This window comes from Staurois parvus, unplaced genomic scaffold (assembly GCF_062004578.1).
Source record: "Staurois parvus isolate SC_StPar_1 unplaced genomic scaffold, SC_StPar_1.0 ptg000374l, whole genome shotgun sequence".
Classification (NCBI taxonomy): domain Eukaryota; kingdom Metazoa; phylum Chordata; class Amphibia; order Anura; family Ranidae; genus Staurois; species Staurois parvus.
Genome location: NW_028318170.1, coordinates 19556 through 91644, shown reverse-complemented (window position 1 = coordinate 91644; position 72089 = coordinate 19556). Strand labels below are relative to the sequence as shown.

General features: G+C 49.6%; 1 protein-coding gene across 1 annotated transcript; it reads right to left on the bottom strand.

Moving 5' to 3' along the window:
• Window positions 1-15699: 15699 nt before the first annotated feature.
• On the bottom strand, window positions 15700-68645 carry LOC149456132 (RNA-binding protein FXR2-like). Its single transcript, XM_089685373.1, has 16 exons — window positions 68504-68645; window positions 60876-60928; window positions 58576-58669; window positions 58409-58480; window positions 58164-58306; window positions 49251-49344; window positions 48872-48988; window positions 47221-47391; window positions 47061-47139; window positions 39096-39205; window positions 35998-36084; window positions 30548-30716; window positions 26222-26371; window positions 22269-22355; window positions 20262-20338; window positions 15700-15891 (listed from the first exon to the last, which is right to left on the bottom strand). The coding sequence occupies exons 1-16, from the start codon at window positions 68552-68554 to the stop codon at window positions 15877-15879; spliced, it is 1569 nt and encodes a 522-aa protein (XP_089541499.1). The 5' UTR covers window positions 68555-68645; the 3' UTR covers window positions 15700-15876.
• Between the last annotated feature and the right edge of the window lie 3444 nt (window positions 68646-72089).

Sequence of the window (72089 nt, the reverse complement as noted above, 5' to 3'; positions counted from 1 at the left end):
GGAGGCAGGGAGTCCCTCGCATTCCTTGGCACAAATGGCCCATAGCATGCTCGGTTGCTTGCGTAGCGACAGCCGAATAATAACCATCAGACAGAGGGATGACTTTTGGCTGTCCACCTTGTTGGACCCTCGCTACCGTTCAAAAATGGTGGCCTTTTTCACACCTGCTGAGAGGGAGGCCAAAATAACATACTATAAAAACCACCTATGTAGTCAGCTGGTCTCTGCCTGTCTGCGCCAACGTCCATCCTCAGACACTGTGGGCCCTGTGCGCTCGCGTTCCGCTGCCATGGCAGCAGGGGAGGGGTGGGGTGGTAGGAGCAGTGGCAGCTCCACCAGCAGCGGCTGCCTCAGTCTGCAGTCGATGATGAGTAGCTTTCTTCACCAGCGCAGTGAGGAAACTACTAACCAGCCGCAGCAGCAGCAGCAGCAGCAGCATCAGGTGGACCTGGAGCAGGACCTCAAACAACAGGCTTAGGCCTACTTGGACAGCACCCTGCCAACCGAGGTAGACAATCCCCTTGACTACTGGGCAACGAAACTTGACCTTTGGCCCCAACTAGCTGAATTTGCCCTTGAAAGGCTGTCATGCCCGGCCAGTAGCGTGGCATCGGAGCGCGTGTTTAGTGCGGCAGGAGGTATTGCAACTCCGCGGAGGACACGACTGTCCACCCAAAGTGTGGAGAGACTGACGTTTGTGAAAATGAATCAGGCGTGGATTAGTCTGGATTTCAAACCACCAGTTCCTGACACAACTGACTAAATCCGCCATGAATCATGCCCCAAACATGTGCCACTTTCAGGTCTCCTCACACTGCTGGTGTGTTCCATTTTTTGTCATAGGGTGCTGGCAGATTACGGGCCTCCCATAGCTGCTGCCAGGCCCCTAATCTGCCATGGGCCCCTATACCGCCTCCTCATGCTGCTGCCAAGTCCAGAGTCTCTCATGGGTCCCTGTACGGCCTCCCATTGCTGCTGTCTCCATCGCCACACTCTGCCATGTGCCACTTTCAGGTCTCCTCACACTGCTGGTGTATTCCATTTTTTGTCATAGGGTGCTGGCAGATTACGGGCCTCCCATAGCTGCTGCCAGGCCCCTAATCTGCCATGGGCCCCTATACCGCCTCCTCATGCTGCTGCCAGGTCCAGAGTCTCTCATGGGTCCCTGTACGGCCTCCCATTTCTGCTGTCTCCATCGCCACACTCTGCCATGTGCCACTTTCAGGTCTCCTCACACTGCTGGTGGGTTCCATTTTTTGTCATAGGGTGCTGGCAGATTACGGGCCTCCCATAGCTGCTGCCAGGCCCCTAATCTGCCATGGGCCCCCGTACCGACTCCTCATGCTGCTGCCAGGCCCGTAATCTGTCATGGGCCCCTGTTGTCGCTTGTTGGCATATTCCGCTCGTTCAGATGCTCCTTCTCCTGCTACTCCTCTTCACGGATTCCGTCAGCAGTCTTTCTTGGAATCCGTTTCCAAGAGACAACAGTTTGCGAGCACGCACCAGACGGTACAGAAACTGAACGTCCTCCTGTCCAAGTTGCTGCTGCCAGGCTCGTAATCTGTCATGCGCCCCTGTACCGCCTCCTCATGCTGCTGCCAGGTCCAGAGTGTGTCATGGGCCCCCGTACCGACTCCAAATGCTGCTGCCAGGCCCGTAATCTGTCATGGGCCCCTGTACCGCCTCCCCATGCTGCTGCCAGGTCCAGATTGTGTCATGGGTCCCTGTACGGCCTCCCATTGCTGCTGCCAGGCCTGTAATCTGCCATGGGCCCCCGTACCGACTCCTCATGCTGCTGCCAGGCCCGTAATCTGCCATGGGCCCCTGTACCGCCTCCTCATGCTGCTGCCAGGTCCAGAGTGTGTCATGGGTCCCTGTACGGCCTCCCATTGCTGCTGTCTCTATCGCCACACTCTGCCATGTGCCACTTTCAGGTCTCCTCACACTGCTGGTGGTTTCCATTTTTGTCATAGGGTGCTGTATGGCCTCCCATTGCTGCTGCCTCCACCGCCACACTGTGGCTCCACACTCTGGTTTTGGCCCCGTGACTGGCCAAATGAGTGAAGTGTGCGGTGATTCTAAGATCGACGGCACTCATCTGCATGTCATACTGCCTGACAGTATTATTTCTCTTCCCCAGCAGACTCCAAGGGCATTTAAATTAAAGGTACAGTGTTCAGCACTAATATTAAGTCTCTCTGAAGCCTAGAAACACCCTGTTTTAAGTTAAATTCACAGCGAATATATTCGACTCGAATCGAAATTTTTCCACGAATTCGCCGAATCAGTCGAATCGAATTTTTGAATACTTCGCTCATCTCTAATTACTGTATCACGTGTAGGGCCAAAGAAACACTGTCCCTCGAAGGCCAAGAGAGTCAGGTTCTCTTTGGGTGTGGCATGTGTTCCAACATCTTAACCAGAGAGTTCTGAACATCTGAATGGACAGCAGAACCATACTGGACAAATGATGACATTTATAATACTGGACATTTAAAATACGCCATCAGAGCTGAAGTATAAAGCATCTGTTCTACGCACTCAGTAGAGAAGGGGGTCTACCCTCATGGTGAAGAGATCCTTTTTTCAAGGGATCTAACCCATGGTTTGATAGACTACTCTGGCAGATCCTGTAGTTTGTCCATTGCTGGCTGTAAACAGGGATTTAGAAAGGGATTGCAACTGTCCATTTTAAGAATGCTTCAAAGGTAAGCACGCCCTATACCTGTCTAGCAGATTTTCTGTTCGGTAGGTCACTGGTGGATCCAGTGACTGGGTATAGACCACTGTTTAACAACTTCCCTCCTCAAGGGGAACAGTTCCGGCATGCTCTCAGGAGAGGCCCAGGACCCTTCAGGATGCATCCAGTTTGTATAAAGGAATACGTCAAATAGCAGGAGTAATGGAAGTGTCTTGCTTTGAATGACCCAAGGCTAGAGATGGCAGGCTGATGCTCCAAATGCAGGGTAGAGCGTACTGTAATAAGGCCCAAAATGACACCTTGTAATTCATAGATGACAGAAGGAGACTGCAGTGCCTCAAAATTTCTTCAGAGACAGACTGTTAAATGAGAGAGGGTCATAGTGGTCTGGCCTGACCTTAGGAAGGTCAAAGATAGACTCTGCAAGGGATGGCACCAAAGCACGTCTAGAACCTCTGCAGTCATTATCTGTGAGGAATTGGAGCAATTTGGCTACGAATTGCAATAGAGACCCTTGAAGATAGGGTAGGGGACTTGGCCTTGCCCCATGTAGCTGAATGTGACCAATGATGAAGACCATAACAGGGTCACTATATTCAAGGCAGTGGACATCCCTGGAACCACTAGGAGGATAGGCTACGGTTACACGTTTCAGTAGGAGCGTACCTTCTGTGTACAGACATGTTGACCAGCACAGCGGAGATGCAGCTAGACCTCAAGTGTGAGACAATCCCACGAGGTTAGATGGCCATTGTTGACCAGGTCACTATAGCCAGGTAGCAGGAATGGACTGGAATTCCATGTGAAGCTTTTCAAAACAGGAGAAGCAGCAGAAGAAGGTTCTTCTTGTACATTGAATGGCGAGAAGGAAAGCGAGGTGTGTGCAGGAGCAACACTTCACCTAGTATATCAGAACTCTGTCCATCACAGTTAACCCTTCCTGCAGTCAAAATGCCAGCAGCACAAAATTTGAAAGGTGCCCAGCGATACAAAGTGCAAGGTAGCTCCCGAAGCTTTGGCCCAGCTGGCCTTACACACAAAGGGAGTCTTCAAATACAGAGCCATACCTGAAGCTGTGCCATGGACCTGGAGAGTGCTCTTCAGCCAACCATCACAATGCAGAAAGGCGTGCACGGGCCCAGTACCAGAAAGGTCACATTCCAGGATAGCCCCACACGTTCAGTCCAGCAAGGCACTCCAGAGTCAGGCTAAGGATATATCAAACAGGAGAGCTACTATGTAGTGACCAGCTCAAGCAGCGGTGTAGTAAACCGCACAAACAGCCAAGCGGTTGTTCTTTCGTGCTCATGTGCCAACCAGGAATATGGTGATAGGAGAGATCAGAGGGACAGCAAGAGCTTTTCAGTTATCTGCTTCTGCTTTCAATGTAGATTAGGCACCAAAGAAGAGAAGACTGATGTGCAAGGAGGGAGTGGGCTATGCTAGAGAATTACCTCTTCGCTTGTAAACTTTTTAAATAGGGAGAATAGTACAAGTACTTGATTTTCTGTATCCTTATCTGCGAGTTGGTGACAGATTCTCCCAAAAGTCAAATTGTTTCCGCTGCATTTTCTATCAGGAAAATTATTGTATTAATACAAAAAAAAACAGTCTTCCTTTCCTCCATTGCCTTTATTAATGAAGATGTCCTTTACATTCCTCCTCCCAGTACCCAGCTGCAGGTTCACCATTATCTGATCTAGATGAGCCGAGAGGTAGGCTGAAGAGGCGACCGCCTTTGGGCACTTTAGCATGAGGAGGGTACACAAAGGGCAGAACCTACAACCTAATAAAGCTTTGGACCCGTTCTAGAGATCTTTGGTGTGCTGGTGACATAGTTCTCGATTTGAACGTCTTCGGTTTCCAGCCGATGGTCACTACAGCACCTGCTTACACCCACAGCCATTTTTCAGGAACGTGTGTGTTGGGAATAAAGTTGGAGGGCTCTTAGTTGGGTCCTCAGTGTACAGTTCTCTGTATACAACCCATACACCAGAATAAACCAAGAGCCCTCCAATTTTGTGTCCTCTGTGTACAATTCTCTTGGTACAACCAAGCTGGAGGGTTCTCAGTTTATTCAGTGTATTGGCTGTATACAGAGGAATGTACATTGAGGACACAGATGGAGGGTCCTCAGTTTATTTTCATGCATGGGTGGTATACAGAGGACTGTACATTGAGGACCCAACTAATACACCAGAATAAACCGAGAGCCCTCCAACTTTGTGTCCTCCATGTACAATCATGTTGGGGGGCACTCTGTTAATTCGGTGTATGGGTTGTATAGAAAGAACTGTACATGGAGGACACAGAGTCCTGGGGCTCTCGGTGTATTGATTTTATACAGAGAACTGTATGTACAAGACAAGGAGTTGAAGGGCTCTCAGTTTATTCTGGTATATTGGTTGTCACAAGCCTGATGAAGGGGTCCTGCAAGGCTATGAAACTTTGCTTCTGTAACTATGATGTGATCAATGAATAAAGCTTTGGACCCATTCTAGAGATCCTTGGTGTGCTGGTGACATATTTCTCGTTTTGAACATCTTCGGTTTCCAGCCGATGGTCGCTGCAGCACAAACAGCCATTTTTCAGGAACGTGTGTTGGGAATACTGTGTTTGAATACAGCTGGAAGGCTCTTGGTTTATTCTGGGGTATGGGTGGTATACAGAGAACTGTACATTGAGGACCCAACTAATACACCAGAATAAACCAAGAGTCCTCCAACTTTATATCTTCCCTGTACAATTCTCTACGTTCAACCAAGTTGGAGGGCACTCGGTTAGTTTGGTGTTTTGGTTGTATAGAAAGAGCTGTACATGGAGGACACAGAGTTGGGGGGCTCTATGTGTATTGGTTTTATACAGAGAACTGTATGTAGAAGACAAGGAGTTGGAGGGCTCCCAGTTTATTCTGGTATATTGGTTGTCACATGAAGGAGTCCTGAAAGGCTCCAAAACTTTCCTTCTGTAATTATGATGTGATCACTGAATAAAGCTTTGAACCCGTTCTAGAGATCCTTGGTGTGCTGGTGACATACAATTGCAAGAAAAAGTATGTGAACCCCTTGGGATTACGTGGAGTTTTGCATGAATTGGGCATAAAATGTGCTCTGAACGTCATCTAAGTCACAACAATAGAAGAACACAGTCTGCTGAACATAATACTACACAAACATTAGATGTTGCCATGGTTTAATTGCACATAACATGTAAACATTCACAGTGCAGGGAGGAAAAATTATGTGAACCTTTGGACTTAATAACTGGTTGACCCTCCTTTGGCAGCAATAACCTCAACCAAACGTTTCCTGTAGTTGCAGATCAGACCTGCACAACGATCTGGAGTCATTTTGGACCACTCCTCTTCACAAAACTGTTTCAGTGTAGCAATATTCTTGGGATGTCTGATGTGAATCGCTCTCTTAAGGTCATGCCACAGCATTTCAATGGGGTTGAGGTCAGGACTCTGACTGGGCCACTCCAGAAGGCGTATTCTGTGCTGTTGCAGCCATTGTTTTGTTGAATTACGTGTATGCTTTGGGTCATTGTCCTGTTGCATCACCCATCCTCTGCGGAGCTTCAGTTGGCGGACAGATGGTCGTACGTTTTCCTGCAAAACATCTTGATAAACTCTGGAATTCATTTTCCCATCAATGACAACAATCCATCCAGGCCCTGAGGCAGCAAAGCAGCCCCAAACCATGATGCTCCCTTCGCCATGTTTCACAGTGGGGATGAGGTTTTGATGTTGGTGTGCTGTGCATTTTTTTCTCCACACATAGTGTTGTGTGTTCTTCCCAAACAACTCAATCTTGGTTTCATCTGTCCACAGTATATTCTGCCAGTAGTGCTGTGGAACATCCAGGTGCTCTTTTGCAAACTTCAAACGTGCTGCAATCTTCTTTTTGGACAGCAATGGCTTCCTCCGTGGTGTCCTCCCATGTACTCCATTCTTGTTTCATGTTTTCCTTATTGTAGATGTGTCAACAAAAATGTTAGCATGTGCCAGAGATTTCTGTAGGTCTTTAGCTGACACTCTGGGATTCTTCTTTACCTCATGCAGCATTCTGCGCTGTGCTCTTGCAGTCATTTTTACAGGATGACCACGCCTAGGGAGAGTAGCAACAGTGCTAAACTTTCTCCATTTGTAGACAGTCTGTCTTACCGTGGACACATGAACATCAAGGCTTTTGGAGATACTTTTGTAACCCTTTCCAGCTTTATGTAAGTCAACAATTCTTGATCGTAGGTCTTCTGAGAGCTCTTTTCTGCGAGGCATGGTTCACATCAGACAGTGCTTCTTGAAACCAGTAAACCCAAAACAGGTGTGTGTTTTTTAAGGGCAGGACAGCTGTCAGCAACACATCCAATATCATCACACTGATTGGAGTCAAGGTTGGCTCACTCCTGGCTCCAATTAGCTCTGGGAGAAGTCATTAAGCTAGGGCCTCACATACTTTTTCCTCCCTGCACTGTGAATGTTTACATGTTATGTGCAATTAAACCATGGCAACATCTAATGTTTGTGTAGTATTATGTTCAGCAGACTGTGTTCTTCTATTGTTGTGACTTAGATGATGTTCAGAGCACATTTTATGCCCAATTCATGCAAAACTCCACGTAATCCCAAGGGGTTCACATACTTTTTCTTGCAACTGTACTTCTCACTTTCAATGTCTTTGAATTCCTCTGTTGCCTTTATTAATGAAGATATCCTTTACTTCCCTTCTCTCAGTACCCAGCTGCAGGTTCACCATTATCTGATCTAGATGAGCCCAGAGCCGAGAGGTAGGCAGAAGAGGCGACCACCTTTGGGCACTTTAGCATGAGGAGGGTACACAAAGGGCAGAACCTACAACCTAATAAAGCTTTGGACCCGTTTAGAGATCCTTGGTGTGCTGGTGACATACTTCTCAATTTGAACATCTTCGGTTTCCAGCCGACGGTCACTGCAGCAGTCGCTTATACCCCCAGCCATTTTTCAGGAACGTGTGTTGGGAATACTGTGTTTGAATACAGCTGGAGGGCTCTTAGTTTGTTCCGGGGTATGGGTGGTATACAGAGAACTGTACATTGAAGACCCAACTAATACACCAGAATAAACCGAGAGCCCTCCAGCTTTGTATCTCTCATGTACAATTCTCTCCGTTCAACCAAGTTAGAGGGCACTCGGTTAATGTGGTGTTATAGTTGTATAGAATGAATTGTACATGGAAGACACAGAGTCGGGGGCTCTCGGTGTACAGGGTTTATAGAGAAATGTATGTAGAGGACAAGGAGTTGGAGGGCTCTCAGTTTATTCTGGTATATTGGTTGTCACATGAAGGGGTCCTGAAAGGCTCCAAAACTTTCCTTCTGTAAATATGATGTGATCACTGAATAAAGCTTTGAACCCGTTCTAGAGATCCTTGGCGTGCTGGTGACATACTTCTCACTTTCAATGTCTTTGGTTTCCAGCCGATGGTCACTGCAGCACCCACTGACACCCCCAGCCATTTTTCAGGAACGTGTGTTGGGAATACTGTGTTTGAATACAGCTGGAGGGCTCTTAGTTTGTTCTGGGGTATGGGTGGTATACAGAGAACTGTACATTGAGGATCCAACGGATACACCAGAATAAACCGAGAGCCCTCCAGCTTTGTATCTCTCATGTACAATTCTCTCCGTTCAACCAAGTTAGAGGGCACTCGGTTAATGTGGTGTTATAGTTGTATAGAATGAATTGTACATGGAAGACACAGAGTCGGGGGCTCTCGGTGTACAGGGTTTATAGAGAAATGTATGTAGAGGACAAGGAGTTGGAGGGCTCTCAGTTTATTCTGGTATATTGGTTGTCACATGAAAGGGTCCTGAAAGGCTCCAAAACTTTCCTTCTGTAAATATGATGTGATCACTGAATAAAGCTTTGGACCCGTTCTAGAGATCCTTGGCGTGCTGGTGACATACTTCTCACTTTCAATGTCTTTGGTTTCCAGCCGATGGTCACTGCAGCACCCGCTTACACCCCCAGCCATTTTTCAGGAACGCGTGTGTTGGGAATACTGTGTTTGAATACAGCTGGAGGGCTCTTGGTTTATTCTGGGGTATGGATGGTATACAGAGAACTGTACATTGAGGATCCAACTGATACACCAGAATAAACCAAGAGCCCTCCAACTTTGTGAGCTCCATGTACAATGCTCTCTGTACAACCAAGCTGGAGGGTTCTCGGTTTATTTACTGTATTGGTTGTACAGAGAGGGCTTGCGGTTTATTCAGATCTAATGGTTGTATAAAGAGAACTGTACATTGAGCACACGGAGTCAAGAGGGTTCTTGGTTTTATCTGGTCTATTGGTTGTAGATGGAGATTTGTACATGGAGGACACAGAGTCAGAATGTTTTGGTTTATTCTGGTCTATTGGTTGTATAGACAGAATTGTATGTTGAGGACACAGAGTCGGGGGGCTCTCAGTGTACTGGTTTTATACAGAGAATTGTATATAGAGGACACAGAGATGGAGGGCTCTCAGTTCATGGGTTGTATGCAGAGAACTGTACATGGAGGACACAGAGTCAGGGGGCTCTCAGTTCATGGGTTGTATGCAGAGAACTGTACATGGAGGACACAGAGATGGAGGGCTCTCAGTTCATGGGTTGTATGCAGAGACCTGTACATGGAGGACACAGAGTCAGGGGGCTCTCAGTTCATGGGTTGTATGCAGAGAACTGTACATGGAGGACACAGAGATGGAGGGCTCTCAGTTCATGGGTTGTATGCAGAGACCTGTACATGGAGGACACAGAGATGGAGGGCTCTCAGTTCATGGGTTGTATGCAGAGACCTGTACATGGAGGACACAGAGTCAGCGGGCTTGCGGATTATTCTGGTCTTTTGGTTGTATATGGAGAATTGTACATGGAGGACACAGAGATGGAGAACTCTCGGTTTATGGGTCGTATGCAGAGAATTGTACATGAAGGACACCGAGTCGGAGGCCTCTTGGTTTATTTAGTCTATTGGTCATACAGAGAGGAATACAAGGAGGTCACAGACATGGAGGGCTCGTGGTTTATGGGTTGTATGCAGAGAACTGCACATTGAGGACACAAAGTCAGGGGGCCCAAAGTTTATTCTGGGCTATTGGTTGCATATGGAGAATTGTACATGGAAGACTCTCAGGTCTACAATTTTGTTTCTGGTGTCCTTCGACAGCTCTTTGGTCTTCACCGTAGTGGAGTTTGGAGTGTGACTGTTTTAGGTTGTGGACAGGTGTCTTTTATACTGATAACAAGTGCAAACAGGTGCCATTGATACAGGTAATGAGTGCAGGACAGAGGAGCCTCTTAAAGAAGAAGGTCCAGGTCTGTGAGAGCCAGAAATCTTGCTTGTTTGTAGGTGACCAAATACTTATTTTCCACCATAATTTGCAAATAAATTCTTTCCAGATCAGCCAATGTGATTGTCTGGATTTGTTTTCTCATTTTGTCTCTCATAGTTGAGGTCTCCCTATGATGCCAATTACAGGCCTCTCTCATCTCTGTAAGTGGGAGAACTTGTACAATTGGTGGGGACTAAATACTTTTTTGCCCCACTGTATAGAGAGAATAGTACATAGGAGATCTCCATGTATTGGTTGTATACACAAATTGTCTTGAAAAAGTCTTCCTCCCCCTTGAAATGCCCCCCATGTTGTCATGTTACAATGTATCCCCCTCCCCATGTTGTCATGTTACAATGTATCCCCCCCCCCCATGTTGTCATGTTACAATGTATCCCCCCCCATGTTGTCATGTTACAATGTATTTATTGGGATTGGATGTGATGGACCGACACAAAGTGGCACATAATTGTGAAGTGGAAGGAAAATGAGAAATGGTTTCCAACATTTGTGACCAATAAATCTGTGAAAAATGTGGCGGCATTTGTATTCGGCCCCCCGGAGTCAATACTTTGTAGGACCCCCTTTGGCTGCCATTGCAGCTGCAAGTCTTTTTGGGGATGTCTCTTTGCACATCTAGAGAGGGACATTTCTGCCCATTCTTCTTTGCAGAATCACTCAACCTCTGTCAGATTGGATGGAGAGCGTCTGGGAACAGCAATTTTCAGGTCTGGCCACAGATTCTCCATTGGATTTGGGTCTGGACTGTGACTGGGCCATTCTAACACATGAAGATGCTTTGATCTGAACCATTCCATTGTAGCTCTGGCTGGATGTTTCGGGTTGTTGTCCTGCTGGAAGGGGAACCTCCGCCCCGGTCTCAGGTCTTTTGCAGACTAACAGGTTTCCTTCTAAGATTGCCCTGTATTTGGCTCCATCCATCTTCCCACCAACTCTGACCAGCTTCCCTGTCCCTGCTGAAGAAAAGCATCCCCACCACATGATGCTGCCACCACCATGTTTCACAGTGGGGATGGTGTGTTCAGGGTGACGTGCAGTGATAGTTTTTCACCACCCATAGCATTTTGCTTTTAGACCAAAAAAGTTCCATTTTGGTCTCCTCTGACCAGAGCCCCTTCTTCCACATGTTTGCTGTGACCCCCCCATGGCTTCTCACAAACTGCAAACGGGACTTCTTATGGCTTTCCTCCAACATTGGCTTTCTTCTTGCCACTCTTCCATAAAGGTCAGATTTGAGGAGTGCACGACTAATAGTTGTCCTGTGGACAGATTCTCCCACCTGAGCTGTGGATCTCTGCAGCTCCTCCTTCCTTCCCATGGGCCTCTTGGCTGCTTCTCTGATGAATGTTCTCCTTGCCCGGCCTGTCAGTTTAGGTGGGCGGCCATGTCTTGGTAGGTTTGCAGTTGTGCCGTACTCTTTCCATTTTCGGATGATGGATTGAACAGTGCTCCGTGAGATGCTCAAAGCTTGGGAGATTTTTTTTTTTTTTATAACCTAACCCTGCTTTAAACATCTCCACAACTTTATCCGTGACCTGTCTGGTGTGTTCCTTGGCCTTCATGATGCGGTTTGTTCACTAATGTTCTCTAACAAACCTCTGAGGGCTTCACAGAACAGCTGGATTTATATTAAGATTACATGACACACAGGTGACTTCTGAAGGCAATTGGTTCCACTAGATTTTAGTTAGGGGTATCAGAGTAAAGGGGGATGAATACAAATGCTGCCACACTGATCACAGATTTATTGGTAAAAAATTTTGAAAACCATTTATCATGTTCCTTCCACTTCACAATTATGTACCACTTTGTGTTGGTCCATCACATCCAATCCCAATAAAATACATTGGCTGTAACATGACAATATGGGGAACATTCCGAGGGGGGGGGGGGGAGATCTTTTCAAGACACTGTAGCTCCAAGTTTATTCGGTGTATTGATTATATATAGAGAATAGTACATAGAGGACACAGCTCAATGTTTGTTTTATTTTTTTTTTATCTAATGCTTTACATTGCAGAGGAGAGATGTGGGGTCTTATTGACCCCACATCTCTCCATAAAGAGGACCTGTCACTAATTAGGTCTTATTGACCCCACATCTCTCCATAAAGAGGACCTGTCACTAATTATGTCTCATTGACCCCCCATATCTGTCCATAAAGAGGACCTGTCACTAATTATGTCTTATTGTTCCCCCATATCTCTCTATAAAGAGGACCTGTCACTAATTATGTCTTATTGACCCCACATCTCTCCATAAAGAGGACCTGTCACTAATTATTTCTATCACAAGGGTGCATGCATTTCTCGTGATAAAAATAAAAGTGATTACAATTTTTTTTTTAAAGGGACAGTGCAAAAAACAAAAAAAATAATTAAATTAATAAATAAAAAAAACGTTTAAAGCTCCCCCGTGCTCGCACATAGTGGTGAACATATACGTAGGTCACGCCCACATATGTAAATGGTGTTCAAACGACACACGTGAGATATCGCCACGAACGTCGGAGCGAGAGCAATAATTCTGGCACTAGACCTCCTCTGTAACTTTACACTGCTAACTTGTAGAAATTTGTAAAGCATCACCCATGGAGATTTTTTAAGTACCGCAGTTTCACGCCATTCCACGAGCGTGCGCAATTTTAAAGCGTGACATGTTGGGTATCTATTTACTCGCCTTAACATCCTCTTTCATATTTTACAAAAAAATTGTGGTATATATTGTGTTTTTTTTAATCAAAGTGTATATTGTTTTAAAAAAATATATATATTTTTAAAAACTGCGCATTTCGGTTTTCAACCAAGCGCATTTTGAATTTTCGTTTTCGGCACCAGAATTTTAATTTCGGTGCAGCACTAGTTCTCGGTATATCAGTCGTATACAGAGAACTGTACATAGAGGACAACGAGTCAGAGGGCTCACGGTTTACAGGCTGTATAGAGAGGATTGTACATAGAGGACACCGAGTTGGGGGGGGGGGGCTCACGGTTTATGGGTTGTATAGAGAGAATTGTACATGGAGGACATGGAGTTGGAGGCTCTCGGTTTATTCTAGTCTATTGGTTGTATGTGGAGAATTGTACAAGGAGGTCAGAGAGATGGAGGGCTCTTGGGTTACGGGTTGTATAGAGAGGATTGTATATAGAGGACATGGAGTTATTATTATTATTATACAGTATTTATAAAGCACCAATAGTTCGCTCAGCGCTGTACATTACAAAGGGAGACAGAACATGTGACAGAACAATACCAATACAATGCAAAACATGAGGGAATCAAGGGCCCTGCTCTTTCGAGCTTACAATCTAGGAGCGAGGGGGTGGTGGCACAGGAGGAGATAGCTGTGGGGGGTGTAGTGGTAGGAAGAGTGGAGGAGGTCGGCAAGTTAGCAGGGGGTGGGGTAGGCTTCCCTGAAGAGATGGGTTTTCAGGGTGCGCCTAAAGGAGAGGAGAGTAGGTGATAATCTGATGGGTTGGGGCAGGGAGTTCCAGAGGATGGGTGACACCCTGGAGAAGTCCTGGAGGCGGGCATGGGAGGAGGAGACCAGGGAACTAGAGAGAAGGAGGTCTTGTGAGGAGCGGAGTGTGCGTGCTGGGCGGTACTTGGATATTAGGTCAGAGATGTAGTACGGGGCAGTATGATGGACAGCTTTGTACGTCAGCGTTAGGATTTTGAATTTGATCCGTTGGAGGCTCTTGGTTTATGGGTTGTATAGAGAGAATCGTACATGGAGGACATGGAGTTGGAGGCTCTTGGTTTATGGGTCGTATAGAGAGAATCGTACATAGAGGACATGGAGTTGGAGGCTCTTGGTTTATGGGTTGTATAGAGAGGATTGTGTATGGAGGACATGGAGTTGGAGGCTCTTGGTTTATGGGTTGTATAGAGAGAATCGTACATAGAGGACATGGAGTTGGAGGCTCTTGGTTTATGGGTTGTATAGAGAGGATTGTGTATAGAGGACATGGAGTTGGAGGCTCTTGGTTTATGGGTTGTATAGAGAGAATCGTACATAGAGGACATGGAGTTGGAGGCTCTTGGTTTATGGGTTGTATAGAGAGGATTGTGTATGGAGGACATGGAGTTGGAGGCTCTTGGTTTATGGGTTGTATAGAGAGAATCGTACATAGAGGACATGGAGTTGGAGGCTCTTGGTTTATGGGTTGTATAGAGAGGATTGTGTATAGAGGACATGGAGTTGGAGGCTCTTGGTTTATGGGTTGTATAGAGAGAATCGTACATAGAGGACATGGAGTTGGAGGCTCTTGGTTTATGGGTTGTATAGAGAGGATTGTATATAGAGGACATGGAGTTGGAGGCTCTTGGTTTATGGGTTGTATAGAGAGGATTGTGAATGGAGGACATGGAGTTGGAGGCTCTCGGTTTATTCTAGTCTATTGGTTGTATGTGGAGAATTGTACAAGGTGGTCAGAGAGATGGAGGGCTCTTGGTTTATGGGTTGTGTGATGGGAGTCACTTTGGGTGGGGGGCCAATGGAACCCAGTTCACTTTGGAGAGGTGGGGAGACCTGTCTCAGCTCCCCATTTCCCTCTTATGTGTAAGTCACCCTGTGCCTGTTAGGGGTACAGGATGATCTGTCCTAATATTCTGTGGGCTTTGTCTCAGACTGTGTAGACATGTTTAGGAGATAGGTGGGGGGTTGTGGATTGTTTAATGTTTTGTGTATTAGCTTAGTGGGGGGGGGGGGGGGTTCCAGCAGCCCTCCCCCCTGATGGGACAGTCTGCTGGTGTGAAGTTTGATTACCTGTGTGTCTCTTGTTACTAAATGTGGATTGCCCCTCCCTGTGTCATTATGCAGGGAGGGGGGGTTGTTTCCTGAGTGTATATATCTTGTATCTGTGTTCAAATAAACTAGTCTACCTCCTGGTTTACTTCAAGACTGGTGTTGTCTAGTCTTGTATGGTCGGCTGTGGTGTCTGTTGTTGGTGTTCGGACGGGGAAGCGGTATTCTAACGGGAGTACTCCAGCAGTCTGTGTCGGTTCCGTTACAGGTTGTATAGAGAGACTTGTACATGGAAGACACAAAGTCTGGGGGGTCTCGCTTTATTTGGTGTATTGTATCATGAAGTTGGACGGTTCTCTGTGGATTGGTTGTATAGACGTTATAAAGCTCCAAGTTTATTTGGTGTTTTGGTTGTATATAGAGAATTGTACATAAAAGGACACACCGGGGGGGGGGGGGGGGGGGTCTCCGTTCATGCGTTGTACGCACAGAACTGTACATGGAGGACACACAGTCAGGGGCTCTCGGTTTATTCAGTGTATGGGTTGTATAGAGAAAATCGTACATGGAGGACATGGAGTTGGAGGCTCTCGGTTTATTCTGGTCTATTGGTTGTATATGGTGAATTGTACAAGGAGGTCAGAGAGATGAGAGCTCTCAGTTTATGGGTTGTATAGAGAGAATCATACATGGAGTTGGGGGGCTCTTGGTTTTTAGGTATAGAATTGTACATGGAGGACATTGAGTTGGAGACTCTTGATTTATTGTAGTCTATTGGTTGTATATGGAGAATTGTACAAGGAGGTCAGAGAGATGAGAGCTCTCGGTTTATGAGTTGTATAGAGAGAACTGTACATAGAGGACACAGAGTCAGGGGCTCTCGGTTTATTGGTTGTATACAGAAAACTGTACATAGAGGACACAGAGTCGAGGGGGGGCAGGGGCTCTCGGTTTATTGGCTGTATACAGAGAACTGTACATGGGTAGTAGATACAGTTGAGGTCAGTCGGTCGGTGTGGCAGCTTCTTCCAGGTCCTGTATTTTCGATTATCCAGTAATCTCCTAGAATTGAACAACACGTATTATAAAACATCTATTGGTAGCACTATGGCCTCTGGTAGACAATATCATCCTTTGCACAGAGTAGCCAATCAAGTTCTGCAATTTTTTTTTTTTTTTTATTCCTACATTCCAACCAAAACAACACAGACATTACCCAGCATCCAACCACATTGGAGCATCTTCTGGGCTGTGGGAAGAGAACCGATAACTGAGCATCCACCCCCAGGGCCGCCATCAAAATCATAGGGCCCATTGCAGCCTACTTCACAGCCCACCACCCTTCGTGTGATTGCACGGCGTCACAGGTTGCTCGGGATTTTCTAGTAATTCGGTATTGCACTGCTATATCTGGATGCAATTCCTAGTCCTGCCCATGACCATCGCGCTGGCAGTGAAGGCCATGGCCCAGAGGACCATTTCAGGGTAAGAACCCCCTGCCCAAGGCCCAGCTTTACAGTTAGCTGATATCTATGTATATGGCATGTCATTAGGGTCCTGCTCCAGGACAGGGCCAAACAGCTGTACAAACCGCCTGCCGCAGAGGCTTCATATTCAGTCCCATCCCAGCACTAAGGACTGACAGGGGCAAGACTAGCTGAGGCTGGATAAGGCGCCTTTACCTCTACCTCCATTGGATGGGGAAGACCAATGATGGCAGGAACAATTACACTGTACTTTTGGAAGAGAGCGTACCCAATACCTAAGGACTACCTATACCAGTCCAAGGCTCAGTTCACACTAGCGCTGAAGCAGGCGTTTAACGCTCCTCACCCACCTATGAAAATGATACACATGGCAGCACACAGTGCTGTTCACACTGGAACGTTAACATCGCATCAAAATTGACGCCTCATGTGGAGTCAGGAGGAGTTGAAGCTTTTCAAACGCCTCCCATTCAAGTTGGCGGTGATGCTCCTCAAACGCCTGGCAAACGTTTGCGTGGCATTAACACCATTAGGTTCATTATAGGCGTTTGTGGTGCGGTTTTAACGCCTATAAAACGCCTCAAAATCATGCAGAGGGCATTTGGGGAGGGTTTTTTAAAGCTCATTAAACGCCTAACACTTTAGGGGTGTTAGGGCTTGTTCACACTTGACTTCTTCCCAAACAGTGGTCCTACTCCTCCTCCAGGGGTGGTAGGAAGGGGAGTTACTATATATTAGGACTCTCTGAGAACACCAAGCTCATCTTGCCAAACCTTTCCTTGCTGGTGTTGGATTGGGGGGGAGGGGGGTATGAAGGATTAGAACTGCCTCGTAGGGTGTCATGAATCCCCCTCACTTCCAGACCCGGTGACAACCCCCTTGAGTTCCTCTGCTGACACATTTTGCTTCAACAAGAGGAATGAGTTGGTGGAGGCAGTCATATGGATTGACCGTATACAGGTGATTGGTCAAACCAGGGGAGTACCTGCAGGGGTCACAACTGTGACCAGGTCCCTCCCTGTGCGCCTGGATAGGAGGAGCAGCTGCAAACAGAGGAACCAATCCCTACATTTTCCTGCAGCTGCTGGATGCCTGTGGGATGGAGAGGGGGAAATTAAGAAATCAGTTCCGCCCCCTCCTATCCAGCTTCTGTCTGCTGGCCTCAGCTCGACTCATGCAGCACAGCCAGGTTCCCCCCCTCCCCTGCTGCAGGGGGATGCTGTCAGGATGGAGAGCGGGTAAGGAGACGGTCAATGTGTCATTTACTGGCCACTTCCTTTTCTGAATGGAGAGTCAGTGATCCGAACCGATTACCGACTCTGTCCATTCATAACTGAGACATAGTAAACTGTGTTTACTATGCTTCCGTTTATGTATGAAGGGGAAGTCTCTGTACAGCTATTCCTATCCATTAATTCTGTGCTGCTGAGGCTACAGAGAGGGAGATGGAGGACACAGCCCTCAGTCTCCTTTCTCTGTCCCAAAAAGGTGAAACATCAGAGGTCTTTTTAGACCCCTGATATCTCCCCCAAAACCCCCCAACAGGGTTCCTAAAATTTATAAAAAGTAATTTAAAAAAAAATTCAAAATACAAAAAAACTACTGACCCCAGTGGCAGAACTTCCAGGGTCACAAAGGTTGCACTCGCGACCGGGCCCTGGCATTCCCAGTGGCGGAAATACCAGGGTCCCAAAGGTTGCACTTGCGACCGGGCCCTGGCATTCTGCCAATGAGCTGAGAGGGAAGTGCCCCGGCCGGGGTTCCTTCATGGTTTCTTGCACCAGGGCCCTGAAGGTTCTAGCTATGCCACAGGATCAAACTATACAGTCAGTAGTAAGTCCAGTGTGTGGCTCTTTCTTTATTCATTGCATAAATCATGTGGCCAGGAGGAGCCAAGATGGCAACCAATGCCTGGGACCAAGTAGCTGGTGAACGTGTACCTTGGGTAGAGCAGTATTCCCCCCCACAAAACGCTTACAGTTTCCATCCAATATCATGTGGCAGTAGAGAGAAGAGGAGCCAGAGAATAAACCAAAAATGTGTCTGCAGGCATGGACTCCAGGGGCCATTTTGGGGGAGCTGTCCAAATGCTCGTGGGAGCACCATGTGCAGAGTGTGGCAATAGATCAGGGGTATCAAACTGGCAAGTCCCATCATGCTTCTGCCTTTGGGAGTCATGCTTGTAACTGCAAATCTTGCAATGCCTCATGGACCTTGTAGTTTGGCAACAGCTGGTGGGCTGCCAGTTTGACACCCGTGCACTAGAGGAAGACAAGGCGCTAGGGCATCTGCAGCTGTTGACTCCGACGGCCATTTTGGGAGAGCTCATGCTTTACTGGTCATAGTGAACTTCTAAGCAGTTGGGCAGAAGAGTATGGCACTAGAAGGAAGAAAAGGAGCCAAAACATTCACCAAGGGTGTCTGCAGCTCTGGACTCCGAAAGCCATTTTGAGAGGGCCCATATTCTAGTGGAACATCCTTATCTATTCGTTCAATTGCTCACAAGAACACTGAGTTCACATACTAGAAGCGGAGCTTTGGTGGATTGGATTTGCTACCAGCTGTATTGTTTAGTCAATCATCCGGTACACAACCAGAGTGTAGATCTTTTCCATTATTAATTGCACGAATCATGCGGCCAAGATGAGCAGAAATGGAAACAGAGTGGCTGGTGATCCCTGTGCGGAGCAGTGTATCCCTTTTTCGCATGTTTAGAGTCTTCGTCCAATAGTGTGTGGCACTAGAGGGAGGAAGAGGAGCGAGAGCATAGACCAAAAGGTGTCTGCAGTCGTGGACTCCAGAGGCCCTTTTGGGCAAGCCCATTATCTATGTAAACACGGTGCTCTTTTGATCAATTGGACAGAAGAGTATGGAACTAGAGGAGAGAAGGGGGGCCTAAAGCATAGACAATGAGCATCTGCAGCTGTGGTCTCCAGGGGCCATTTTGGAAGAGCCCATGTTCTATTTGAACTCAGTGCTCATGCAGGCAATTGGACAGTACAGTATGGCACTAGAGCACAGGTGGCAAACTGGTGGCCCTCCAGCTGTTGCCAAACTACAAGTCCCATGAGGCATTGCAGGATTGACAGTTACAAGCATGATTCCCAGAGGTAGAGGCATGATGGGACTTGTAGTTTCACAGCAGCTGGGGGGCCACCAGTTTGACACCCGTGCTCTAGAGGGAAAAACAAGAGGAAAAAAAAATTGTAAAAATAGACAATATTGAGTTTTCCAACTCCATAATAGGAAGCTGCACAACACAATTCCAAGGAAAAAAAAACAAAAAAAAAACCTCCTTCATTGTTGAGGACACCCCTCCTTTCCTCCCAGTCCCTCTCTGTGATGCAGATCGCCTCCTACTGGGGCCTAATGGTAGCACATGAAGGAAAGAATGTCTGCCTTATCTATACAGTGCCAATTAAGATTCTTGCAGTCCACCAAAAAGGGGGAGAAAAAAAAAAAAAAAGCGATGGTTTGAAGCCTAAAGAAGCCACATTCTGAACCAGGCCCTATAGACGGACCAATAAGAATGCAGTTTGAGGATCGCCAAAGGAAGGATATAAAAAGAATAGGCAGTTTGGTTGGGGCAGTACTAGGGATGTTGGTTCGAATCCCAACCACTGCACCACCTGCCTGGAGTTTGCATGTTCTCCATGTGCCTGCGTGGGTTTCCTCTGGATACTCCGGTTTCCTCCCACACTCCAAAGACATGCTGGTAGGTGAATTGGCCCTAGTATGTGTATGTATGAATGTAAGTTAGGGACCTTAGATTGTACACCCCTTGAGGGTTAGGGACTGATGTGAATGTACAATATATATATGTAAAGCGCTGTGTAAATTGACGGCGCTATATAAGTACCTGAAAAAAATAGCAGTTTGCAATCTTTTTAAATTTTTTCAGACTGCAAGCTGTGTGCCCCTTGATTACAGCTTACGATCACTTACCTTTGTGTTGCTGCCCCTCGAGCGTCTCGCTCTGGAGTCTTTCTTTGGTGTCACAGAATCCGTTGTTGAGGTTTCATCTGCGTTATAGAGAAAGAAAAAGTAAAATTTATGTCAACAGACTGTGTCCTTCCCTATTGGATGTAATGATCGGGACCCTCATACCTCCTGTTCCCTATTGGATGTAATGGTCGGGACCCTCATACCTCCTGTTCCCTATTGGATGTAATGGTCGGGACCCTCATACCTCCTGTTCCCTATTGGATGTAATGATCGGGACCCTCGTACCTCCTGTTCTCTATTGGATGTAATAAGGACCCTCATACCCCCTGTTCCCTAATGGATGTATCGATCGGGACCCTCATACCCCCTGTTCCCTATTGGATGTAATAAGGACCCTCATACCTCCTGTTCCCTATTGGATGTAATGATTGGGACCCTCATACCTCCTGTTCCCTAGTAGATGTAATAAGGACCCTCATACCTCCTGTTCCCTAGTAGATGTAATAAGGACCCTCGTACCTCCTGTTCCCTAGTAGATGTAATAAGGACCCTCGTACCTCCTGTTCCCTAGTAGATGTAATAAGGACCCTCGTACCTCCTGTTCCCTATTGGATGTAATAAGGACCCTCATACCTCCTGTTCCCTATTGGATGTAATAAGGACCCTCATACCCCCTATTCCCTATTGGATGTAATGATCGGGACCCTCATACCTCCTGTTCCCTAGTAGATGTAATAAGGACCCTCGCACCTCCTGTTCCCTAGTAGATGTAATAAGGACCCTCGTACCTCCTGTTCCCTATTGGATGTAATAAGGACCCTCATACCTCCTGTTCCCTATTGGATGTAATAAGGACCCTCATACCCCCTATTCCCTATTGGATGTAATGATCGGGACCCTCATACCTCCTGTTCCCTATTGGATGTAATGATCGGGACCCTCATACCCCCTGTTCCCTATTGGATGTAATGATCGGGACCCTCATACCTCCTGTTCCCTATTTGATGTAATGATCGGGACCCTCGTACCTCCTGTTCCCTATTGGATGTAATGATCGGGACCCTCGTACCTCCTGTTCCCTATTGGATGTAATGATCGGGACCCTCATACCTCCTGTTCCCTATTGGATGTAATGATCGGGACCCTCATACCTCCTATTGGATATAATGATCATAATGATCTCATAGGGAACAGGAGGTACGAGAGTCCCGATCGGGACCCTCGTACCTCCTGCTCCCTATTGGATGCAATGATCGGGACCCTCGTACCTCCTGCTCCCTATTGGATGCAATGATCGGGACCCTCATACCTCCTGTTCCCTATTTGATGTAATGATCGGGACCCTCGTACCTCCTGCTCCCTATTGGATGCAATGATCGGGACCCTCGTACCTCCTGTTCCCTATTGGATGTAATGATCGGGACCCTCCTACCCCCTGTTCCCTATTAGATGTAATAAGGAACCTCATACCTCCTGTTCCCTATTGGATGCAATGATCGGGACCCTCGTACCTCCTGTTCCCTATTAGATGTAATAAGGACCCTCATACCCCCTGTTCCCTATTGGATGTAATAAGGACCCTCATACCCCCTGTTCCCTATTGGATGTAATAAGGACCCTCATACCCCCTGTTCCCTATTGGATGTAATAAGGACCCTCATACCCCCTGTTCCCTATTGGATGTAATAAGGACCCTCATACCCCCTGTTCCCTATTGGATGTAATAAGGACCCTCATACCCCCTGTTCCCTATTGGATGTAATGATCGGGACCCTCATACCCCGTTCTCTATTGGATGTAATGATCAGGACCCTCGTACCTCCTGTTCCCTATTGGATGTAATGATCGGGACCCTCATACCTCCCGTTTCCTATTGGATGGAATGATCGGGACCCTTGTACCTCCTGTTTCCTATGAGATGTATGATCAGAACCCTCGTACCTCCTGTTCCCTATCAGGGGTAATTAAAGAGCAGGACCCTCAGACTGTCAGCTCTTGCACACTCACCAGTCTGTGTGTCCTGCGGTTGGCTGGCTGTGTCCCCGGAGTTGGACTCGATGTGGTTCTCGTGTGGTGGGGTCTTTGATCCATCATCTAGAAGACAAATGTGAACAGAAATCAGTATCCTATAAAGCAGTCAGTAATGTATATTCCCTCAGTAACAATCTCAGCGGAGGATTCCTTCAATAGATTTATAGCCACCGTGGGGAAAATAATAATGTGATCCCCTTCAGATTTTGTAGGTTTTCCCGCTTACACAGAAATAACGGGTCTATCATTTTTATCATAGGTCTATTTTATATGATTGAGACAGAATATCAACCAAAATCCTGGAAACACACAATACAAATGTTATAAATGGAGTTGCAGTTCAGTGAGCAAAATAAGTATTTGATCCCCTACCAACCAACAATGATTGTGGCTCCTACAGACTGGCTCTGTGCTCATGTGGTACACAGATCAGTGCTGTCAATGTAAGAAGGCACTCCGAACGACAACTTGTTACGTGTATAAAAGACACCTGTCCACAGAATCTCTCTTTCTTCCATCTAAACCTCACCACCACCACGGGCAAGACTAAAGAGGTGTCAAAGGATGTCAGAGACAAGATTGTAGACCTGCACAAGGCTGGACTGGGCTACAAGACCATAATCAAGAAGCTTGGTGAGAAGGAGACAACTGCTGGAGGGATTACTCACAAATAGAAGAAATACAACATAACCATCAGTCTCCCTAGGTCTGGTGCACCATGCAAGATCTCACCTCATGGGGTAAGGATGATCATGAGAAAAGTGAGGGATCAGCCCAGAACTACATGTGAGCAGCTTGTGGATGATCTCCAGGCAGTTGGGACCACAGTCACCAAACAAACCATTGGTGATACAATACGTGGCCATGGATTGACAATCTGCAGTGCCCGCAAGGTTGCTCTGCTCAAGAAAGCCCATGTCCAGGCCTGTCTGAAGTCTGCCACTGAACATCTGAATGATGCCGAGGAGGACTGGTGGAAAGTGTTGTGGTTAGAGGAGACCAAACTCAAGCTCTTTGGCATCAACTCGACTCGCCGTGTTTGGCAGAAGAAAAATGCTGACTATGACCCCAAGAACACCATCCCAACTGTCCAGCACGGAGGTGGAAACATTATGCTTTGGCACTGCTTCTCTGCTAAAGGTACAGGCCGATTTTGCCGCATTGAGGGGCCAATGGATGGGGCCACATATTGTAAAATTTTGGATGAGAACCTTCTTCCCTCAACCAGAACACTGAAGATGGGTGGTGGATGGGTCTTCCAGCATGACAATGACCCAAAACATACCACTAAGGCAACAAAGGAGTGGCTCAAGAAGAAGCACATTAAGGTCCTGGAGTGGCCTAGCCAGTCTCCAGACCTTCATCCTATAGAAAATTTACGAAGGGAGCATCAACGCTTCAAGTTGCCAAGCGACAGCCAAGAAACCGTAAGGAATATCTGTAAAGAAGAGCGGACCAAAATCCCTCCTGAGATGTGTGCAAACCTGGGAACCAACTACAAGGAACGTCTCACCTCTGTGCTGGCCAACAAGGGTTCCTCCACCAAGTACCAAGTCATTCTTTGCTTTGGGATCAAATACTTAATTTACTCACTGAACTGCAACTCCATTTATAACATTTGTATCATGTGGTTTGTTTGTGGATTTTTGGTTGATATTCCGTCTCTATCATTTAAAATACACCTATGATAGAAGTTATAGACCCTTCATTTCTTTGTAAGTGGGCAAACATACAAAATCTGCAGGGGATCCAAAAATTAATTTTCCCCGCTGCATTTGTAGTGGGATCACCGGTTTTATGTCATAAGTCTATGGGGGTTCAGATGTGACCCTCATACTACATATAAGACTCTATGGGGGAGTTAAGATGGGACCATAATATTACATTCTGTATAACTACGGAGGTTGATATGTGACCCTCATATGTAAAATGAGCATTCTATGTAATATGAGCATTCTATGTAATATGAGGGTCACATCTGAACCCCTAAAGGGTTATATGGAATACGAGGGTCACATCTCAAACCCCCCCCCCCCAATAGAGGTAAAAGTAACATTAGAGGGACACCTCTGAACCTCAATAGTTATATGTAATATGAGGATTCTATGTAATATAACTATTGAGGTTCAGAGGTGTCCCTCTAATGTTACTTCTAACTCTATTGGGGGGGGGGGGGGGGTTTGAGATGTGATCCTCGTATTCCATATAACCCTATAGGGGTTCAGATGTGACCCTCGTATTGCATATAACCCTACAGGGGCTCAGATGTGACCCTCGTATTCCATATAACCCTACAGGGGTTCAGATGTGACCCTCATATTGCATATAACCATATAGGGGTTCAGATGTGACCCTCGTATTGCATATAACCCTACAGGGGCTCAGATGTGACCCTCGTATTCCATATAACCCTACAGGGGTTCAGATGTGACCCTCGTATTCCATATAACCGTATGGGGTTCAGATGTGACCCTCGTATTCCATATAACCCTACAGGGGCTCAGATGTGACCCTCGTATTCCATATAACCCTACAGGGGTTCAGATGTGACCCTTGTATTGCATATAACCGTATGGGGTTCAGATGTGACCCTCGTATTGCATATAACCCTACAGGGGCTCAGATGTGACCCTCGTATTCCATATAACCCTACAGGGGCTCAGATGTGACCCTCGTATTCCATATAACTGTATAGGGGTTCAGATGTGACCCTCGTATTCCATATAACCGTATAGGGGTTCAGATGTGACCCTTGTATTCCATATAACCATATAGGGGTTCAGATGTGACCCTTGTATTCCATATAACCATATAGGGGTTCAGATGTGACCCTTGTATTCCATATAACCATATAGGGGTTCAGATGTGACCCTCGTATTGCATGTAACCCTACAGGGGTTCAGATGTGACCCTCGTATTGCATGTAACCCTACAGGGGTTCAGATGTGACCCTCGTATTGCATGTAACCCTACAGGGGTTCAGATGTGACCCTTGTATTCCATATAACCCTACAGGGGTTCAGATGTGACCCTCATATTCCATATAACCCTACAGGGGCTCAGATGTGACCCTCGTATTCCATATAACCCTACAGGGGTTCAGATGTGACCCTCGTATTCCATATAACCCTACAGGGGTTCAGATGTGACCCTCATTCCACAGCATTCTATGCGTTAGCATGCTTCCTGCTCCCTCTGCTGGCCGTGATCAGTAATGACAAGTCCTGCCTATACAAGCTCAGCTCCCAGTTTTAGTACATCTAGGCAGGGCTGCTATTAAAAACCACAAGCCACCCTACAGCTTCCCTGATAGCCTGGGCCCCCCTGCTGACCCATGGTCAGTATCCCCTATTGGCAGCTCTAATCCCTAATCTGATCAGTCAGGCCAAAGTTTGTGTTCTGGGGGAAGGGGTCAGGGATATGTCCTTTATGAACCCATAAAGGACCGACGGGTCAGTATCAGGATGAGAATATTTCTGAACCATGATTGGTTATGAGAAAATCAGAAAATCTGTCATTTTGTAATAAAATTCTGTTGCCAATGCTGCACCTCATGCAGAAGATCATTCTACAGCTTAAAGAGACCCTGTAACCAGAGAAAGAGCCAAGTAAAAGCACCACGAAGAAGCACGTACCATACGGATTTGGTGGGAGGGGGTGTGGCATATACAAACGACTTGCTTTTAGACTCTCCCTCTAATTGAATCTCCCATATGGGAGGGGGGTTCTAGAAGTCAGGCATATACACATATATATTGCAAAAGCAGTTTGCTTTTTAGACTCATTAACTGAATCTCCCATGGGGGGGGTTCTTCTAGAAGTTGGACATATATACATATATACTGCACAAGCACTCTCCCATATGAAGCTACAAAACTCATTGACTTGTATGTAAATTTCAGCTGGCACTAGAAGAGGTAGCCACTTACCTACTCCATTCTGGACAGGATGTCCGGCCCCCCCTTCCTGTTCATCCACTATCGTTCGATCTTCGTTGGCGATTCTCCTGCGGGACGGTCTTGGCCGGTTTCCACCACCCCCATTCCGAGCAGAGAGAGGCGGGTCCCCAGACCCTGGAGCTGCAAGAGCCAAGCAAAAGGCGGACGGTGACAATCCATACATATACACCACACAAGACTTAAAGGGAAACTCCACTTCGGTGAGATTCTCTCGAAAGGCAAATCACATCTAAAAAGGGGTGCAGACCCTGCCGCTGTCCTCATTAGAACCCGGAAAGTGCAGCAGCTGATTGGTCATTATAAAAGCACTCCCATGAGATTCACTTTACACACGGACACAGACAAACAAACAGCTATTTCTTCTGAACAACAAAAAGGTGGGAAACTGCAACGACGTTCGGTAAAATCCCTGCAGTGTACATGGATCACCCAGAGGGGGGAGGGGGGGGGGTTCCCCTCAACAAAAACATATTTACTCTTTAAGCAGAGGAAGTCTTGACTATTGTAACTCCCTCCTCATTGGCCGACCTCACCGCAGGCTATCCCCTCTTCAGTCTATCATGAATGCTGCTGCCAGACTCATCCACCTTACTAACCGTTCTGTATCTGCCATCCCTCTCTGCCAATCCCTCCACTGGCCTCCCCTCAGTGTCCTCCATCCCTCTCTGCCAATCCCTCCACTGGCCTCCCCTCAGTGTCCTCCACCCCTCTCTGCCAATCCCTCCACTGACCTCCATTGAGTGTCCTCCACCCCTCTCTGCCAATCCCTCCACTGGCCTCCATCCCTCTCTGCCAATCCCTCCACTGGCCTCCCCTCAGTGTCCTCCACCCCTCGCTGCCAATCCCTCCACTGGCCTCCACCCCTCTCTGCCAATCCCTCCACTGGCCTCCACTCAGTGTCCTCCACCCCTCTCTGCCAATCCCTCCACTGACCTCCATTGAGTGTCCTCCACCCCTCTCTTCCAATCCCTCCACTGGCCTCCATCCCTCTCTGCCAATCCCTCCACTGACCTCCATCCCTCTCTGCCAATCCCTCCACTGACCTCCACTCAGTGTCCTCCACCCCTCTCTGCCAATCCCTCCACTGACCTCCATCCCTCTCTGCCAATCCCTCCACTGGCCTCCACTCAGTGTCCTCCACCCCTCTCTGCCAATCCCTCCACTGGCCTCCACTCAGTGTCCTCCACCCCTCTCTGCCAATCCCTCCACTGGCCTCCACTCAGTGTCCTCCACCCCTCTCTGCCAATCCCTCCACTGACCTTCACTCAGTGTCCTCCACCCCTCTCTGCCAAACCCTCCACTGGCCCCCATTCAGTGTCCTCCACCCCTCTCTGCCAATCCCTCCACTGCCCTCCATTCAGTGTCCTCCACCCCTCTCTGCCAATCCCTCCACTGGCTTCCATTCAGTGTCCTCCACCCCTCTCTGCCAATCCCTCCACTGCCCTCCATTCAGTGTCCTCCACCCCTCTCTGCCAATCCCTCCACTGGCTTCCCATTGCCCAACGGATAAAATTCATAACATTAACAATAACATATAAAGCCATTTATAACTCCGCCCCCAATTACATCACCAATCTGGTCTCCAAATATCACCCAAACCGTCCTCTCCGCTCCTCCCACGACCTTCTACTCTCTAGCTCCCTTGTTTCCTCCCATGCTCATCTCCAGGACTTATCCAGGGCTTCCCCCATCCTCTGGAACTCTCTACCCCAATTTATCAGGCTATCACCTACTCTGCCCACTTTTAGGCGATCTCTGAACACCGATCTCTTCAGGGAAGCCTATCCTGCCCTCAGCTAATAATGGAATCTTCTACTCTTCCTACCAGTCCATCCCCCACAGTTACTACCTTTTGTACCACTAGCCCCTCCCTCTTAGATTGTTATCTCCAAGGAGCAGGGCCCTCCTATCCCTCTTGTATTGATCTGTATTGTCTCCCGTTATATTGTAAAGCGCTGAGCAAACTGTTGGCGATATATAAATCCTGTATAATAATAATAATAACGTCCGATAGCTGAAACCAAGGTGAGGGGGGGAAAAGAAAAAAAAAAAAAATCAAAAAACTGTCAGGAAGACCCAAAAAAACAAATCAGCTATTAACCACTTGCTACAGTGCGGTTGTCCAGTTCTGGGAGGGCGTCATATGGCATCCTCCCAGAACGTGCCCTCCTACATGCCCCCGGGGGGCGCACACTCGGAAATCTCCGTGATCGCTGTGTCCTATGCACACAGCTGATCACGTGATACGGTAAATGGTCAATCACAGCGGCCTTTTACCACATGATCAGCTGTGTCCAATGACACAGCAGATCACCGGTAAATGCAGTTGCCAGTTATCGGCTGCATTTTCCGCACGCTGTCACAGCGTGCCGATCTGTCCTCTGACAATTGGCGGCTGTCAGCATGACGGCACTGAAAGCTGAAAATTGGCCTGGGCACAAAGGGGGTATAAGTGCCCAGTAGGCAAGTGGTTAGAGTGGCTGTGAACCTCCAACATGAAATATGAACAAAGCACAGCCCTCTATAGTGTATACTTGTCTCAGTCTAGAGCACTGAGTGTCATTTGTGTCCGCTGACTCCTTCCTCTGCTATCAGCATGAATCACTTCTGAAGAGTTTTCCTGACACCAAAAGAAAAAAGGTGACATGGGAGGGCACAGCCTGTGATTGACAGCCTCAGCTCTGTTCCTGTGTGCTATGTAAAGGGGGTGTGTCCTTTCCCTCCAATCAGCTCTCCTCACTGACGCAACATCCGATCTCCGCCCCCCTGCTTTTCACAGATTAAGAGTTCCTGCATAAATTTTGCACTTTGAATGGCTGTAGGAAACAGGTCGCTGCAGATAACCAGGTACAACTTATGTAGGAGGATTTGTTTCATCTCTGTGTATCCCCTGAGGCTGGTCACTTCACTGTGTTTACAACCACTTTAAGTTACTTAGAATGGGCTTAGGATTTATCTGGTGTCTTTTGCAGGCAGGGAGCCTTTTATAAACCTGTGAAGCAGACCTAGAAAACCTGGTTGGACCATTCTAACCTCCGTGTAAATCTGGCGGGATCAATATGTCCAACTACCCAAAGCAGCTGAATAAACAGGCCAAAACGTCAGCATTGCAGAACAACAAGGGACAGCAAAAATGGCCATTTTCTGTTTTTTTTGGGGGTCTTTTTTTTTTTTTTTTTATGAAGATCATTTAAGAAAAAAAAAAAAAAAAAAAGTTATATTGTTTAAAGTTGAGGCCCAGCAAAATGTAAAAATTAAAGAAAAAAAAAACCCATCAAGGGTTTAAAATAAATTTTTAAAAAAAGGGGGTCCAGCTGTAAGTCACCTTCACTACCCTGCAGTACCTCTTCTCAGCCAGATGATGTCCTTAGACTTCTCACTGAATGACATCCATTGTCATTCAACCTGGAAAACTGAGGACTTCCTGTGACTACAGGGCGTCATGGATCCACCCCTTAAGGGGCATCATAATAGAGCAGGGGTGTCAAACTGGCGGCCCCTCCAGATGTAGCGAAACTACAAGTCCCATCATGCCTCTACCTTTGGGAGTCATGCTTGAAACTGTCAATCTTGCAATGCCTCATGGGACTTTTAGTTTGGCGACAGCTGGAGGGCCGCCAGTTTGACACCCGTGTAACAGAGCCGTGCAATGATGCAGAAAATGAGGTCATCATATCAGCTCCACTGAGGACCTTCGCCATGTGACAATCCTGAAAATATCTGGAAAAGTGGCAGTTGTACTCTAGAGGATAAAAAGACAGTAAGTCAAGTTTTGCTTTGAACAATGTTCCTCCGACATCATAAAAATCCAAAACCCTTAGAGGTCACTCAGAAAACGCTGTTACCATAAGGACCAGTCCACACTATATGCAGCTGTATGATCACGTGGTAAATCGCCGATCACCGCAGGGACAGACAGGAAGCAATTGTTTCCTAGGTGTCTCATTCGTGCTGCAATAAAATGCAGAATGCAGCATTTTATCGCAGTGCACCAGCCTGAATTGCAGCGCATCGTGCCAGCTGGCATTGTAGTGAATGAAGTGTACGTTTTGTACCCTTCAAATAAAGCTAGTACAATAAAAAAAAAAAAAAAGAAAAAAAAGCAAAAAGGGAGCAGTGGGATGCAATTAATCATGCACCACACTGCCCCCTAGCGCAGAGGCAACACAAGGCGGTGATCGCTCCGGCTGCTCTGCGATATCATGGAGACAGTGCGAATTGCGCTAAATATGAAGCATTCTGTGTTTAGCGCCCTCGCAAAGCCGCCATTTTATCGGCAGTGTCATGAAAACTCACCGTAATTTCCTCGGCCTCTACCGGCGACAGAGGCGAAGGTGGTACCGCCTTCTACCTGTCCTCCGACCTTCTCCTTCTCTACCCGGGAGGGGCCGATACGAACTCCGCCTCCCAGGCCCTTCAGCTGATCCTCAATGTGCATTCGCTGCATCCGCAGCTGGTCCACTTCCTGGATTTGGGGGGAGGAAGAGAGACTGGGGTGACTATCATGATGGGGGAGGGGAGAGCAGGGGGTGATGTACTTTGCAGAACTGTAAATTTTCCTCCATACAAAAAAACTAAAACTATTGCGATGTCTAGATCGAGAAGCAGATGCATGCTGTAGGTATTGCTCTAGAATGGAATCACCTTCAAGAACCTGACAGGTTCTTCATGAATCAGTCCCATACCCAATTATTGAAGAGCCGGACGACTGCCAAGACCAAAAAGTCTGTTTTTTCAAAAAAGGAGAACATTTCCCACCTGAAGCAGGCTTCTTCTGACACGTCTTGCCTGTAAATGAACTTGGCCAGAAGAATTGCCCTACAGCCACGGAGCTGCAGGAGGACCTCTGTCCAGGTGATCAGGTCCCATGAAGGCTTCTGGAGGTACACCTACCTCCAAACACTGGGTACCTGCAGCAGGATCCCAGCGTGTTCTGACAATTTTGGGGAGCACAGGGCCCTCCAGCAGTGGTTTCTTCTGAAGAGCACCCAGGTGAGCAAACCTATCCCCTTCGGTTTGGGACTACTGGTTGAGGAGAACCAGATGCCAATGCAATGTCTCCAGGAAAGACAGTGAGGTCAAGAGCAGCACTGTCCACCATAGGGACGGGGCCATTTATTCTGTCACACGGAGAACTCCCAGACCTTTGCTGCAGCTAATGCTCCTTCAAGTTCTGACAAAATTAGTGGAGCACAGGGACCTCCAGAGCTGGTTTCTTCCAAGGAGCTTCCATGTGTGCAAACCTAGCCTTTCCGTTTTGGGTCTACCGGTTGAGGAGAAGCAGACGGTAATGCAACATGTTCAGGAAAGACAGTGAGGGCAAGAATAACACTCCCAGAGCTGTCCAGGATAGGGACCAGGCCAATTGTTCTGTCACTTGGAGAACTCCCACCCTTTGCTGCAGATAATATTCCTGCAAGTTCTGAATCTAGGGGAGCACAGAAACCTTCAGCGATGGTTTTTCCCAAGGGGCTCTCGTGTGCAAACCTAGCTTTTCAGTTCGGGGACTACTGGTTGCGGAGAAGCAGATGGCAATGCAAGGTCTCCAAGAAAGACCGTGTGGTTGAGAGTAGCACTCTCAGGGCTGTCCAGCATAGGGACCGGGCCATTTGCCTTGTCACACAGAGAACTCCCAGACTACTACTAGAAGTAAAGTTCCTATCACACCTAAGCGATGTCCAACAGAGTCCAGATCAGAAACCCATCTCCCAGGGAAATGCTGTGAGGAAGGAGAGACCATCTTTTCTAGAAAACCAAACTTAAGCCCCAGGTATGGGGACACCCCAGCAAGTGGATTCCTCCCAGGGCAGAGGAATGAGAACATATAGAGGCCCTCTAGATGTTTCAGGACACAATGGCTCCACTACTGACACATTTTGCCTGTAGTTGGGCTCAAACATAGTGAAATAATTCTTCAGCCACAGGAGGGAGACCTATCTCCAAGTGATCAAGACCCATGAAGGCTTCCTGAGGTACATTATCCCCAAACAGGGGGTACCTGCAGCAGGATCCCAGCGTGTTCTGCCTTCTGACAATTTAGGGAAGCACAGGGACCTCCAGCGGTGGTTTCTTTTGAGAAGCACCCAGGTGAGCTAACTGATCCCTTTGGTTTTGGGACTACTGGTTGAGGAGAAGCAGATGGCAATACAACATCTTCAGGAAAGACTGAGTGGTCAAGAGTAGCACTCTCAGAGCTGTCCAGCATAGGGACCAGGCCAGTTGTTCTGTCACATGGAGAACTCCCATATCTTTGCTGCAGCTAATGTTCCTGCAAGTTCTGACAATTTAGTGGAGGGGGATATGGATCACCATGTATAATACATAAGGGGGGATATGATCTCCATGTATAATACATAAGGGGGGATATGATCACCATGTATAATATATAAGGGGGGGATATGATCACCATGTATAATACATAAGGGGGATATGATCTCCATGTATAATACATAAGGGGGGATATGATCTCCATGTATAATACATAAGGGGGGATATGATCTCCATGTATAATACATAAGGGGGGATATGATCTCCATGTATAATACATAAGGGGGGATATGATCTCCATGTATAATACATAAGGGGGATATGATCTCCATGTATAATACATAAGGGGGGATATGATCTCCATGTATAATACATAAGGGGGGATATGATTTCCATGTATAATACATAAGGGGGGGATATGATCTCCATGTATAATACATAAGGGGGATATGATCTCCATGTATAATACATAAGGGGGGGATATGATCTCCATGTATAATACATAAGGGGGGGATATGATCTCCATGTATAATACATAAGGGGGGGATATGATCTCCATGTATAATACATCAGTGGTTCATATAGTGAACTCGGTGTAGTTATTCCCCCTGAGGTCATCACAGGAGGACAAGGGGGCGCTCTTTACGTCTGGAGGAAAAGAAATGTAATCTCCAAACACGGAAAGGTTTCTTCACAATAAGAGCTGTGAGAATGTGGAATAGACTCCCTCCAGAGTTGGTTGTGGCCAGCTCAGTGGATTGCTGTAGGAAAATCCTGGATTCTTTCTTGGATACACAGAATATAACATTTATAGGGAAAGTTGATCCAGGGAATATCCGATTGCCTCTCGGGGGATCAGGAAGGAACTTTTTCCCCAGCAGGAGCAAATTGGATTGTGATTTGCTGGGTTTTTGCCTTCCTCTAGATCAGGGGTAGGCAACCTGCGGCTTTCTAGCTGTTGTGGAACTACATTTCCCATGAGACATTGCAAGTCATAGCTGTAACTGTCAGTTTTGTAATGTTGCAGAGACATGATGGAACTTGTAGTTCTGCAACAGCTGGAGAGCCGCAGGTTGCCTACCCGTGCTCTAGATCAACTATAGGTGTAGGATTATAACTTTTTATCCATTTTATAGTTGAACTGGATGGACTTTTGTCTTTTTTCAGCCAGACTAACTATGTATGTAACTTGTCCTGCTGCAATGATAATTTCCACACCTTCTTGGAGGTGAAGCTCCTTCCACACCCAAGTAATGTTCAATGTAGTCCAGGTATGAGGTCGACAGTGGCTTCTCCCAATGAAGCAGGGACCATCTGTTCCTGGAATCCAGACTTGGGTCCCAGGTATGAGGATGCCCCTGTTAGTGGAGTCTAACCAAAGTTGGGGGGGAAACGAGACCACCACCTACACTCTAGTAGACTGATGGGTCATGCAAAGGAACTTGTTAGTCCATGAAGACCATCTACAAGTCTCAGGCCAGACACAGGCTCCAACCCAGAGAGGAACGTCTCTACAACAGCGCTTCTCGAACCCAGCTCTCAAGTACCCCCCAACAGGTCATAGTTTAGGAATATCCCATCATCACCTCTGCAAGGTGATGAAATTCTGAAAACATGGCCTGTTGGTTGTAGAGCAGTGGATTCCAGCCACCATCCCAAGTCTGTTTAAGGGCAAACCGGAGCAGCGGAATGTATTTTTCTTGGGCTTAGCAGTCGTGCAGCTCTTCTTCTCTCTATGGCAATGTGAGGTCTGCAGACACATCTGGACAGTGCTAGGCTGCCCGGAGCCTTGTGGTTGTACACGTACCGGTACATTAAAAGGGAGCCCGTCTACCTGAGACGCAAAACACCCCAAAAAGGCCTTTTTTTTTTTTTTCTTTTTTCTACTTCAAAACATCTCTGAAGCTGGTTTCACTCTATCACTAGGGGCTGGACTTCCCCCAACGGTCCAGGATAAGCCCCACCAACTGCCACTACCTGGATTTGACCAAACCCATCTCTGTACTGTTATAAAGCCGCTTTGACGGAACAAACATTTGAAATCTAATTGTCCTTTCAGAACCATTATCCATGCCATCGGGTCGCTGGTAAAAAGTGAAACCAGTTTCAGGGAGGTGCACAGAGGAAGTTCCTGATGCTAGCAGTGGGAGAAGTTATGCAGATAACAAAATGGATGGGAAGCCGTCTGGAGGAGCGGGCCTTCCTAGGCAGGCTGTATTTGCATGCAGAGCACCTGTGGTATTGGCTACATGTGATGCTGAGCCTCCACGACTAATAGAACTGAATCCATTGAATTGAAAGGATGGAGGGGGGTCCTGGTGACTACAGTGAAAGTGATGGGAGATCGCAAAATGTTATGGTTGCTGAAGAAAGAGGAGTTGAGGAAGAGATCCTTTAATGGAAACACAGGAACAGGGGTCGAGGGGAGCTCCTCCAATGGGGATACAGGAACAGGGGTCGAGGGGAGCTCCTCCAATGGGGATACAGGAACAGGGGTCGAGGGGAGCTCCTCCAATGGGGATACAGGAACAGGGGTCGAGGGGAGCTCCTCCAATGGGGATACAGGAACAGGGGTCGAGGGGAGCTCCTCCAATGGGGATACAGGAACAGGGGTCGAGGGGAGCTCCTCCAATGGGGATACAGGAACAGGGGTCGAGGGGAGCTCCTCCAATGGGGATACAGGAACAGGGGTCGAGGGGAGCTCCTCCAATGGGGATACAGGAACAGGGGTCGAGGGGAGCTCCTCCAAATGGGATACAGGAACAGGGGTTGAGGGGAGCTCCTCCATTGGGGATACAGGAACAGGGGTTGAAAGGAGCTCCTCCAATGGCGACACAGGAACAGGGGTTGAGGAAAGCTCCTCAAATTGTGGACACAGGAACAGGTTTGAGGGGAGCTCCTTCACTGGGGACACAGGAACAGGGGTTACAGGGAGCTGCTCCAATTGGGGACACAGGAACATGGGCTGAGGGGAGAACCTTCATTGGGGACACAGGAACAGGGGAGCTCCTCCATTCCAGCAGCATGTACTCACCTTTCCTCATTCCTGAGCTGCTGCGTTTGGTTGAAGGGACCAGGGAAAGGAAGAAAGCTCCAAACTGACTGTAATAACACATTGCTATGGACTTCTTTCCCTGTTCCCAAAGGACATCATTGGGCCAATCATAAGGCACCAGAATGGTCAGATGGTAGGGCGGGAGTCACATGATCACCCATACATGGTACAAATTAAAAACAAACAGTCTTAAAAACATCATCATGTGTTATATCTGCCGGGGAAACCTTAAGATCCCTGCAATGAATCGGGGTGACCAAGTCTAAATCTTCAAGTGTATGATCAGCCTTTGCATGATATACAATATGGTGGTAATGTGTGCGTCCAGCCCGGTGTAAAAGAAGATTTCAAACAAAAACGCACAGCCTCCACAGGGCAAGAACAGGACATTCCATGCGTTATAGAAGGAGAGAGACAGACAGACCTGAAGATATGAAATCTGGTACTCCAGGAGGGCCAACGCCGTGCTGATGCTGTCCTGAGTTCCCACAAAGATGAACGGCACCATACCCTGCAAAACGAGAGGGAGAGAGAGGTGAGCAGACAGTGCGGTCATCAGAACCAGGAATCCGACAGCGCGGTCATCAGAACCAGGAATCCGACAGTGGAGGGCTCCATCATCAGTCTGTTAGGAGTGACGCTACACTACTGTACACATAATGCGTCTTCCTTCTGCTGCCTAATAAAGTAACACTGTATGAAAGCAAAACACAATAAAATGCTGGAACATACCGAGTGCTTGATGTGTCCTAGCCAGGTGAGGATTCTCCACTCAGTGGGAAGACTTATATTGCGGGTCAGTGGGAAGAACGTCCCTTACACCGGGGGTCAGTGGGAAGAACGTCCCTTACACCGGGGGTCAGTGGGAAGAACGTCCCTTACACCGGGGGTCAGTGGGAAGAACGTCCCTTACACCGGGGGTCAGTGGGAAGAACGTCCCTTACACCGGGGGTCAGTGGGAAGAACGTCCCTTACACCGGGGGTCAGTGGGAAGAACGTCCCTTACACCGGGGGTCAGTGGGAAGAACGTCCCTTACACCGGGGGTCAGTGGGAAGAACGTCCCTTACACCGGGGGTCAGTGGGAAGAACGTCCCTTACACCGGGGGTCAGTGGGAAGAACGTCCCTTACACCGGGGGTCAGTGGGAAGAACGTCCCTTACACCGGGGGTCAGTGGGAAGAACGTCCCTTACACCGGGGGTCAGTGGGAAGAACGTCCCTTACACCGGGGGTCAGTGGGAAGAACGTCCCTTACACCGGGGGTCAGTGGGAAGAACGTCCCTTACACCGGGGGTCAGTGGGAAGAACGTCCCTTACACCGGGGGTCAGTGGGAAGAACGTCCCTTACACCGGGGGTCAGTGGGAAGAACGTCCCTTACACCGGGGGTCAGTGGGAAGAACGTCCCTTACACCGGGGGTCAGTGGGAAGAACGTCCCTTACACCGGGGGTCAGTGGGAAGAACGTCCCTTACACCGGGGGTCAGTGGGAAGAACGTCCCTTACACCGGGGGTCAGTGGGAAGAACGTCCCTTACACCGGGGGTCAGTGGGAAGAACGTCCCTTACACCGGGGGTCAGTGGGAAGAACGTCCCTTACACCGGGGGTCAGTGGGAAGAACGTCCCTTACACCGGGGGTCAGTGGGAAGAACGTCCCTTACACCGGGGGTCAGTGGGAAGAACGTCCCTTACACCGTGGGTCAGTGGGAAGAACGTCCCTTACACCGGGGGTCAGTGGGAAGAACGTCCCTTACACCGGGGGTCAGTGGGAAGAACGTCCCTTACACCGGGGGTCAGTGGGAAGAACGTCCCTTACACCGGGGGTCAGTGGGAAGAACGTCCCTTACACCGGGGGTCAGTGGGAAGAACGTCCCTTACACCGGGGGTCAGTGGGAAGAACGTCCCTTACACCGGGGGTCAGTGGGAAGAACGTCCCTTACACCGGGGGTCAGTGGGAAGAACGTCCCTTACACCGGGGGTCAGTGGGAAGAACGTCCCTTACACCGGGGGTCAGTGGGAAGAACGTCCCTTACACCGGGGGTCAGTGGGAAGAACGTCCCTTACACCGGGGGTCAGTGGGAAGAACGTCCCTTACACCGGGGGTCAGTGGGAAGAACGTCCCTTACACTGGGGGTCAGTGGGAAGAACGTCCCTTACACTGGGGGTCAGTGGGAAGAACGTCCCTTACACTGGGGGTCAGTGGGAAGAACGTCCCTTACACTGGGGGTCAGTGGGAAGAACGTCCCTTACACTGGGGGTCAGTGGGAAGAACGTCCCTTACACTGGGGGTCAGTGGGAAGAACGTCCCTTACACTGGGGGTCAGTGGGAAGAACGTCCCTTACACTGGGGGTCAGTGGGAAGAACGTCCCTTACACTGGGGGTCAGTGGGAAGAACGTCCCTTACACTGGGGGTCAGTGGGAAGAACGTCCCTTACACTGGGGGTCAGTGGGAAGAACGTCCCTTACACTGGGGGTCAGTGGGAAGAACGTCCCTTACACTGGGGGTCAGTGGGAAGAACGTCCCTTACACTGGGGGTCAGTGGGAAGAACGTCCCTTACACTGGGGGTCAGTGGGAAGAACGTCCCTTACACTGGGGGTCAGTGGGAAGAACGTCCCTTACACTGGGGGTCAGTGGGAAGAACGTCCCTTACACTGGGGGTCAGTGGGAAGAACGTCCCTTACATTGGTGGTCAGTGGGAAGAACGTCCCTTACATTGGGGGGTCAGTGGGAAGAATGTCCCTTACATTGGGGGGTCAGTGGGAAGAATGTCCCTTACATTGGTGGTCAGTGGGAAGAATGTCCCTTACATTGGGGGTCAGTGGGAAGAATGTCCCTTACATTGGTGGTCAGTGGGAAGAATGTCCCTTACATTGGGGGTCAGTGGGAAGAATGTCCCTTACATTGGGGGTCAGTGGGAAGAATGTCCCTTACATTGGGGGTCAGTGGGAAGAATGTCCCTTACATTGGTGATCAGTGGGAAGAATGTCCCTTACATCGGGGGTCAGTGGGAAGAATGTCCCTTACATCGGGGGTCAGTGGGAAGAATATCCCTTACATTGGGGGTCAGTGGGAAGAATGTCCCTTACATTGGTGATCAGTGGGAAGAATATCCCTTACATTGGGGGTCAGTGGGAAGAATGTACCTTACATTGGTGGTCAGTGGGAAGAATGTACCTTACATCGGGGGTCAGTGGGAAGAATGTACCTTACATTGGGGGTCAGTGAGAAGATTATTCCCATTACAGATCATGATAATGATCTTTGGTGTCAGTGGTTGTATATCAGGTGTAGCTCGTTTCTCTAGGAACCTCTGCAGGAATACTGAGTGAAAATGTTTGCCCTCAGGAATAATTTGAATGTCCAGCAATGTGGGCACAGAGATCAGCAGCCAATCACATGATATGTGACCGTAGACAGCCAACAGAGGAAGTGGGGGGGGGGGGCTATGTGTACTTGGCTGACTAGTCATGGAGTGCCTTCAGCTGATATTTAGCCAGAACATGGAGCCCTGAATGGTTTTTACCTCTTTGGACTCCTCCGTCCTGTCTGCTTCGGCCTCCACCCTCACCCGAACAACACCGGACTTATCTACGATTTCCTGGATGACGCTGCCGTTCTTCCCGATCACCTTTCCTGGAAGAAAACATGTATGAAATCCCTGGAGTGACACAGGTCTGCACCAAGAGGGGCCAGTAGGGAGGTTTTAGGTGGAAAAGGGTGCAGCTCTGGGCAGGGCCATGCAGTGAAGATTGCAGCGTGCTATAGTAAATACTTGCCATTTCAGCACTCTGTGGGGTTGGGGGGTGTTTAAGGGAATAGACTACACCCTTTAACACTCCACCATAAATTGCGAACCCACAACCCCCCAGCCCCTTCCCTCCACCCCAAAACTGCATTCTTAAACCCCTCCCCCTTACCCTGAAATCACAAAATGCACCTTTAAAAACAACAGCATACTGCAATCCACTCCCCTTCCGACTCAAAACTACATACTGTAACCTCTCCATCCAATAAATCACATACTGCAACCCCTGTACCCCAAAGCCCCATACTGCAATCAGTTGCGCCCCACGCCAAAAAAGCAACCCCTCCCCTCTCTACCCCAAAACTGCAACCCCCGCTCCCCAAAACCCCACACCGCAACCCCTCAACCCCAAAACCGCACACTGCAAGTTCTGCAGCCTCTCCCCCCCTTTACCACAAACTGCAAATTCCCAAAAATATGGGCAGCACAGTGGCTAAGTGGTTAGCACTTCCGCCTGGCAGTACTAGGGTCGCCGGTTCCAATCCCAACCATGGCACCACCTGCCTGGAGTTTGCATGTTCTCCCTGTGCCTGCGTGGGTTTCCTCCGGGTACTCCGGTTTGCTCCCACCACTCCAAAAGACATGCTGGTAGGTTAATTGGCTCCTGTCTAAATTGGCCCTAGTGTGTGTATGAATGTGAGTTAGGGACCTTAGACTGTACGCTCCTTGAGGGTTAGGGACTGATGTCAATGTACAATATATATGTAAAGTGCTGCGTAAGTTGATGGCGCTATATAAGTACCTGAAATAAATAAAAACCATATGGATAACCTTTAGACCCAAACCACCTAATGTGTTTCGTTTCTCCTCTGAAGAGCCAAATCTTTTCTTTTGGTTTTGGATAGAGTTGAAGATGGTTAGAACCCTTATCAGACTATTATTGCTGCCAGTGTTCCTCGTGGGGAGACTCACCCTCTATTGGGGGTCCAATTCATTCATATACGAGGATTTTTACATTCACCTAAATGTAATTTGGAGTCCTGCCCAGGACCAGCCCCTCTTACTCCCAAGCATGGTTTGTGGTAAAGCAGTACCAACACAGAACAGTGGGACAGATGTTCCTCAAGAATTTTATAAGTACAAATATCCTATTTCATCATCTATTGAGGAACTCAGGAAGTCATAAAATTTAAACACATTCAAATGCAATCCATCTAAGTGGTGAGGAACACAACCAAACACTAAACGGATCACAAAAACATTAGAATAGAGGATGGCCTGCAGCTTGAAGAGCCCCCTGAAGGATGTTACACCCAAAGAAGAGGCCTGAACATCCATCTGGCAGAACTCGAAGAAAGTGTGAACAGAGGACCAAGTAGCAGCCTTAAAAGTTAAAAAAAAAAAAAAAAAAAAAGTAACCTGATGATGTAAAGTCTTACAAGCGCCAACAGATCCAGTAGGGTTGACAAGAGAGGGTGGAATCTGATTCTGAAGACCATACGCCTGAATGATGGTCTGCTTGAGCCATAAAGTAATGGTGAAGAAGCTGGTTCACCAAGAAGGGGACCATCAAGAACGAATCAGTCGCCTCTATGAAGGAAGAAGTTGCTGCAAGATGAACTCATAGCCCTCACTACATCCTAATAATGGAGGGAAATCTCCTTGTGATCACTGGATCTCAGGTGGAGAAAAACCAATGTCCTTGTTGAGGTAAATTCCAAAATTACCTTTGGTGGAAAGGAAGTCCTACACATTAACACCACTTTGTCCTATGCATGACCAGAAAGGTTTCTTTATAGGACAGGACCTCCAGCTCAGACACAGAAGGCAACAAGAGACACCACCTTATTTACAGGTAATGCAGTCCATAGACACATCAATGTTGGGCGATTCTTGCCGAATTGCCAAAATTTAAGCTGTGGATGGACCTGCAAACAAACACCAACCGGACACCAACCAACACCAACCGGACACCAACCAACACCAACCGGACACCAACCAACACCAACCGGACACCAACCAACACCAACCGGACACCAACCAACACCAACCGGACACCAACCGGACACCAACCGGACACCAACCAACACCAACCAACACCAACCGGACACCAACCAACACCAACCGGACACCAACCGACACCAACCGACACCAACCGGACACCAACCGACACCAACCGGACACCAACCGGACACCAACCGACACCAACCGGACACCAACCGACACCAACCGGACACCAACCGACACCAACCGGACACCAACCAACACCAACCGGACACCAACCAACACCAACCGGACAGCCGGGAAAATGATCATCAATGAACAGTGATTGGTCCTACCAGGATAGGAGATGGGAAACCCCAAACAACCCATCCAAATTGTATCTCAGAGCAACTCACATTTGTTCTCAATGTTCACTGACCAAGGATCAATGGCTATTGTGATCAGATTCCTAGTAAAAGTCTTAGATCAGTCAGCCATATTTCGCGAGACGAGGGTGACAGCACAGTTTGCAGGACAGGACCTGTCAGAGAGAACAAGGCTCTGGAAAGGGTCTGCAGTCCTCCTGAGTGGGAACCTTGTACATGGAAGCATCCTCCATTGGAATAGTGGACAGTTTATGAAGACGCAACACTGTCAGATCCACAATGGGGGCAAAACACTTTTCTAACAAAGTCTCCCTGAAATGAACACAGGGCTGATAGGCATTCGGGAAGATGTTTCCAGTTTCCGTAGAGGAAGGCTGAGAACATCATCAGGTGCACCAGAAAGGTCTTTGCAGTCTTAAGAGCACTCAAAGGATCCTAGACTGGGAACCGAACTGGTAGGAGCATCAGGTTGGCCCTTCAGCTTGAAGCTGGTGCATGCCACATCAATAAGAGCTTTGTTTAGGAGTGATGGCAGAAGACAGACTCCTTTATAGTAAGTACTGGAGACACTCAGCATTGGACAGTCTCAGTGGCTGATGGCACAGAGGGTGCTAAAGCTTCAGGTGGATCAGATACAGGATCTGCGAGGGCGTCGTGGCCCCTGCAGTCAGATACTAGACATCTAAGCTACTTGGCCTAAAATGTCATGCATAATGGATGTAAAAGCCTCTCTATGCTGAGCGGGGGAGGCAGCCAAGTCCAAAGGAGTAAGTGAAGAGGACATAGGCTTCAGCAGAAGAGACATGAGGATTACAGGCTGCAAAAAGTAGGCCCACTGCAAGTGGCACCACAGCTGTTAGAGGAGTGGGAGAATCCAGTACATTGGGACCATGTATAGAATCAATTGCATCCGCATGACAGTAAAACAACATAGCTCAGGGTACGAGGCAGCACTTAGATATCAACAATACCTAACTGTAGGTCACTGAAGGCCAGCAGTAGGGTTGGACGGCCGGAGGCGACCAAATCACTGTAGGTCGGCAGCAGGGTCTGACGGTCAGGGGCGACCAAACCGCTGCAGGCCGGCAGTAGGGTCCGACGGTCAGGGGCGACCAAACCGCTGCAGGCCGGCAGTAGGGTCCGACGGTCAGGGGCGACCAAACCGCTGCAGGCCGGCAGTAGGGTCCGACGGTCAGGGGTGACCAAGTCACTGTAAGCTGGCAGTAGGGTCCAATTGTCAGGGGTGACCAAGCCGCTGTAGGCCGGCAGTAGGGTCAGACGGTCAGGGGTGACCAAGCCGCTGTAGGCCAGCAGTAGGGTCAGACGGTCAGGGGTGACCAAGTCACTGTAAGCTGGCAGTAGGGTCCAATTGTCAGGGGTGACCAAGCCGCTGTAGGCCAGCAGTAGGGTCAGACGGTCAGGGGTGACCAAGTCACTGTAAGCTGGCAGTAGGGTCCGACGGTCAGGGGTGACCAAGTCACTGTAAGCTGGCAGTAGGGTCCAATTGTCAGGGGTGACCAAGCCACTGCAGGCCGGCAGTAGGGTCCAATTGTCAGGTGCGACCAAGTTGCTGCAGGCCGGCAGTAGGGTCCAATTGTCAGGTGCGACCAAGTCGCTGCAGGCCGGCAGTAGGGTCCAATTGTCAGGTGCGACCAAGTCACTGCAGGCCGGCAGTAGGGTCTGATGGTCAGGGGCAACCAAGCCGCTGTAGGCAGGCAGTAGGGTCTGATGGTCAGGGGCAACCAAGCCGCTGTAGGCAGGCAGTAGGGTCAGACGGTCAGGGGCGACCAAGCCGCTGTAGGCTGGCAGTAGGGTCAGACGGTCAGGGGCGACCAAGTCACTGCAGGCCGGCAGTAGGGTCCGACGGTCAGGGGTGACCAAGTCACTGCAGGCCGGCAGTAGGGTCTGATGGTCAGGGGTGACCAAGCCGCTGCAGGCCGGCAGTAGGGCCAGACGGTCAGGGGTGACCAAACCGCTGCAGGCCGGCAGTAGGGTCCGACGATCAGAGGAGACCAAGTCACTGAAGGCCGGCAGTAGGGTCCGACGGTCATGGGTGACCAAGTCACTGCAGGCCGGTTGTCATTTCTCTACTCTGAAAGACAGCAAATAGCAAGCAGCACGCCTGACACTCCACCCAGCGGTTGTAGTCAGCATTCTCCTCAATGTTAACACCGTTTGCAGTAAAACCCGGCAGTATTGGGAGGGGAAAAAAAAAATTTAAAAAATTAGTGAGGTAGCTCCTGGTGCTCAGCACAAAAGGGCTGAGGATGGGAATTCCAGGTGGTTCTGTAAAACAGGAGCAGGGGCAATAGCAGGAGACAGATCTTGTCCAACCACCCAACCACCACCACCACCACCATAATCTTCCGATGCTGCAGCTTTAACACCTTTTAAAGTAAAAGCGGCCGTAGGGGGACTTTAAAGGCCACCCAGCGGTGAAACTGCCAATGTAGCTCCTGGTGCTCAACATACTGCTAAAGGGAGCCTTCAAAGACAAGGGCAGCAGCGGGACAATGCCATGGCTCTGGACCTGAAAACGGCTCTAACATGTGCCCAGACGGGTCTGACAGGAACCTTTACGCAGAACACAGCAGGGCCCGAGGTCACCTCCAGGCTCATCCTGCAATGTCCAGTCCAGAGGGGCCTGGATAGTCCATAGTGAAGCTGAGGAGGCCAACCTAGATGGCAGCAGATCTGAAGAAGAGACCTCCATCCTCCAGGGACACCAGCAGAAAAAGAACTGAGGCATGCACGGTAGAGGAGAGGTAAGCCTGGTCTTGCTTGTTACTGTCCACACCTTCTGCAGGCGGCAGTATAACCCATCAGTAGGACAGGGATGTTTAATTTGTATCTCCCGAAGCCTGGGACATGTAGTTCCAGGCGCCAGGAAGGTAGTTTTTCTGCTGTACGGCAGGGAAGCAGCAGGGCTCACCTGTCAGGTGAAAGCATTCAGGAGGCAGCACTGCCGCCGATTGCTTCCACACAGCCCTCTAAAGTGCCAGCCCCCCCCCCCCCACCTCCCCATGTACCTCCCTTCTGCCCGCTACATCTCCCAGGCTCCGCTTGTCCATCTGCGGGCTCGATACCAGTTCAGCGTATGCCAGTGTGTAGAGGGGGAGGCAGGGGAGAGGACACGTCCGCTCCCCTACTCTTCTTGTCCTGACCCGGAAGCGACGTTATGACGTCACTTCCAGGCCCCAGTTGACAGATTTCCCAGCCATTGAGGCCGGGAAAGAATGTGATGCAGTGCAATACATCCAGTGTAGTACAGGGGAGACACGCAAGGGTCTTTTACACCCTAAAAGGTCTCAATAAAGAGAACCTGTCACCATAACTCATCACATAGGGGACCTTTTTAAAAGTGTTACCTATAGAATAAAAGTTAGTCGCCATTTCACGAGGGCACGCAAATGTAAAGTTTGAGATGTGGATATCTATTTACTCGCTGCGACCTCAATTTTTACATCCATTTACTCGCTGCGACCTCATCTTTTACATCCATTTACTCGCTGCGACCTCATCTTTTACATCCATTTACTCGCTGCGACCTCATCTTTTACATCCATTTACTCGCTGCGACCTCATCTTTTACATCCATTTACTCGCTGCGACCTCATCTTTTACATCCATTTACTCGCTGCGACCTCATCTTTTACATCCGCTTACTCGCTTCGACCTCATCTTTTTATATCCATTTACTCGCTGCGACCTCATCTTTATATCCATTTACTCGCTGCAACCTCATCTTTATATCCATTTACTCGCTGCAACCTCATCTTTATATCCATTTACTCGCTGCAACCTCATCTTTATATCCATTTACTCGCTTCGACCTCATCTTTATATCCATTTACTCGCTGCAACCTCATCTTTATATCCATTTACTCGCTGCAACCTCATCTTTATATCCATTTACTCGCTGCAACCTCATCTTTATATCCATTTACTCGCTGCAACCTCATCTTTATATCCATTTACTCGCTGCAACCTCATCTTTATATCCATTTACTCGCTGCAACCTCATCTTTATATCCATTTACTCGCTGCAACCTCATCTTTATATCCATTTACTCGCTTCGACCTCATCTTTATATCCATTTACTCGCTGCAACCTCATCTTTATATCCATTTACTCGCTTCGACCTCATCTTTATATCCATTTACTCGCTGCGACCTCATCTTTATATCCATTTACTCGCTGCAACCTCATCTTTATATCCATTTACTCGCTGCAACCTCATCTTTATATCCATTTACTCGCTGCAACCTCATCTTTATATCCATTTACTCGCTGCAACCTCATCTTTATATCCATTTACTCGCTGCAACCTCATCTTTATATCCATTTACTCGCTGCAACCTCATCTTTATATCCATTTACTCGCTGCAACCTCATCTTTATATCCATTTACTCGCTGCAACCTCATCTTTATATCCATTTACTCGCTGCAACCTCATCTTTATATTCATTTACTCGCTGCAACCTCATCTTTATATTCATTTACTCGCTGCAACCTCATCTTTTTATATCCATTTACTCGCTGCAACCTCATCTTTATATCCATTTACTCGCTGCAACCTCATCTTTATATCCATTTACTCGCTGCAACCTCATCTTTATATCCATTTACTCGCTGCAACCTCATCTTTATATCCATTTACTCGCTGCAACCTCATCTTTATATCCATTTACTCGCTGCAACCTCATCTTTATATCCATTTACTCGCTGCAACCTCATCTTTATATCCATTTACTCGCTGCAACCTCATCATTTATAATTTACCCCAAAAAATAGGTAATTTATTGCTGTTTTGTGCCCTAAAGGTAAGTGTATTTTTCTTTGTGGTATTATCGTGTGACAAATTATAACTACCGCTATTTTATGCTCTAGGGGGTCTGTTTTCAGAAAATATGTATGGGGGTTTTATATAATCTTCAGGCCTAACATTTTAAATTTTTTTTTAAATGAGTGCGAAAAACACAAAACAACTCAGCGAAAGGGATACAAGATAGGCTGGACACCCCCCTTTCCTGACCAGCAGCCAATCGGTACTGATTACACTGCAAGGTCTCTCCCCTCCCTGCTAGTCCCTGGGGGCAGTGCTGGAGACAGGTGGGAAGAGAGGAGGAGATTTACAGCGCAATGGTAAAAATATTGAAACTTTTTTTTTTGTTTGTTTTTTTTAAAAGCCCCTCAGATTTAAATAATTTTTTGTTTTGTTTTTTTAAATCAAGACAAGTAGATTGGGACCCCGATTTAGTCCCCAGACAAGTAGTTTTTTTCAAAAATTTCCATGCCCCTGTATGACTCCCTAAGTTCCTCAATGGATAAGAAGGGGAACACTTGAATACATCGGACACAACACTACTTACCCACAAAGCCCTTCGGGACGTCCATTGAGGCCTCTGAAAACTCCAGATACCCCCGAGCCTTCCGTACCGCCTCCTCCGACTGCAGAGAGAGACAAACCGCAGACTATTATTTCACTGCCACCATGGAGGATGGACTCCACCAAGGACCACACTACATCACCTCTCCATATATCCTGAATGTAAAGGTCTCCTCGTCTAGGTCAACGGCCGTCACTCCGGGAACTTTCCGAGCCTGCTGGATGTTCACCCCGTGTGCCCCGATAGCCAGACCAATCAGATCTTCCCGGACTGTGAACGCCTCCCGATACGCCACGGCAATCTGTTTACTGAGCTGTAATGACATCAGAATTGTGTTACCCGACTTGTACCCCCTTCTATAGGTGTCACCCTGCAGGTGGAGGACAGACTCATAGCCCCTTCTATAGGTGTCACCCTGCAGGAGGAGGACAGACGCATAGCCCCTTCTATAGGTGTCACCCTGCAGGAGGAGGACAGACTCATAGCCCCTTCTATAGGTGTCACCCTGCAGGTGGAGGACAGACTCATAGCCCCTTCTATAGGTGTCACCCTGCAGGAGGAGGACAGACGCATAGCCCCTTCTATAGGTGTCACCCTGCAGGTGGAGGACAGACTCATAGCCCCTTCTATAGGTGTCACCCTGCAGGAGGAGGACAGACGCATAGCCCCTTCTATAGGTGTCACCCTGCAGGAGGAGGACAGACGCATAGCCCCTTCTATAGGTGTCACCCTGCAGGAGGAGGACAGACTCATAGCCCCTTCTATAGGTGTCACCCTGCAGCAGGAGGACAGACTCATATCCCCTTCTATATTTGTCACCTTGCAGGAGGAGGAGAGACTCTTAGCCCCTTCTATGTGTCACCCTGCAGGAGAAAGACAGACTCTTAGCTCCTCCTATAGGCATCACCCTGCAGGAGGAGGACAGACTCGTAGCTCCTCCTATAGGCGTCACCCTGCAGGAGGAGGACAGACTCGTAGCTCCTCCTATAGGCGTCACCCTGCAGGAGGAGGACAGACTCATATCCCCTTCTATATTTTTCACCCTGCAGGAGGAGGACAGACTCGTAGCCCTTTCTATGTGTCACCCTGCAGGAGAAGGACAGACTCTTAGCTCCTCCTATAGGCATCACCCTGCAGGAGGAGGACAGACTCTTAGCTCCTCCTATAGGCATCACCCTGCAGGAGGAGGACAGACTCTTAGCTCCTCCTATAGGTGTCACACTGCAGGAGGACAGACTCATAGCTCCTTCTATAGGTGTCACCCTGCAGGAGGAGGACAGACTCATAGCTCCTTCTATAGGTGTCACCCTGCAGGAGGAGGACAGACTCATAGCTCCTTCTATAGGTGTCACCCTGCAGGAGGAGGACAGACTCATAGCTCCTTCTATAGGTGTCACCCTGCAGGAGGACGACAGACTCATAGCTCCTTCTATAGGCATCACCCTGCAGGAGGAGGACAGACTCATAGCTCCTTCTATAGGTGTCACCCTGCAGGAGGAGGACAGACTCATAGCTCCTTCTATAGGTGTCACCCTGCAGGAGGAGGACAGACTCATAGCTCCTTCTATAGGTGTCACCCTGCAGGAGGACGACAGACTCATAGCTCCTTCTATAGGCATCACCCTGCAGGAGGAGGACAGACTCATAGCTCCTTCTATATGTGTCACCCTGCAGGAGGAGGACAGACTCATAGCTCCTTCTATATGTGTCACCCTGCAAGAGGAGGACAAAATCGTAGCCCCTTCTATAGGTGTCACCCCGCAGGAGGAGGACAGACCTCCCCTCCCCCTCACCTCCAGCTGCTTCACTGCCTCCTCGTTGTGGGTGATGAGGCGGAGTTTGGTTCGTAGTGCACGGAGGTGGATGTCGCAGAGTAGAGAGGACCGCTGGATGACCGCCTCATCTGTGGACTGAAAATAAAAGGTTAGCCACAAGCCCTGTCAGGCCCCTCAGTGTGACCCCCCCCCCCACTTCCTGATCAAACCTGACCCCCCCCCCTTCCCCAGATCCAACCTGACCCCCCCCCCCCCACCTCCCTTCCCCGGATCCAACCACAACTGAAAATAAAAGGTTAGCCACAAGCCCTGTCAGGCCCCTCAGTGTGACCCCCCCCCCCCCACCCCCGATCCAACCTGACCCTCCCCCACCTCCCTTCCCCGGATCCAGTCTCACCAGTACAACAAGTTCAGTTCCGGCTTTGTCCATGAATACACAGTTGGCCCCCACCACCCTCTTAAACTCCTTGTGGACTTCCACATTGGTCGAACTACAAGAAAAAAAAAAAGAAGGGGGGGGGGGGTAAACAACAAAATGCAAAAACATGTTTATTAATTTTCTGCTCAGCAGGGGTGACCCTCCCACTGACCCCAAATACAGATATTATATGGAGAGACATCATTGAATTCACTTCACTGATAACCTATCAAGAATTCACAAAGCCATTCGCCCACTAGAAGTGCATGCAGATAAATCCAATGACAATAGGCCAGATCCGCTGCAGATCGAACGCAACTCATCGATTGTAAAACAAAATGCTGCATTTGCCCACTAGATGGAGTCATGTATTGTATGAATTTCAGATGTATGTAGCGCCATCTACTGACCAAACGCAATATTTTCCATTTAAAAAAACAAAAACAAAACATTTCTAATATGCAGCCAAATGCAGTATTTCCAATTTTTAAAAATTGATGATTTGTAACGCCATCTAGTGGCCAAATGCGGTATTTTCGTTAAAAATCAACAATATGTGGCTTCATCTATATACATCATTTTCCAATTATAAATCAATAGATGTCGCCATCTACTGGCCAAATGCAGTATTTTCCAATTGAAAATCTATATTTAGCACCATCTACTGGCCAAATGCAGTACTTTCCAATTAAAAATCAAGGATGATTACAGTCACCATCTAATGGCCAAATGTAGTATTTTCCATTTAAAGTTCACCTTTAGGAACATGTTACACCCATATTGCCAAACCCCCTCACCCTGTGTCCCCTCTGTGACAGCAGTTGGGGGTTCCTCTCCCCTGCAAAAAAAAAAAAAAAAAAAACACACCACAGTGCGGCCATCTTGTCTTTCATTGTGATACTTTTTAGGTCTCTGTCAAATTCTAAAATTGGAAAATCTTAATAAAAATACAAAAAAAGTTTTTTTTTGGTGTGGCTGTGTGGGCGGAGCTGTGAAATAATAAAAAAAACAAAAAAAAAAAAAACAAATCCTGTCTGCCACCACAGGAGAAGGTTTGTAGTTCTCAATGGACTACAAGCACACTGATCAGCGTCCTCACAGTCCATGGACCCTTTGTGCAAGGTGGCCCTGCGTGCTCCAGGGGTCTCCCTGGTGATTGATGTAGACCACCTCCATGGTGTTGTCCAATTGCACCCTGATTGGGGAACCCTGCGCAGGGCTGTCCAATGGGAGAGAGCGATGGATTGCCGAAGTTCCAGAATGTCAATGGGGAGTCTAGACTCCTCGAGACCAGTGACCCTGAATGGATAACCGTCGGCCACCATCAGAGGGCAGCTTTCAGTTTCGGTGCACCTAGTGTACTTCTCCTGAAGGTGGCGACACTACACCCATCTGTCATGAAGTAAAGCCGTGTCCTTCAATGAACGGCAGAGAAAGCCCACTGCTGACATTCATTCTTTTCCCTCATTTGCATAGAATGTACACGCCCCTTCACTGTGCAAATGGCCAAGCAAATCTATAAAAGCGGTCCTCCAGACAGAAGGTTTTGTACAATCATGTATTCTATCCATGAAGATAAAAAACACCTTCTAGGTACAGCCCCCCCCCCCCCCACTCATACTTCCCTGAGCCCGATCCAGCAATGTGCATGAGAGCCATGGCTCTCTTTGGTCTCTCTCTCCTCATTGGCTCACACAGAGGTGGGAGCCATTGACATGAGGCCCTGGGACCTCCTCTGTTACGGTCCTTCTATGAGAATACCTCTGGGACCCCAAACTATTTCTTGTTCTACTTCTCACTGTCATTGGCTCTGTCAGACCTAAACACTAAACGATGGAAAGATAAAACCTTATAGATAAAGAATGAAAGAAAAAAAAAAAAAAAGGGAAGGAGGATGGCACATAAAAGAGTGTAGTAACATAAAAAAAAAATATATAATAAAAATATGTGAAATCCCACAAAAACAGCGCTCTCAACCCATAACTAAATATAGGTAGAACGAAAATAAAATATAAAAATAAAAAATAAAATTAGAATTAAACTTGATATTCAGGAAATATTCCATGCTTTTACTGAAGGAAGATCATAGATTTAATATGGACTATTTAACCCCCCGCCTGCCGGGCACTTCCACCCCCTTCCTGCCTACCGGGCACTTCCACCCCCTTCCTGCCTACCGGGCACTTCCACCCCCTTCCTGCCTACCGGGCACTTCTACCCCCTTCCTGCCTACCGGGCACTTCTACCCCCTTCCTGACTACAGGACACTTCTACCCCCTTCCTGCCTACAGGACACTTCTACCCCCTTCCTGCCTACAGGACACTTCTACCCCCTTCCTGCCTACAGGACACTTCTACCCCCTTCCTGCCTACCGGGCACTTCTACCCCCTTCCTGCCTACCGGGCACTTCTACCCCCTTCCTGCCTACAGGACACTTCTACCCCCTTCCTGCCTACCGGGCACTTCTACCCCCTTCCTGCCTACCGGGCACTTCTACCCCCTTCCTGCCTACCGGGCACTTCTACCCCCTTCCTGCCTAACGGGCACTTCTACCCCCTTCCTGCCTACCGGGCACTTCTACCCCCTTCCTGCCTACCGGGCACTTCTACCCCCTTCCTGCCTACAGGGCACTTCTACCCCCTTCCTGCCTACAGGGCACTTCTACCCCCTTCCTGCCTACAGGGCACTTCTACCCCCTTCCTGCCTACAGGGCACTTCTACCCCCTTCCTGCCTACAGGGCACTTCTACCCCCTTCCTGCCTACAGGGCACTTCTACCCCCTTCCTGCCTACAGGACACTTCTACCCCCTTCCTGCCTACCAGACACTTCTACCCCCTTCCTGCCTACCAGACACTTCTACCCCCTTCCTGCCTACAGGGCACTTCTACCCCCTTCCTGCCCACCGGGCACTTCTACCCCCTTCCTGCCCACCGGGCACTTCTACCCCCTTCCTGCCTACCGGGCACTTCTACCCCCTTCCTGCCTACAGGACACTTCTACCCCCTTCCTGCCTACCAGACACTTCTACCCCCTTCCTCTCCAGGCCAATTTCCAGCTTTCAGCGCTGTTGCACTTTGAATGACAATTGCGCGGTCATACAACACTGTACTCATATGAAATTTGTATCATTTTTTTGTGACAGTTTCTTTTGCTGGTAATTAATCACCTCGGGGTTTTTTATTTTTTCTTAAACTAAAAACCACTGAAAATTTTGAAAAAAAAAAAAAAAATGTTCTCTTAAATTTTTGTTATAAAATTTTGTAAATAAGTTTTTCTCCTTCACTGATGTGCGCTGCAGTGATGGGCACTGATAGGCTACACTGATGGACACTGATAGGTGGCACTGATGAGGAGGCACTGGTAGGTGGTACTGATAGGTATTGACAGGCATCACTGATGGGCACTGAAAGGCAGCACTCATATATGGCACCGATAGGCGGCACTGGCAGGTGGCATGGATGAGCACTGACAGCTGGCACTGATGGACACTGACAGGTGGCACTGCTGGGGCTACACAGATCATCAGGGCACACAGTTCATCAGTGCCCTGATGATCAGTGTACATGTCTCCTCCGAGGAATGCCGATTACCGGCTCTCCTCTCCTCTGTCAGTGCGACAGCTCGTGGGGAGAGAAATGCAGATAACCGGCATTTCCCTGTTTACATGCAATCAGCTGTGATTGGACACAACTGATCACATGACCGAGCCGTCATCATCGGCTCTTTCCGTGATCGGTGATCCGCTGTGTCCGAGGGACACAGTGCACCACGGATCGCCGCACTGCGTGCTCCCGGAGCCGTGCATGCGCAGTGAGAATGGGACAACGTCATTGGACGTCGTCCTACAAGGAGAGAACCGCCTTGTGCCCATCATTGGACTATATGGCGGGCGGGAGGCAGTTAATGGACTTTACATTGGATTCCATATGTTTGATATACACCGACTTATGTTTTTTTGCACTTACTGGAGTTGAACTTTATTTGGTGGCAGTTCAATTCTAAATTTTATTTATTTTCGTTACAGGATACCTATATTTAGTTATAGGTTGAGGGCGTTGCTTATGTGGGATTTCACATATTTTGTTACATAGAATTTAAATATAAAAATAGCAGCTCTAATGATATCATTTATTGGGATCATTACATTCAGGATGCGCAATGATAGAGGCTCTGGGATGCATGGACAGTCACATCGTTATCATCCTTTTGCCTATATATCGAACATGAAAAAAATAGGTTAAAAAAAATAAAATAAATAAATAGATAAATACAAAGCATAGCAAATTCATTCTGGGGGAAAAAAAAAAAAAATCAAAAAAAAAAAAAAATCAAATGTTCTCAGGGTATATCCTAAGTAAGTGTGGCTGGGGAAAAAAAACCCCGTTAGGTTGCCATAATGCGGTATTTTCCTCATTCACACTGTCTGTGTTTAGGCAAAACAAAACCCCCCCCAGTGTGAATGGGGGAAACACTGAATTCTGGACAGGAACATACTTTCTTGCCACAGTACGCAGAGCCATCTAATAGGGTATTTTCCCCAACCACACTTACTATCTGTACAGAAAATGTGATTTTTTTTTCCCCCAATTGCACAGAATGGATTTGCTATGCAGTTTTTATGTCAATACACTTATGTGCCACCTTATTTCTTCTGCATTCTTTATTTATAAGGTTTTATTTTATTTTTTTTATACACTTTTGATGTATGAACTACAATATACAATGAGAACACACACCCCTCCATATCATGTGATTCAGGTGTTCCAATCCCCTCCATATCATGTGATTCAGGTGTTCCAATCCCCTCCATATCATGTGATTCAGGTGTTCCAATCCCCTCCATATCATGTGATTCAGGTGTTCCAATCCCCTCCATATCATGTGATTCAGGTGTTCCAATCCCCTCCATATCATGTGATTCAGGTGTTCCAATCCCCTCCCAGTCATGTGATTCAGGTGCTCCAATCCCCTCCATATCATGTGATTCAGGTGCTCCAATCCCCTCCATATCATGTGATTCAGGTGCTCCAATCCCCTCCATATCATGTGATTCAGGTGTTCCAATCCCCTCCATATCATGTGATTCAGGTGTTCCAATCCCCTCCATATCATGTGATTCAGGTGTTCCAATCCCCTCCATATCATGTGATTCAGGTGTTCCAATCCCCTCCATATCATGTGATTCAGGTGTTCCAGTCCCCTCCATGGACACAGGTGTATACAATCAAGCCCCTAGGCATGCAGACGGCTTCTACAAACATTGGTGAAAGAATGGGTCGCTCTCAGGAGCTCAGGGACTCCAAGCGTGGTCCCGTGATAGGTTGTCACCTGGGCAATAAATCCATCCGTGACATTTCCTGGCTACTAAATATTCCACGCTCAACTGTTAGTGGGATTATAACAAAGTGGAAGCAACTGGGAACAACAGCAACTCAGCCACCAAGTGGTAGGCCACGTCACATGACAGGGCGGGGTCAGCGCATGCTGAAGCGCGCAGAAGTCACCAACTGTCTGCAGAGTCAATAGCTAAAGACCTCCAAACTTGGTGTGGCCTTCAGATGAGCCCAACAACAGTGCGTAGAGAGCTTCATGGAATGGGTTTCCATGGCCGAGCAGCTGCATCCAAGCCTTCCATCACCAAGTGCAATGCAAAGCGTCAGATGCCGTGGTGTAAAGCACGCCACCACTGGACTCTAGAGTATGGAGAAGTGTTCTCTGGAATGACCAATCACGTTTCTCTGTCTGGCAACCCAATGAATGTGTCTGGATTTGGCGGTTGCCAGGAGAACTGTACTTGCCTGACTGCATTGTGCCAAGTGTAAAGTTTGGTGGAGGGGGGATTATGGTGTGGGGTTGCTTTTCAGGGGTTGGGCTTGGCCCCCTAGTTCCAGTGAAGGGAACTCCTAAGGCGACATTTTGAACAATTTCATGCTCCCAACTTTGTGGGAGGAGTTTGGGGATGACCCCTTCTTGTTCCAACATGACTGCGCACCAGTGCACAAAGCAAGGCCCATAAAGACATGGAGGAGCCAGTTTGGGGTGGAGGAACTTGACTGTCCTGCACAGAGTCCTGACCTCAACCCCATAGAACACCTTTGGGATGAATTAGAGCGGAGACTGCGAGCCAGGCCCCCTCCCCCGACATCAGTGCCTGACCTGACAAATGTGCTTCTGGAAGAATGGTCCAACCTTCCCATAGACACCCTCCTAAACCTTGTGGGGGGCCTTCCCAGAAGAGTTGAAGCTGTTATAGCTGCAAAGGGCGGGGCCAACTCAATATTTAACCCTACGGACCAAGACTGGGGGGGTCATTAAAGGTCATGTGTGTGGAAAGGGCGGGGCCAACTCAGTATTGAACCCTACGGACTAAGACTCAGGGGCCATTAAAGGTCATGTGTGTGGAAAGGGCGGGGCCAACTCAATATTGTACCCTACGGACTAAGACTGGGGGGCCATTAAAGGTCATGTTCGTGGAAAGGGCGGGGCCAACTCAATATTGAACCCTACGGACCAAGACTGGGAGGCCATTAAAGGTCATGTGTGTGGAAAGGGCGGGGCCAACTCAATATTGAACCCTACGGACCAAGACTGGGAGGCCATTAAAGGTCATGTTCGTGGAAAGGGCGGGGCCAACTCAATATTGAACCCTACGGACCAAGACTGGGGGGCCATTAAAGGTCATGTGTGTGGAAAGGCCGGCGGCCCAATACTTGGGGCAATATAGTAGGTGTACGTGCGTGTATATATAAAAATACAGTCATACATTCCCCTTGTTGTCATTGTTTAATAATGTGAATTGAATTTCTTTTTGATATATTATTTGTATGTATTTCTAGCAGTACATGCTCCAGTAGTGTTGGTTCTCTTGGATGTCAATTACACCCTGTAGGATATTGTAATGAATAATATACACACACAGTTGTGCTCAAACGTTTACATACCCCGCCAGAAATTCTGAAATGTTGGCATTGATATTGAAAATATGACTGATCATGCCAAAAAACACACACACATATATATATACACACACATATATACACACACACACACATATATATACACACACACACACACACATATATACACACACACACACACACATATATACATACACACACACACACATACATACATACACACACACACACATATATACACACACATACATACATACATATATATACACACATACATACACACACACACATACATACATATATATACACACATACATACACACACACACACACACATATACACACACACACATATATATACACACACACACACACATATATACACACACACACACACACACATACATACACACACACACATATACACACACACACACATATATACACACATACACACACACATACATACATACATACATACACACACACACACACACACACACACAGAATATTCATGTTACTGACCAGGCCAGCAGCTAAGTGAGGTAAATGTATTTTACACAACAAAAGGATAGCCAAAAAGGACCCTAACCCCCCCCCCCCCTTCCCCCACCCGAGCTGCCAGACCTCATGTTGATCAGCATCGCCCAGCTCCTGAGTGCACTTAATATGACCACATAACAGGGCCCGCCTGTACAGAGGGTGTGAATTACAGGGCCCCGTCATCAGATATGGTGTACAGGCCATGCCACCATCTTCCTCTGACATCATCAGGGGGTGGCAGCTACCTCTTCCAGGTTGTGCAGTGGACCCGCGATGCGCCACTCCACAGGGTAGAAGGCTGCAAAACCTATGAGCAGAGGGCCGGTCCCCCCACCACACCCCCCCCCCCAGTATGCCACATGACATGGCACTGTACACATCATTCTGGCCTAGACCAAACTCATGAAGGATGGGGAAGTTCCCCAAAAAAGGCATTCCCCCCTCTACACTCTCAATCAGAGGAGGGGGCAGGGGGGGACTGATAACACAGTATCCGAGGATAAGACTTTCCATGCACTTCTTGGTGTAGATCCTTCTGTACCCTCTTTCTAGGATTTTGAAAGACCCAATAAAAATCTTTGTCCAATAAAATTATAAAGGGCGATAAAGTGTGTGCGTGTGTGTGTGTGGGGGGGGGGGGGGGGCACAGCATTTACAAGGCAGGGGGCTGTATAGCAGAGGGAGGCAGGGTGAGAGTTAAAAAGTTGATGGGAAGAGGAAAAAGATCCAATTTTATATGTATGAAGAGCAATGGGGAGGAATTGGGGGGGGGCAGCAAAAGGGTAACGAGGGGGCAGTAAAATTAGACAAAATAATTGTAATAGCGATAGGGGCCATGGGAGGAACATAGGAAGGCAGCAATAAGTTGATTGGGGGGGGGGGAGCTTTATGATGAAGAGGAGCAGTGAGGGAACAACAAAAAGTTGGGGGGAGCCTTTTAAAAAGAGTGTATGAAGGGCAATAGGAACCAATAGGAAGGGGGGGGCTTTAAAGTGCACAAATGGCAACAGGAGGCAATTGGAAGGAAGTGGAGGGTCATTGGGGGCCATGGGGAAAGCAGCAGAAATTGAATGGGAGGGGGGGGTTTATAATGCGTGTAGGGCTGGCTATAGAAAGGCAATGGGGAGGACGTGTGGGGGCATTGTGAGGGAATAAAAAGTCAATGGGGGGGGGGGGGGGGGGCAATGGAAACTTTACAGCAAAAGGGTGGAAGTGAGGGACCATTGGAGGCAATAAAAATTTTATTAGGGGGGCTATGGGAGGCAGAAAAAAGTTGATGGTGGATGGGGGGGGGCTTTAATATATATAAAAGACAAAAGGAGGCAATGAAGGGGGGGTTGGGTGGCAGCATATACAAGGTGGGGTTGCTGTATAGCCCCACCCCCAATGAGCTGTGCCCGCCCCCACACCAATCACGTGCTCCCACTCACAGTTTGCGGAGGTCCTCCGGGACCGGCAGGCAGTATTTGAAGAAGGTCCGGCCCACTTGGTTCTGGTTGACGGGTCGCAGACGGTCGGCGGTGACGATCTCATTGTACGGGGCGTTGGAGACCGAATATTCAATCACATAAAACTGGAAGAGTGCAAGAGAATGGTGACACGTGCGCTAATCCCCCCCCTTCCCCCCCCCCCCAATCTGAGCGCCCCCCCAATCTGAGCGCACGCTCCTACTCACATCGCCCTTGATCATCCGGACCTGAGCCAACCACCAACCGGACGGCTCCTGATCGTTGGCGCGGGACAAGACCTGGAAGGGAGGTCACATGTTACGTCACATGTTACGTCACTCTAGTCTGGACCAACCCACGCCCGTCCTATCGGTGCGCTACAGCGCGACCTTACCTCCACCTGGTCCTCCTCGGAGATCTCCAGATTTTCAGCAGCAGGGGGCGGTAGTCTCACTTCACATAATGGTGCTTGTCTTTCGGGGAAGGAGCTGGGGGGGGGGGGTAATAATACACAGACAGAAGATATAAATCCTGATAGGATGACATTATCCCATCCCGCCAGCTCCACTGCGTACGGCAATGACTGAGCTGTCACCGGTAGCTCCAGTTTTTACGGTCTGATCATGTGACCGATGTAACAGCCAATAATAATAATTAAGAAGCCCCCTCCGCCAATTAGTAAGAACCCTTAAAGGGAAAGCGGGAGCCAATGGCAAGGCTCCTGGTTCACTTCCTGCACTCCTAAACAACTGCCATTTTCTTTTTTCATAAAATCCTGTTTCCTCCCCCAATTTTCTGAGCTGCTGATCTCCTCCGGCCTCTTTCAGCCAGTTCCTGTCTACATGTACTCACGCTCTGGCCTCAGCTGCTCGTCCTGATTTTGGAAGTTGAAGTTGGTGGCCATGCCGGAGCAATCTCTGTCAGGGTGGTTGGTTAAAGTCTCAATCAAGGGAGCATGTGACAGGGTGACAACGTAGGGGCACGATTAAAAGACAGGGAATAGAGCGTTGTCACCCTATCAGGAAGTGCCTGAGCAAGGGCCTTTGTGGCAGGATTATTCTGTTTCCTGATAAGAGAAGCAGGCTCAGTCCACTGTTGTTACTATTATAAGTCCATGTGACAGGGTGACAACGTAGGAGCGTATTTGGGAGACAGGGTGTTGTCACCCTATAAACAGGAAGTGCCGCAGCAAGCGCCTTTGTAGCAGGATCATCAAGGATCATTTTTGATCCTGATAGTGACAACAGTTGATTGAGCCTGCATCTCCAACTGAAGCCCGTGTGACAGGGTGACAACATAGGGACACATTTGGGAGACAAGGAACAGAGTGTTGTCACCCTATAACAGGAAGAACCTGAGCAAGGACCTTCCATGGCAGGATTACAGGAGATGATTTTATTTCCAAAGTAGCAATAACAGCAGACCATGCCTGCATCTCTAATGGAAGCCCATGTGACAACGTAGAGGCATATTTGGGAGACATGGACAAGAGTGTTGTCACCCTATAAACAGGAAATGCCTGAGCAAGGGCCTTTGTAGCAGGATCACCAGGGATTTTTTTATTTCCGGATAATGACAACAGTTGACTGAGCCTGCATCTCTTACTGAAGCCCATGTGACAGGCTGACAACGTAGGAGCATATTTGGGAGACAGGGACAGAGTGTTGTCACCCTATAACAGGAAGTGCCTGAGCAAGGACCTTTCATGGCGGGATCACCAGGGATTAGTTTCATGACAGCTGCAGATTTTGCACACCTTTTGAAATGACAGGAACAGCACATCATGTCTACCTCCAGCTACACATCAGCATTGCTGATGAAAACGGTGGACCAATGTGTGACAGAAGAGCCGCTTGTAGCCTCCAACAAAGGGTGCCTGTGACAGGGTGACAACGCAGGAGAGTAACTGGGACACAGTTGTCACACCATAACAAGAAGTGCCTGAACAGGGACCAGGACAGCAGGATAGTCAGGGATTATTATAATAAAAGAGGCAGATTCAAGGCAACTAATGAAATAATCCCTGGTGATCCCGCCACAAATGCCCTTGCTCAGGCACTTCCTGTTATAGGGTGACAACGCCATGTTCCCTGCGTTGTCACCTTCTCACATGCTCCCCCTGGTGGAGACCACAGTGCAAGTACGCAGTGCTCCACCATGATCAGGAGTACACTCCCCTGACTTCTTCCCAAGTCAAGATGAAGCTCAACCCACTCCTGGCACTAAGCCCCACCCCTTGTCACTCAACTGTCCAATGCCAGAGCCCTTAAATGCTGTGAAAATTACAATGTTTCACAGGCAGGGGAGGAGTCTAGTACCAGGAGGAGGGGCTTCATTTTGACTTAGATGTAAGTTGGGGGCCCCATGCACCACCCAACACAACAGGACAGGGAATCCAGCATAAGGGCCCCTAGTTTAGGTTCTTTACAGGGCCCAGGACTTTTTTGGGGGTTTAGCCCGAATCTGATTAGCTGTCACTTCTTGGCCTCTTTTACCCCTCGGAGGTCACGGCCACATGCCTGGTTCAGTTTGGGGGGCTCCAGTGACAAGATGGCCCCATGGGATCTCCCAGTTCTCTGCAGCTGTTGGGGCCGATACAATGGTGGTGTCCCCTCCCCCGATAGACTCCCGACATCCACAGACCCCACAGGACCACAGACCCCCCCAGAGGGAAGGCCTGCCATGTATACTCACTTGTTGGGGAATGACACAGTGACGGTCTCCTCCTGAACATCCTGTATATACCCCTGGAAGATGGAGAGAGAAGTGTCACCCCGATACTGACAGGAAGTGACCCCAGTGTGACCCCCACATACCCCAAACCACAGGACATACCATCTACAAAGGTAACCCCCAGGGGAAGAGGGGTCAGGAGGAAGGTGGTAGGAGGGGGCAGGGTGAGGGGTCAGGAGGAAGGTGGTAGGAGGGGGCAGGGTGAGGGGTCAGTAAGATGGGGGTAGGAGGGTGCAGGGTGAGGGGTCAGTAAGATGGAGGTAGGAGGGGGCAGGGTGAGGGGGCAGTAAGAAGGTGGTAGGAGGGGGCAGGGTGAGGGGTCAGGAGGAAGGTGGTAGGAGGGGGCAGGGTGAGGGGGCAGTAAGAAGGTGGTAGGAGGGGGCAGGGTGAGGGGTCAGTAAGATGTAGGTAGGAGGGGGCAGGGTGAGGGGTCTGTGAGGTTAGGAGGAAGGCAGTAGGAGGGGTCAGGAAGAAGGTGGTAGGAGGGGGCAGGGTGAGGGGTCAGGAAGAAGGTGGTAGGAGGGGGCAGGGTGAGGGGTCAGGAAGAAGGTGGTAGGAGGGGGCAGGGTGAGGGGTCAGGAAGAAGGTGGTAGGAGGGGGCAGGGTGAGGGGTCAGGAAGAAGGTGGTAGGAGGGGGCAGGGTGAGGGGTCAGGAGGAAGGTGATAGGAGGGGGCAGGAGGAAGGTGGTAGGAGGGGGCAGGAGGAAGGTGGTAGGAGGGGGCAGGGCGAGGGGTCAGGAAGAAGGTGGTAGGAGGGGGCAGGGTGAGGGGTCAGGAGGAAGGTGGTAGGAGGGGGCAGGGTGAGGGGTCAGGAAGAAGGTGGTAGGAGGGGGCAGGGTGAGGGGTCAGGAGGAAGGTGGTAGGAGGGGGCAGGGTGAGGGGTCAGGAGGAAGGTGGTAGGAGGGGGCAGGAGGAAGGTGGTAGGAGGGGGCAGGAGGAAGGTGGTAGGAGGGGGCAGGGCGAGGGGTCCTCGGGCCCCTTCTCTTCTCCATCTCCATCTCCTCCTTTGGCCAACTGATACACTCTCACGGCTTCAACTATCACCTCTACACCGACGACATGTAGATCTATCTCTCTACCCCCCACCTCACCCCCTCGGTCTGCGCCCGAATCACACACCTACTGAGCGACATATCAGACTGGATGTCGCTCCACTTCCTCAAACTGAACCTCTCCAAAACCGAGTTTCTTGTCTTCCCCCCCTGCCTGCGCCCCCCACCCCCCATTGACTTCTCCATCACATCCAACAACGCCACCATCAAACCCGCCCCGCAGGCCAGAGTACTGGGTGTCATTCTGGACTCCAACCTATCCTTCCAGCCCCAAGTCCAATCTTTAACAAACTCATGCAGACTCCACCTCCGCAACATGCAGACTCCACCTCCGCAACATGCAGACTCCACCTCCGCAACATGCAGACTCCACCTCCGCAACATGCAGACTCCACCTCCGCAACATGCAGACTCCACCTCCGCAACATGCAGACTCCACCTCCGCAACATCGCCAAAATCCGCACGTTCCTAACCCCAGAAACCACTAAAGAGCTCATCCACTCCCTCATCATATCACGACTCGACTACTGCAACTCCCTCCTCACTGGCCTGCCTCGCCGCTGGCTATCCCCGCTTCAGTCCATCCTGAATACGGCTGCCAGACTCATTCACCTTTCCAACCGCTCCATCTCCCCCACCCCCCTCTGCCAATCCCTCCACTCAGTGTCCTCCACCTCTCTCTGCCAATCCCTCCACTGGCCTCCACTCAGTGTCCTCCACCCCCCTCTGCCCTCCACTCAGTATCCTCCACTCCCCTCTGCCAATCCCCCCACTGGCCTCCACTCAGTGTCCTCCACCCCTCTCTGCCAATCCCTCCACTGACCTCCACTCAGTGTCCTCCACCCCCCAGTGTCCTCCACTCCCCTCTGCCAATCCCTCCACTGGTTCCACCCCCCTCTGCCAATCCCTCCACTGGCCTCCATTCAGTGTCCTCCACCCCTCTCTGCCAATCCCTCCACTGGCCTCCATTCAGTGTCCTCCACCCCTCTCTGCCGATCCCTCCACTGACCTCCACTCAGTGTCCTCCACCCCTCTCTGCCAATCCCTCCACTGACCTCCATTCAGTGTCCTCCATCCCTCTCTGCCAATCCCTCCACTGGCCTCCATTCAGTGTCCTCCATCCCTCTCTGCCAATCCCTCCACTGGCCTCCATTCAGTGTCCTCCACCCCTCTCTGCCAATCCCTCCACTGGCTTCCGATTGCCCAACGGATCAAATTCAAAATCCTAACGCTGACATACAAAGCTGTCCACCATACTGCCCCGAACTACATCACTGACCTAATATCCAAGTACCACCCAACACGCACACTCCGCTCCTCACAGGACCTCCTTCTCTCTAGTTCCCTGGTCTCCTCCTCCCATGCCCGCCTCCATTGCATCACCCATACTCTGGAACTCCCTACCCCAATCCATAAGACTATCACCTACTCTCCTCTCCTTTAGGCGCACCCTGAAAACCCACCACTTCAGGGAAGCCTACCCCGACCCTGCTAATTCCCGACCTTCTCCACTCTTCCCTAGCCTCCGCCTCCCATGCCCACCTCCAGGACTTCTCCAGGGTGTCACCCATACTCTGGAACTCCCTACCCCAGTCCATCAAACTATCACCTACTCTCCTCTCCTTTAGGCGCACCCTGAAAACCCACCTCTTCAGGGAAGCCTACCCCACCCTCACCTAACAGCCGATCTCCTCCACTCTTCCTACCACTCCATCCCCCACAGCCACTTCCTCCTGTACCACTATCCCCTCCCTCCTAGATTGTAAGCTCCAAGGAGCAGGGCCCTCAAACCCCTTGCTACTGTACAGCGCTGAGCAAACTGTTGGCGCTATATAAATACTGTATAATAATAGTAATAAAGGAGGAAGGTGCTAGGAGGGGGCAGGGAGAGGGGTCAGGAGGAAGGTGGTAGTAGGGGGCAGGGTGAGGGGGGTCAGGAGGAAGGTGGTAGTAGGGGGCAGGGTGAGGGGGGTCAGGGGTCGGTGGAGTCAAGAGGAAGGCAGTAGGAAGGGGAAGGAGGGTGGTGGGAGGGGGCAGGGTGAGGGGTCAGGAGGAAGGAGGGGGCAGGGGTCGGTGGAGTTAGGAGGAAGGCAGTAGGAAGGGTAAGGAGGCAGGAGGAGGGTGGTAGGAGGGGGCAGGGTGAGGGGTCAGGAGGAAGGTGATAGGAGGGGGCAGAGTGAGGGGGTCGGTGGAGTTAGGAGGAAGGCAGTAGGAAGGGGAAGGAGGGTGGTGGGAGGGGGCAGGGTGAGGGGTCAGGAGGAAGGAGGGGGCAGGGGTCGGTGGAGTTAGGAGGAAGGCAGTAGGAAGGGGAAGGAGGCAGGAGGAGGGTGGTAGGAGGGGGCAGGGTGAGGGGTCAGGAGGAAGGTGATAGGAGGGGGCAGAGTGAGGGGGTCGGTGGAGTTAGGAGGAAGGCAGTAGGAAGGGGAAGGAGGGTGGTGGGAGGGGGCAGGGTGAGGGGTTTAGGAGGAAGGAGGGGGCAGGGGTCGGTGGAGTTAGGAGGAAGGCAGTAGGAAGGGGAAGGAGGCAGGAGGAGGGTGGTAGGAGGGGGCAGGGTGAGGGGTCAGGAGGAAGGTGATAGGAGGGGGCAGAGTGAGGGGGTCGGTGGAGTTAGGAGGAAGGCAGTAGGAAGGGTGAGGGGTCAGGAGGAAGGTGATAAGAGGAGGAAGGTGGTAGGAGGGGGCAGGGTGAGGGGAAGGTGGTAGGAGGAGGCAGGGTGAGGGGGTCAGTGGGAAGGTAGTAGGAGGGGGCAGGGTGAGGGGGAAGGTGGTAGGAGGAGGCAGGATGAGGGGTCGGGGGAAGGTGGTAGGAGGGGGCAGGGTGAGGGGTCAGGGGGGTTAGGAGGTATTTGGATTGGGAAGGGGGCGGGTAATATTGGGGTCCAGAGATAGGACACGAGCTGTAGTATGTCGGAGTGGAGTAACAGGTAGTGTGGTGGGTAGTATGAGTAAAGTCGAGGATGTGGTAGTCAGTATTGGGGTGCAGGCATAGAGGTGGAGCTGTAGTAATACAGAGGATATATAAAGTCTTCACACCCCTCTGGTAAAATGTCAGGCTTCTGGGATGTAAAACAATGAGACAAAGATAAATCATTTCAGGACTTTTTCCACCTTTAATGTGACCTATAAACTGTACAACTCAGCTGAACAACACACTGAAATCTTTTGGGGGGAAATGTAAAAATAAAAAACTAAAATAATGTGGTTGCATAAGTGTGCACACCCTCTTATAAATGGGGATGTAGCTGTGTTCCAAATGAAGCGATCACATTCACAATCATGGTAAATAGGAGTCAGTACACATCGGCCATCATATAAAGTGCCTCTGATGAACCCCAAGTAAAGTTCAGCTGTTCTAGTCGGTCTTTCCTGACATTTTCTTAGTCGCATCCTACAGCAAAAGCCATGGTCTGCAGAGAGCTTCCAAAGCATCAGAGGGATCTCATTGTTACAAGGTGTCAGTCAGGAGATGGGGACAAAAGAATTCCCAAGGCATCAGATATCCCATAGAACACAGTGAGGACCGTCATCATCAAGTGGAGGAAATATGGCGCAACAGTGACCTCCCCAACAGGGACCTCCCCAAGAACTGGACGTCCCTCCGAAATGGATGAAAATACGAGAAGAAAACTTGTGTAGGAGGCAGCCAAGAGGCTACAGAAACATGGAAGGAGCTGCAGGAATATGTGGCCAGTCCTGGCTGTGTGGTCCATGTGACACCGATCTCCGTGTTCTTCATATGTCTGGGCGATGGGGGAGGGGAAGACGGAAGAATTTTCTTACGTAGAAATACATCCAAGCCCGGCTACATTCTGCAAACACATCTGAAGTCTCCCAGAATCATGTGGGAAATGTGTTCTGGTCTGATGACACCAAGGTGGAACTTTTTGGCCGTAATTCCGAAAGATATGTTTGGTGCAAAACCAACACTGCCCATCACCAACAGAACACCACACCCACTGTGAAGCATGGTGGTGGCAGCATCATGCTTTGGGGCTGTTTTCCTTCAGCTGGAACTGGGGCCTTAGACCATGTAGAGGGAATTATGAGCAGTCCCAAATACCGGTCAATATCGGCACAAAACCTTCCGGCTTCTGCTAGAAAGCTGAACATGAAGAGGAACTTCACCTTCCAGCATGACAACCACCCAAAGCATCCATCCAAATCCACAAAGGAATGGCTTCACCAGGAGAAGAGGAAAGTTGAGGAATGGCCCAGCCAGAGCCCAGATCTGAACCCGATGGAAGATCTGTGGGGGGATGTGAAGAGGGCTGTGCGCAGGAGATGACACGCAATCTGACAGATTTGGAGTGTTTCTGCAAGGAAGAGCGAGCAAATATTGCCGAGTCAGGATGTGCCGTGCTGATAGACTCCTCCCCAAAAAGACTGAGTGCCGGAATCACATCAAAAGGGGCTTCACCAAAGGATTAGTGTAAGGGTGTGAACACTTATGCAGCCAGATTATTGTAGTTTTTTTATTTTTACTTCCCCTCACCTAAAAGATTTCAGTTTTTGTTGTTCAGCCGAGTTGTACAGTTTATAGGTCACATTAAAGGTGGAAAAAGTCCTGAAATGATTCATCTTTGTCTCATTATTTTACATCCCAGAAACCTGACATTTTACCCGGGGTGTGAAGACTTTTTATATCCACTGTAGGTAGTGTGTGGGAGTGTTGGGGGTGGGGGGTGTAATAGTGGGTACACCTGTAGAGTCCAGTGTGGTGGGTAGTAGAAGGTACAGGGGGTAGTAGGGGTGTAGTGGTCAGTATTGGGGTACAGTAGATGTGTATGGTGGAGTAGTGGGCAGTGCAGAGGAGAGGGTTGAGTATGGTCAGTATGGGGGTAGTAGGCGGTGAGGTGGTCAGTATCAGGGTAGTGCGGGGGGGTAGTAGGCGGTGAAGTGGTCAGTATGGGGGTAGTGCAGGGGGTAGTAGGCGGTGAGGTGGTCAGTATCAGGGTAGTGCGGGGGGTAGTAGGCGGTCAGTATCGGGGTAGTGCGGGGGGTAGTAGGCGGTGAGGTGGTCAGTATCAGGGTAGTGCGGGGGGTAGTAGGCGGTGAGGTGGTCAGTATCAGGGTAGTGCGGGGGGTAGTAGGCGGTGAGGTGGTCAGTATCAGGGTAGTGCGGGGGGTAGTAGGCGGTGAGGTGGTCAGTATCAGGGTAGTGCGGGGGGTAGTAGGCGGTGAGGTGTTCATTATAGGGGTAGTGCGGGGGGTAGTAGGCGGTGAGGTGGTCAGTATCGGGGTAGTGCGGGGGGTAGTAGGCGGTGAGGTGGTCAGTATAGGGGTAGTGCGGGGGGGTAGTAGGCGGTCAGTATCGGGGTAGTGCGGGGGGTAGTAGGCGGTGAGGTGGTCAGTATCAGCGTAGTGCGGGGGGTAGTAGGCGGTGAGGTGGTCAGTATAGTGGTAGTGCGGGGGGTAGTAGGCGGTGAGGTGGTCAATATAGGGGTAGTGCGGGGGGTAGTAGGCGGTGAGGTGGTCAGTATTGGGGTAGTGCGGGGGGTAGTAGGCGAAGAGGTGGTCAGTATCGGGGTAGTGCGGGGGGTAGTAGGCGGTGAGGTGGTCGGTATGGGAGTAGTGCGGGGGGTAGTAGGCAGTGAGGTGGTCAATATAGGGGTAGTGCGGGGGGTAGTAGGCGGTGAGGTGGTCAGTATCGGGGTAGTGCGGGGGGTAGTAGGCGGTGAGGTGGTCGGTATGGGAGTAGTGCGGGGGGTAGTAGGCGGTGAGGTGGTCAGTATCAGGGTAGTGCGGGGGGTAGTAGGCAGTGAGGTGGTCAATATAGGAGTAGTGCAGGGGGTAGTAGGCAGTGAGGTGGTCAGTATGGGGGTAGTGCGGGGGGTAGTAGGCGGTCAGTATCGGGGTAGTAGGCGGTGAGATGGTCGGTATAGGGGTAGTGCGGTGGGTAGTAGACAGTCGGTATCTGAGTAGTGCGGGGGGTAGTAGGCAGTGAGGTGGTCAGTATCAGGGTAGTGCGGGGGGTAGTAGGCGGTGAGGTGGTCAGTATCAGGGTAGTGCGGGGGGTAGTAGGCGGTGAGGTGGTCAGTATCAGGGTAGTGCGGGGGGTAGTAGGCAGTGAGGTGGTCAGTATCAGGGTAGTGCGGGGGGTAGTAGGCGGTGAGGTGGTCAGTATCAGGGTAGTGCGGGGGGTAGTAGGCGGTGAGGTGGTCGGTATCAGGGTAGTGCGGGGGGTAGTAGGCGGTGAGGTGGTCAGTATCAGGGTAGTGCGGGGGGTAGTAGGCGGTGAGGTGGTCAGTATCAGGGTAGTGCGGGGGGTAGTAGGCGGTGAGGTGGTCAGTATCAGGGTAGTGCGGGGGGTAGTAGGCGGTGAGGTGGTCAGTATCAGGGTAGTGCGGGGGGTAGTAGGCGGTGAGGTGGTCAGTATCAGGGTAGTGCGGGGGGTAGTAGGCGGTGAGGTGGTCAGTATCAGGGTAGTGCGGGGGGTAGTAGGCGGTGAGGTGGTCGGTATGGGAGTAGTGCGGTGGTCAGTATCGGCGTAGTGCGGTAGGCCTGCACAGTGTGCGGGGGTCGGGTAGTCTCACTCACCGTGTAGAAAGCTCCGTTCCCGGCTCTCACCTCCACCTCGATCCCCTCCATCACACCGCACACCTCTCTGCCTGCACACACACTCCTCTACCCTCATTGGCCGGAAGTTTCATGACTCATGCGCTCATTGGACGAAGAAACTTTCTGTCCACCAATCCCGGCTCACAACAAAACCAACAACAGGACACCTAGTAACCGGACCTCGGATTGGCTCCTGATGTAGAGACGGGGCCGCTGGTTGGACACTTAGGAGCATGTGCACTGTGCTGACAGCTGTAGGGAGTTTTGGCCGGTGGGCGGGATTAAGCAATGGCTGCGCCGTGATTGGTGGCGGCCGAGTTACTATAGTAACATAAACGTATAAGGACAAACTACAAAAATAGCAGCGTGCCTGGACGATGATTGGGCGCTCCGAGCAAGGGGCGGGATTACGGAGAAAATTACGCCTCCTTTACGGACCTAGGCTGGGCAGAGGGAGGAGCCGGACAGACTGACACTCCCCCAACTACATACAATCGCTGATGAGTATTATTGCTCCTCCCCTGCAGAGTATCACCGACCCTTCCCCCTGCAGAGTATTACTGACCCTTCCCCCTGCAGAGTATCACCGACCCTTCCCCCTGCAGAGTATTATCACCGACCCTTCCCCCTGCAGAGTATTACTGACCCTTCCCCCTGCAGAGTATCACCGACCCTTCCCTCTGCTGAGTATTTCTGACCCTTCCCTCTGCAGAGTATTATCACCGACCCTTCCCCCTGCAGAGTATCACCGACCCTTCCCTCTGCAGAGTATTACTGACCCTTCCCCCTGCAGAGTATTATCGCCGACCCTTCCCCCTGCAGAGTATCGCTGCCCCTTCCCCCTGCAGAGTATTATCACCGACCCTTCTCCCTGCAGAGTATCACCGACCCTTCCCTCTGCAGAGTATTACTGACCCTTCCCTCTGCAGAGTATTACTGACCCTTCCCCCTGCAGAGTATTACTGACACTTCACCCTGCAGAGTATTATCGCCGACCCTTCACCCTGCAGAGTACTATCACTGCCCCTTCCCCCTGCAGAGTATTATCACCGACCCTTCCCCCTGCAGAGTATCACCGACCCTTCCCCCTGCAGAGTATTATCACCGACCTTTCCCCCTGCAGAGTATTATCACCGACCCTTCCCCCTGCAGAGTATTATCACCGACCCTTCCCCCTGCAGAGTATCTCTGACCCTTCCCCCTGAAGAGTATAATCACTGCCCCTTCCCTCTGCAGAGTATTACTACCCCTTCCCCCTGCAGAGTATTATCACCGACCCTTCCCCCTGCAGAGTATTATCACCGACCCTTCCCCCTGCAGAGTATTACTGACCCTTCCTCCTGCAGAGTATCGCTGACCCTTCCCCCTGCAGAATATTATCTCCGACTCTTCCCCCTGCAGAGTATCGCCGACCCTTCCCCCTGCAGAGTATCGCCGACCCTTCCCCCTGCAGAGTATCGCCGACCCTTCCCCCTGCAGAATATTATCGCCGATCCTTCCCCCTGCAGAGTATCGCCGATCCTTCCCCCTGCAGAGTATCGCCGATCCTTCCCCCTGCAGAGTATCGCCGATCCTTCCCCCTGCAGAGTATCACCAACCCTTCCCCCTGCAGAGTATTATCACCGACCCTTCCCCCTGCAGAGTATTGCCGACCATTCCCCCTGAAGAGTATTATCACCGACCCTTCCCCCTGCAGAGTATTATCACCGACCCTTCCCCCTGCAGAGTATCTCTGACCCTTCCCCCTGAAGAGTATAATCACTGCCCCTTCCCTCTGCAGAGTATTACTACCCCTTCCCCCTGCAGAGTATTATCACCGACCCTTCCCCCTGCAGAGTATTATCACCGACCCTTCCCCCTGCAGAGTATTACTGACCCTTCCTCCTGCAGAGTATCGCTGACCCTTCCCCCTGCAGAATATTATCTCCGACTCTTCCCCCTGCAGAGTATCGCCGACCCTTCCCCCTGCAGAGTATCGCCGACCCTTCCCCCTGCAGAGTATCGCCGACCCTTCCCCCTGCAGAATATTATCGCCGATCCTTCCCCCTGCAGAGTATCGCCGATCCTTCCCCCTGCAGAGTATCGCCGATCCTTCCCCCTGCAGAGTATCGCCGATCCTTCCCCCTGCAGAGTATCACCAACCCTTCCCCCTGCAGAGTATTATCACCGACCCTTCCCCCTGCAGAGTATTGCCGACCATTCCCCCTGAAGAGTATTATCACCGACCCTTCCCCCTGCAGAGTATTATCACCGACCCTTCCCCCTGCAGAGTATCACCGACCCTTCCCCCTGCAGAGTATTATCACCGACCTTTCCCCCTGCAGAGTATTATCACCGACCCTTCCCCCTGCAGAGTATTATCACTGACCCTTCCCCCTGCAGAGTATCTCTGACCCTTCCCCCTGAAGAGTATAATCACTGCCCCTTCCCTCTGCAGAGTATTACTACCCCTTCCCCCTGCAGAGTATCACCGACCCTTTCCCCTGCAGAGTATTATCACCGACCCTTCCCCCTGCAGAGTATTACTGACCCTTCCCCCTGAAGAGTATAATCACTGCCCCTTCCCCCTGCAGAGTATTACTGACCCTTCCTCCTGCAGAGTATCGCTGACCCTTCCCCCTGCAGAATATTATCTCCGACCCTTCCCCCTGCAGAGTATCGCTGAACCTTCCCCCTGCAGAGTATCGCCGACCCTTCCCCCTGCAGAGTATCGCCGACCCTTCCCCCTGCAGAATATTATCGCCGACCCTTCCCCCTGCAGAGTATCACCGACCCTTCCCTCTGCAGAGTATTACTGACCCTTCCCCCTGCAGAGTATTATCACTGATCCTTCCCCCTGCAGAGTATCACCGACCCTTCCCTCTGCAGAGTATTACTGACCCTTCCCCCTGCAGAGTATTATCGCCGACCCTTCTCCCTGCAGAGTATCACCGACAATTCCCTCTGCAGAGTATCACTGCCCCTTCCCCCTGCAGAGTATTATCACCGACCCTTCTCCCTGCAGAGTATCACCGACAATTCCCTCTGCAGAGTATTACTGACCCTTCCCCCTGCAGAGTATTACTGACCCTTCCCCCTGCAGAGTATTACTGACACTTCACCCTGCAGAGTATTATCGCCGACCCTTCCCCCTGCAGAGTATCACTGCCCCTTTCCCCTGCAGAGTATTATCACCGACCCTTCTCCCTGCAGAGTATCACCAACCCTTCCCCCTGCAGAGTATTATCACTGACCCTTCCCCCTGCAGAGTATCACCGACCCTTCCCCCTGCAGAGTATTATCACTGACCCTTCCCCCTGCAGAGTATCACCGACCCTTCCCCCTGCAGAGTATTATCACCGACCCTTCCCTCTGCTGAGTATTTCTGACCCTTCCCTCTGCAGAGTATTATCACCGACCCTTCCCCCTGCAGAGTATCACCGACCCTTCCCTCTGCAGAGTATTACTGACCCTTCCCCCTGCAGAGTATTATCGCCGACCCTTCCCCCTGCAGAGTATCGCTGCCCCTTCCCCCTGCAGAGTATTATCACCGACCCTTCTCCCTGCAGAGTATCACCGACCCTTC

What these genes read in the sequence shown, in the direction of transcription:
- LOC149456132 (XM_089685373.1), bottom strand. Translation starts at nt 68,554, where the DNA reads ATGGAGGGGATCGAGGTGGAGGTGAGAGCCGGGAACGGAGCTTTCTAC. An exon ending in CCGGAGGACCTCCGCAAACT is followed by an intron (nt 49,345 to 58,163) that starts GTGAGTGGGAGC and finishes TTTTTCTTGTAG; the next exon opens with TTCGACCAATGTGGAAGTCC. An exon ending in GAACTGAACTTGTTGTACTG is followed by an intron (nt 48,989 to 49,250) that starts GTGAGACTGGAT and finishes TTTTATTTTCAG; the next exon opens with TCCACAGATGAGGCGGTCAT.